The sequence below is a fragment of the Cetorhinus maximus genome, chromosome 13 (assembly GCF_964194155.1).
Source record: "Cetorhinus maximus chromosome 13, sCetMax3.hap1.1, whole genome shotgun sequence".
NCBI classification, from domain to species: domain Eukaryota; kingdom Metazoa; phylum Chordata; class Chondrichthyes; order Lamniformes; family Cetorhinidae; genus Cetorhinus; species Cetorhinus maximus.
This window is the reverse complement of record NC_135891.1, coordinates 11,534,594-11,588,568: the sequence shown is the minus strand read 5'-3', so window position 1 is coordinate 11,588,568 and position 53,975 is coordinate 11,534,594. Positions and strand designations below refer to the sequence as shown.

The 53,975-nt window shown below is 43.1% G+C and overlaps 1 protein-coding gene across 1 annotated transcript; it reads left to right on the top strand.

Moving 5' to 3' along the window:
• Window positions 1–23,428: 23,428 nt before the first annotated feature.
• LOC144688415 (src-like-adapter 2) lies at window positions 23,429–51,899 on the top strand. Its single transcript, XM_078554915.1, has 8 exons — window positions 23,429–23,732; window positions 33,009–33,134; window positions 36,716–36,818; window positions 38,581–38,667; window positions 39,572–39,675; window positions 45,935–46,084; window positions 46,929–47,058; window positions 47,686–51,899. The coding sequence occupies exons 2-8, from the start codon at window positions 33,056–33,058 to the stop codon at window positions 47,921–47,923; spliced, it is 891 nt and encodes a 296-aa protein (XP_078411041.1). The 5' UTR covers window positions 23,429–23,732; window positions 33,009–33,055; the 3' UTR covers window positions 47,924–51,899.
• Window positions 51,900–53,975: the final 2,076 nt, after the last annotated feature.

Here is a 53,975-nt window from a genome sequence, read left to right as displayed (position 1 = left end):
GCCTTCTTCCAACCCTAACAGCAGCTTTTAGTTAATTGCTAAATTAATGAAAGACTAGATTTTAGATAGAATTTGACCCTTAAACTCCCTCAGTCACCAAACTCCTACTGAAGCTCTCTACTGCAGCCAAAAACAACACTCTAGTGCAACTAAACCTTTATTAATAGTAGAAATGATTTTAAATACATACATAGATCTACAAATGACTACTATGATAACTTCTAAATCCCCTAATTAATCTAACTCCCAGTTATACTTTTGTTACGGTAACAGTAAGGCACATAGATTTTAAAAGATCTATGCAAGGTGACACAATACCCTGAACCAGTTGAATTCAAAGTGAGTTTTCTTAACTTCAGTTCATTGTAGACAGCAGCTCGAGGCGTAGATGCTGAAGGCCTTTCACACTTGTTAGATCTTAACATGCTCCTTTATGCATATTTTCCCCCTTTGAATGTGAATTCACATTGTTTCACTATGCCTTTGGACTTTACATCTCTGATAATAAAAATCTCTCATAGTACTAATTTTACCAGTAATCTTTGGGAAAAATAAGTACACTGCTTCTGAACTTCACCTGGTTAGATGACACATTTCACTCCCTCATTTGAAAACAATCTAGCCTGGTTTATTTAAAAATGCAAATGTTCCCTTTACCCCTATGTTTGTCGACTTAACATTTCAAACCTAGCTTATCTTCTAATACACCGAAGCCTTCAGACCAGCTGCCTTTAATTCAATTAAGTCACATGCACCCACACACAGATATAGGCCCATAGACACAGACCCCACTGTTGCACTACTTTACAATAAATTCCAATAACATTATGAGAACGATTATATCTTCCTGACAGGGTTCAACGTGGGAATTTGGTGCATGGGGGAAAGAGGTATGGTATACTTGGGAAGTATTCTAAGTTAATTAAGAAAGTAATTAAGCTAACTGAATAACATAAGAAAGCTCAAGAAGCAGTGGGAGTTCAGAGAGAGAGAGAGAGAGTGAGCCCTTAAAACAGTGGGGAGAGAGGGCTAGGAGTTTATAGACAAAATCTATACAGGATTCCCATTAGTTGATTGGTTGGTAAGTATAGGACTTTCCAGACTCGGCACAAAGGAGACAATTGGTAAGTGACAGGTGAGTTATTATATTATACCATACTGTAGTAAACGTTTTATATAAAGGCTAAGGTGTGTCAGTGCAGCTTGGTCATGTGGAATGTGCATCCTGAGGGATGCTGGAAGTCGTGCAGGCACAAAGTGCCCTCAATGACTACATCTGCAGGAAGTGACACCAGCTACAGAAGCTTGTGTTCTGGGTTGTGGAACTCGAGTGGCGGCTGGAGTCAGTGTGGTGAATCCGCAAGACTGAGGATTATATGGATAGCACATTTAGAGATGTGGTCACACCACAACTAAGAAGTACACAGACAGGGAGGGAATGGATGACTGCCAGAGTATCTAAGAGAAACAGGCGAGAGTGCAGAAACCCCCTGAGGCTATCTCACTAATCACTTTTCCCTTTTGGATACTGGTAAGTGAGATGGTTTCTCAGAGGACTGTAGCAAGAGCCAAGTTTGTGGCACCACGGGTGGCTCAGCTGCACAGGAGGGGAGGAGGAAGAGTGGAAGTGCTATAGTAGTCGGGGATTCCATGGTTAGGGGAGCAGGTAGGCGTTTCTGTGGCCACAGATGTGATTCCAGGATGGTATATTGCCTCCCTGGTTCCAGGGTCAAGGATGTCACAGAGCGGCTGCAAGACATTCTTTTGGGGGAGGGTGAACAGCCAGTAGTCGTTCACATTGGGACCACTGGCATGGGTGGGAAAAGGGATGAGGTCCTGAAAGCAGATTTTAGGGAGTTAGGAAGGGAATTAAAAATCAGGACCTCAAGAGCAGTAATTTCAGGGTTACTCCCAGTGCCATGTGCTAGTGAGCATAAAAATAGGAAGTTCAACACATAGTTGGAGAAGTGGATTAGGAGTGGGGGGGCTTCAGATTTCTGAGGCATTGGGACCAATTCTGGGGCAGGTGGGACCTGTACAAGAAAGATGGGTTACACCTTAACAGGACTGGGACTAATGTCCTCACGGGGAGGTTTACTAGTGCTGTCTGGCAGATTTAAATTAGATTAGCAGGGGAATGGGAACCTGAGGGGGAATTCAGAGTGGAGAGGAAAGGAACTGGCAGTGGGAAGTAGAGAAGTATTAACTGATAATGAGGGTATATCAGAATAGTATCAAGATAAATAGAATACTTGAAGAGTTTGATAGAACTAGAGTAGGCAACAGCAAGTCGTTAGATGGGGTCAGAGTAAGGGGGAAAGTTAAAGCCTAAATCAGGGTTAATGCGCATGTATGTGAATGGACGGAGTGTAGTTAATATGATTGGTGAACTACAGGCACAGGTTGACAAATGGAATTATGATATTGTTGCTATAACAGAGACCAGGCTCAAAGAAGGGCAGGACTAGGCATTAAATATTCCTGGGTACAAGGTGTTTAGGAGAGACAGGAAAGGAAGAAAAGGGGTGGAGGACGTGGCAATATTGATTAAAGATGGCATTACAGTACTGGAGAGAGAGGATGTTCCAGATGGAATCTCTCTGGCTAGAGGCAAGGGATGAAGAAGGTGCAATAACATTGATCAGTGTAGTATATAGACCACCAACTAGTGGAAGTGATGTAGAAAAACAAATCTGCAAAGAAATTAGAGAGGTGCAAAAATTATAGAGTAATTATATTGGGGGACTTCAATTATCCAAACATAGACTGGAATAGGAATAGTGCAAAGGGACAAGAGGGGCCGAGGTTCTTGGGAGTGTGTTCAGGATAATTTTCTGCAGCAGTATGTTTCCAGTCCAACAAGAGGGCAGGCAATGTTGGACCTGGTTCTGTGGAATGAGTTGGCCCAAGTGGATTAAATATCAGTGGGAGAACGTTTAGGGGACAGTGACCATTGTATCATAAGGTTTAGGTTGGCCATGGAGAAGGACAAGGAACAATCCAGAACAATCCAGAGCAGGGATAATTAATTGGGGAAAGCCAACTTCGATGGGATGAGAATGAATCTGAGCCGTGTGAGTTGGAATCAAATGTTGTCAGCAAAGGCAGTGGCTGAACAATGGGCTACCTTCAATGAAAAAGTATTGAAGGCAATGTCAGGATATATTCCCTTGAAGGGGAAAGGTAGGACAAATAAATCCAGGGCGCTCTGGATGACAAGAGAGATAGAGATAAAGATGAAAAGGACGAAGTGCATATACGACAGGTGTCAGGTAGAAAATACAATGGAGAATCAGGCTGAATATAGAAGGACCAGAGAGGAAGTGAAAAAACTAGTAAGAAAAGCAAGGAGAGAACATGAAAGAGACTGGCAGCTAATATAAAAGGGAATCCCAAGGTCGTCTATACGCATATAAATAAGAAATTGGTAAAAGAAAGCGTAGGGCCAATTAGGGATAAAAGAAAGGGACTTGTACGTAGAGGCAGGAGAATAGCGGAGGTATTAAATGAGTATTTTGCACCTGTCTTTACAAAGGAAGAAGATGCTACCCAGGCCGAGATGAGAGAGGAGGTAACTGATGCATTAGAAGAATCTACAATTGAGAAGGAGGGGGTTTAGAAAGGCTATTTTTACTTAAAATTGATAAAGTACCAGAATTGGATGGGATGCATCCAAGTGTAATGAGAGAAGTGAGAGTGGAAATTCCAGAGGCACTAGTGATAATCTTTCAGTCTTCCTTAGACACAGGGGTGGTGCCAAAGGACTGGCGGATTGCAAATGTTACATTCTTGTTCAAAAAGGGGTGAAAGAATAAAGCTGACGACTTTAGTGGTAGGGAAACTTCTGGAAACTACAATCTGGGACAAAATCAATAGTCACTTAGACAAGTGCAGGATAATTAAGGAAAACCAACATGGATTCATTAAGGGAAAATCATGTTTAACTAACTTGCTGCAGTTTTTTGAGGAGGTAACAGAAGGTTGATAAGGGCAACGGTGTTGATGTGATGGACATGGATTTTCAAAAGGCATTTGATACAGTGCCACACAACAGACTTGTGAGCAAAATTACAGCTCATGGAATAAAAGGGAGAGTAGGCAGTTGGATAAGAAATTGGAAACAAAGAGTAGTGGTCAATGAATGTTTTTCAGATTGGAAGAAGGTTTGTAGTGGAGTTCCCCAGGGGTCAGTGTTGGGACCCTTGCTCTTCCTGATATAAATTAATGACCTAGACTGTGGTGTTCAGGGCATGATTTCAAAATTTGCAGATGATACGAAGACTTGAAACTTCAAATGTGATGAGGATAGTCTTGAACTTCAAAAGGACATAGACATGTTGGTGGATTGGGCAGACAAGTAGCAGATGAATTTCAATGCAGAGAAGTGTGAGGTGATACATTTTGGCAGGAAGAATATGGAGAGACAGTATAAAATAAAGGGAGAAACTCTAAAGAATGTGTAGGAACAGAGGGACCTCAGTGTATATGTACAAAAGTCATTGAAAATGGCAGGGCATGTTGATAGAGCAGTTAATAAGGCATATAGTATCTTAGGTTTTATTAATAGGGGCATTGAATACAAGAGTAAGGTGGTCATGTTGAACTTGTTTAAGACATTAGTTAGGCCTCACCTGGAGTACTGCATCCAGTTCTGGGTGCCATACTTGAAGAAGGATGTGAAGGCATTGGAGAGAGTACAGAGGAGATTCACAAGAATGATTCCTGGGGTGAAGATCTGTAGCTATGAGGATAGGTTGAAGAGGTTGGGACTGTTTTCCTCGGAGAAAAGAAGGCTGAGAGGAGACTTGATAGAGGTTTTTTTAAGATCCTGCAGGGTATGGACAGGGTAAAAAATGAGAAACTGTTCCCACTCAAGGGAGCATCAAGAGCTACAAAGCACAGATTCAAAATAATTGGCAAAAGGAGTAAAAGTGAAGTGAGGAGATTTTTTTTTCCCCAGAGGCCGGTTTGAGTCTGGAACAAACAGAGGGTGATAGAGGCAGGTTCAGTTGAGGTATTGAAAAGGGAATTGGATTGCTATCTGAAAAGAGAGCATGTGCAAGGTTACGGGGATAAGGCAGGGGAGTGGGACTAGGTAGAATGTTCTTTCAGAGAGCCAGTGCAGACTCGATGGGCCGAATGGCCACTTTCTGCACCATAAAGATTCTGTGATAATGTGCACACTGATTTTCACGAGTGAGGAGTCAAATGTGCCTAATTGCCTTGTATAATACGCGCCTCAAATTTTGTAGTCAAAGTGACCCTTAATGACAAAAATAGACAGCAGATCTGACGAAGTTAAGGGGTTTGTTTCCACATTAGTTTGCTGAGCAGCCAGCTCCCACGCCGATGGAAAAAGTGAGCCACTCAAGTAGACCAAGTGAGCCGACAGCGTTTACTGATTGACTGAATGTGGCATGTGATGTGCAGACAAGTTTCTCAGGGCAGCAATGAATCATCTGACAGACCCTTCACGGCTTGTTCATAAGCAAATTATTTGCACAGACTAACTTGGGGCAGTAAGTTAAATATGCGATGCATTTGTCAGCTTGGAATTGGAGACAATCATTGTTTTCCCAGGTGCAGACACAATTAACACACAAACACAACATTTCTAGTAAGAATGCATTACTCTCAACCCTCCGGGAAAGTTGTTCTTGACCAGCTACAAAAAAAAAATCTATTTTGATTTGTTGCCACGTATAATATGCACCCTAACTTCTGGATAAACCTTCAGCGGGGAAATGCGTATTATATTCAGAAAATTACGGTAAGAAAGGCCTAAAGCAATCAAGGGGTTTGAGCGGTGGAATTAGTTACTTGTGGTATAATCAAGGGGTTCAGATGGTTTATACACAGGATAATGTAAATTTAGAAATGGAAGGACAATTAGGGATGGGCAATAAAAATTCTGGTGTAGCCAACGACGCCCATGTCACTGAAAGAATAATTTTATAAGTTACAATTTTCAATCTATTCAAGGATTTTGTATTGTTTTTTTATGAGGATATTACATAATGAGTGATCCTTCTAACTAATCCAATGGTGTGCATAATTTACATATAGAATCTTGCACAGTTAGAAATTATTACAAGCTGTAATCTAATGGTTTACATTTGGAACAGGGGCTTTCAAGAAGAGCCCATCAACTTTAGCGGTTGGTGGAGAAGAGAAGGGGTAGGGCGAGGCAGTCAATGGGGGTTTTATAGACATCTATGAGGTGAAACATCAGACCTGACTTTCTGGGTTTGAGGCATTGGCATGATCTGCCATTTGGCACTGGGAATGAAAGTTAGCCCGGAATTTCGACAGCCCACAATCCCATGTGAACACTCCATATGTCCTTATGCTGAATCTACCAACTGTTCAAACGGCAGAGTTAACACCTGGATTATAAATGAAATAATGCCTCCATTTCAGCAATGGTCAAATTAATTTAATGCAAAGGTTTTCTGTTTTTGCACAATAATAGTAGGCTGGCCAACCGTGATTTAACATATTCCTGGAAGTTTCATCACACAACTAGCCCGCATACTCCAGCCTCTAGTCAGCCAACACATCCATCCTTGTGATGCATTGCCTTCCTCCGCCAATTGGAAAGCAAAAAAGACTCATTACCCAATTGGATGATGCTTGACTGTCAGCCAAACAGCCTTTTTTCACCCTATTTTCAATATTTTTATATCTGGTAAAGAGGAATGTTCAAAGAAAATGACAAAAAAAAAAAAAAAAATTTTTTTTAGTGTCCCAATGATTTTTCTCCAGGGTTGCACATGGCATTGTCCTGGAGATTGATCTTCAATTCCTGGAGACTCCAAGTCAATCCTGGAGGGTTGGCAACCCTAAGTAATAGTGGGCCTGAGGATTTCAAAGTTCTTTTGGTACTGCCAGCATTTGGTTCATTGTCTACTCACAGTTTTAAGACAAGCAATCAAGGAAGCCTGCTCATATTTCTAGGGAACCCCTCAGAAAAGTCATTTTCAAAACATTGATAAAGAAGGGATATTTGGGAATTAGATATGTGCTGGATTCACAATAGCGGGTTTTCAGATGTTTATTGATAGCATAATGGATATCAAGGAATTAGTCTTGCCAAAGTGGCAGCTTGTTCAGTTGGTGGTATCTTTGAGTCAGAAGATTGTAGGTTCAAGTCCCACATTATGGGCTTGAGTGCATAGTCCAGGCTGACATTTAAATTCAATGTATTGAGGGAGGACCGCACTGTTGGAAGCGACAGTTTTCTGATGAAACATTAAACCGAAACTCTATCTGCCCCCACAGATGTGAAAGACCTCATAGTACGATTGGAAGAGCAGAGATCCCCCATTGCAATTCCACACACACTGTAACCTCACACTGACATTGGTGCACACATTGAACCTCACACTTTCATTAACACGCACGCTGCAATCTCACACTGTCGCTAATACGTACACTATTTGGACCGTTGTTAACACACCCACTACGATGGCACATTCCCACGAAAACACACAATTCATAAACCATCTACGTAATTAGGGTAATCTCACACTATCATTGTGTAACTTACGTCTTCCCCCTTCCATGTACACATCATAGAAACCAAATTTGCTAATATGTTGTTGCAATGTCTATAGAAAAAGGTAATATGGAAATATTATTCTTTATATGCTTATGTTGAATATAACAAATAGGGGGAAAATAACTGAAAAGCTATGTCCAATGCAATGATTGATCTATTAAAGTTAAATATAAAAACATAAAATGTGGCTTAAAAGTGTGAACCCGTTCAAAAGTCAAAAGCAGCTGGAAACTTCAGCCATCGCTGTGAACAGCTTGTCCAGTATTATTGTGGCTTTGTAGCTGGACTCTGTTTAAGGTTAGTCTTGACAGCATTGTGGTTTCTTCATTTTTCATAGAAACACCTCCCAACTCTCCCTGTCAACAAGAGGTGAAGCGACGTAATTGTTTGTGTCAAATGTACTAGTATTTTAGGCACTGACTTTGGCTTCTGTGGTGAGAGCAATGACGTCTTCAGACAGGACTACAGGGGTTAGGGGCATCACATTTGTGCAGAGGGTGTTACAATTAATTGCATGACCAGTCCAGTTGATGTAATTCCAGCTGCATTACCTCTGGGGAATTTCCTCCCAATTCACTGTTTAAAAAAATGCAAAAATACACTGGGTTCATTTCTAGATGGATAGGATTGAGAAACAGTGAGGTTTTGCTAAACTTACGTAGAACTTTGTTCAGAACATTGTGTACAGTTCTGACTTCACGTTTCAAATAGAGTGGAGATGGTGCAAGGAAGGTTTAAAGCAATATCAGAACTGAGAGGCCATAACCTTCAGGAAACACTGAACGTGCTGGGGCTGTGTGACCTAATAGAGGTTTTTAAAATTTTGAAGAGGTTTAATAGGGTAAATGTGGAGAATTGTTTCCACTTACGGGAGAGTCCAAAACTGGGAACCAAGATAGTCGCTAATAAATGCAATAGTGGATCCAGGAAAAACTTTTTAAACCAGAAGGAGAATGTGGAACTCACAACCATGTGCAGTGGTTAAGGCAGGCAGCATAGATACATTTAAGAGGAAGCTAGATAAGTAAACAAGGGAGAAAGGAATTGAAGGATAAGCAGGTAAGGTGGGAGGAGAATCATGTGGAGCATAAACACACACACACACAAGGTGGGCCAAAAGGCCTGTTTTTGCACCATAGATGCTGTAATTCCATGTAAACATTGAAGCCGCAATTTCTCATTTAACTGGAATGAAAGACAGTTATGTAAAAGAGAGGTGTTACAATAGATATTTTAGAATTTGAAAATGCTTGTTCAGCTGATCTTGAGCTGGAATCTGGGACCCTGTGAGTTCTCCAGTATATGGTATTGTGACACTGACTCTGTGTAATTATTATAGGTAATTGTTATCAGTTTTTTACTCATTTATGGGATGCGGGGTCACGGGCAAGGCCAGCATTTATTGCCCACCACTAATTACCCCTGAGAAGGCAGTGGTGAACTGCCTTCTGGAACACCCACAGCAGTTTAGGAAGGGAGTTTGACCCAGCAATAATGAAGGAACAGCGATTTAATTTCAACCCAAGGTAATGTGTGGTTTGGAGGGATCTTGCAGGTGGTGGTATTCCCATGCGCCTGCTGTCCTTGTTAATCTGTTCTGTTGTCCCTACCCATGATGTGTACTGCTTGGACACCATGAAGCAGTCTTGCTGAAGTTACAAAGAAGTCTTTATTAACATTACTCAACTATGTACATATTTACAGTAGAGTGTAAAGGTATGGAGAGGAATCCATACTCGGTCCTCGGATATTGCTACCTATCTCTAGATTGCCCTTAGCTCTAGGTCATATGCCTTCTTACATCAGTGTGCGCAGTACTGTACTTGGTCCCATGTTAACCCTTTAGGTGCCAAATCCTTCTACTAATCCTCCCCTCAAGTCTTTATCCCCTGGATATCGACTGACATTAGTTTACTTCCAGTTTGTTTCAAGTCATCGCTGTAGGTCTTGTGTACTTAACTTCAGTGTTGCAACTATAAACTATTCTAACTCCAAGCTAATTCATGACGAACATTACAACATTAACAGCATGCATTAACAATGTTCTTACCACCCTGTATCCCTCCTTAAAGTCCTTGAAATTGGAGCATTGGGCGGTCTGGGCATCTTGTACCCCGCCACGTCTCATTTGCCGTCCGGTCGGGAGAGTGGTAGGCTCTAGGTTCTTGATCTTGCCGGTGGTTTTGAGGTTGTATGTGGATGTAGGCGCTGCTTCATGCGCTTCTTCCATTGATGGATGCTGCACCCTGCCTGGTCGTTCTGTGGTGGTGATTTGTTGCAGGGAGTAACGATTGTTTCTTTCTGGGTGGACAAAAGTGAGGTCTGTCAGGTTGTCGGTGGTGTTTCTTTTCTGCTGCTTTTTCTAATTAATGGCCAGTCAGCATGAAATCGTGGCTGTGGACTGATCGGAGTCGGCAGTCCAGTCCCCGGCCGAACCCGGGCCCGGTGATTGTGCCCACCGGCCAACCTAAAAAACTCTGCCCTAAGGGATTGAAATTATGCTGTGAAATATTAGTAACCCGGCATGTAATGTGCTAAATTATATGGACTAACACTTCTTTAAATAGCAAACAATGTGTTACTAACATAGTAACAAATGGTGACATAGACTTTGAGGTGATACAATAGTGTAAAGCAAATGATAGCAAATCAGCAACCCATCAGCCCATTCTATATCTCCCCCTGTTCTTACTTCAATTGACTTCACCTGAGAGGGCAGGCAAGGCCTCGGTGTAATGGTGGCACCTCCAACAGGGCAGCCGCTCTCCGTCAGTACTGAACTGGGGGAAGGGGGGGAGGCAGTCAGCCTAAATTTTGTGGGTCTCTGGAGTGGGAATATTTTCAAAGTGAGAACCCAGAAGCTTCTGCCTCAGGGTGGGGGGGGGGGGCGGGGGGGGGGGGGGGGCTGTTGGGGGTGTGGGTGGGGGGGTGGGGGTGGGGGGCGGTGTAGAGCGAGGGTCTACAGTCATGAGGAGAGGTCGTAAAAGTTGGGACTGTTCTCCTTGGAGCAGAGAAGATGAAGAGGTGACCTAACAGAAACTTTCAAAAATGTTGAGATATTTTGATAGAGTAAACAGAGAAAAATTATTCCTTCTGGTGGGTGGGTTAATAGCCAAAGATGATAGATTCAAAATAATTGGCAAAATGCCCAGAGGGGAGGTGAGGAGATTATTTTTTCGCCACTGGGTTGTTAGGGTCTGGAATACTGTATCTGAAAAGATGCTGGAAGCTGATCCATAAATAATTTCAAAAGGGAGCTGGACAGATACCTGAGGATAAGGAAATTACAGGGTTACCAATAAAACCGAGGTGTGGGACTAAACACACTTTGTTTCAAAGAGCCAGCACAGGCACAATGGGCCAAATAGCCTCCTTCTGTGCTGCACCTTTCAATGTTACCAACTGGGCCATGGCTGAACACCCAAGCCAGGAGTGTACAGTATGGAAATTTAGGACCAGTGTGTTTAACAGATTTCACAAAATGAGGGTGCAGCCTTAAACTTAGGACAGGGAAGATTTACAAACTTTATGCAGAGGGCAGTCACTGAATGGGAGGCAGTGAGTTGAAGGGGTGGGGGGCACATCAGAAGATTCAAGTGTTTCAAGATTTTGCAGATAATTTGATTGCGGGATAAGGTGGGATATGACATGTGCCAGAATTTATCAGTCCAGCCTGTTTCTCTGTTCTGGTTAGGTTCAGTTCAGAATATTGGTCTCTAAACTGATCCCGCAATGTCTTTTGAACCCAGAGTTAGGAGAGAGCTGTGCAGTGTGCCGCTGTGAGGCTTTCTATATCTCACACCAATCAGCCTCGCCATGGCCTCTCCAAAAAAGACAGGCAATTTATTCACCAACCGATGCCGAGCTTTGGGAGGAGTTCCACACTGCGAGACTGTTATAACCAGCAGTGGGTTCCATCTTCTCAGTCTGTGTTGGATTTGCACCCAAAATGAAGGGATAGTGTTCTAAAAGGATACAACACCCCCACATTTTCAGCCTTTGATAGGGTTATCGTCACTGAAATCATATGATTAATTCTGTGGTATATGTTGAATCGGCACTTTCCATCACGAATTGCTACATAAATCTGATTGACTTCCCAATTTACTTTCTCACTGAAGGCATTGACTACCCTGAGTATCCAGGGGCTCCTTTGCAACATCGCCAGAACATCACTATTCACGGGTGTGTCTTGATAGTGGGTACCATTGGCTATCCAACTGTGGAGACATCACAGCCAAAACTGCTTCTCACATATATTTCCATCAAGTATCACTGTCTGAAGCTCAGGAATCAACAGATATGGCCGATTCTCATTTCCCTAACTTGAGTGCATGTAGCCACACAGTAGCAACAACAACAACTTGCGTTTATCTAGTCCCTTTGACACAGTAAAATGTCCTAAGATGCTTCACAGGAGCATTGTCAGACAATAAAAATTGACACTGAGTCATGTAAGGACATATTAGGACAGGCAATCCAAAGCTTGGTCAAAGAGATAGGTTTCAAGGAACATCTTAAAGGAGAGAGGGGTAGAGGTGGAGATGCTTGGGGCCTACACAACTGAAGGCACAGCCGCCCCTTGTAGAGAAAAAAAAATGGGGATGTGCAAGTGGCCAGAACTGGACATATACGAAGTTCACAGAGGTTTGTGGGGCTGGAGGAACCTAAGGAGCTAGGGACAGGGGAGGTCAGGGAGAGATTTGCAAATAAGGATGACAACTTTAAGTATAATTTGACAGAAGTTTAGATTGCACCCCAAGCCCTGCCCCAGCTTAGCCCATTCATTATTCAATGCTGAATGTTCAGACCTGGCGTGGGTTTTGTCTTACGCTCAGGGTCTAGATGGGGTTTCTTTAGGGTTTGTCTGTTATCCTAAGAATGCTACCACGGTCTGTTATTTGTAAAACCCATTCTTGTTTAATTACAGACCTTTGTACAGCTCGGTACTCAGCATGTTGGTTGTACTTCTGCTTCCCTCTGGATCTGACCCTTAGGCATGTGACATTGCATCACAGTAACATCAGTAGTTACATCAGTATCAGGTGTTCCTGATGTTAACCCTTTACTCTACATATCGCCCCCACCAAGTCTTTATCCCAACTATATACATTCTCTTAGTGGTGGGAGGGTGAACAATTTTCTCCCCTTCACCCTGACACAGTGAGGGGAAATTTCCTTTGCTTGTTGATTTCAGTAGTGCTACAGAGATCATATTAGTTCTCGGGGGCAGAGAATGCCACAGGCTGCTATATACAAGCTTTCTTCAATGACAGCAATGATGACCACTGGGTGGGCTGCACAGGTAGCAGCGTCAGGTGAACAAATTATCCCCCCCCCATTTGCTTCCAAGCCAAGACCACCCTCGGAATCAAAATCTTTTAGTGACAAGGTCACCGAGGAATGCATAGATCGGATCAGTGGCGATAATTAAAATCATTTTTTAAAACAATTTTCATTGATATTTTCTCAAATTGAATTGTGTGACCGATTTACTTCCGAATTGGAGAAAATGAACTGAAATTACTCAGTTTTCTTAACAAAAGTCTGGTCTGGCAATGTGCGTGTTACATCTGAGACAAGGACACATCTTGCACACTCTGCCACTCACTGAATGAATTATCTGATTTCATTGACTATCAATTGTCTTCTGTTGGAGCATTGTCCCTTCACGTTGGTGACCAGAGAACAAATCGAGCTCAGACCAAAGGCGCTGAAGTTACAAAGAAGTCTTTATTAAAATAACTGAACTATGTACATATTTACAGTAGAGGGTAAAGGTATGGAAAGGATCCCATAAAAGGTCCTTACATATTGCTACCTATCTCTAGACTGGCCTTAACTCTAGGTCATGTGTGTTCTTACATCACCCTGTGAATGCTACTGTACTCAACCCATGTTAACCCTTTAGGTACCTGATCCTTCTACTACACTTGTTCTTCTAGCTGGCAGAGGTCGCAGGTTTGGAAGGTGCTGTCAAAGGATCCTCAGTGAGATGCTGCAGTGCATCTTGTAGATGGTACACACTTCCGTCATGGTACACTGGTGGTGGAGGGAGTGAATCTTTTAGGTGGTGAATGGGGTGCCAACCAAGTGAGTTGTTTTGTCCTGGATTGTGTTAAGCTTCTTGGGCCACCCAGGCCAGTGGAGAGTAATCCATCATACTTGTGTCTTGTAGATGCTAGAAAGGCTGTGGGGAGTCAGGAGGTGCGTTATTTGCCACAGAATTCCAGCTTTTGACCTGTTTTTGTGGCCACAATATTAATATGGCTGGTTTCTGGTCAATGATGACCTGAGTACATTGATGGTGGGAAATGCAGCGATGGTAAAGCCATTGAATGTCAAGGAGAGGTGGTTAGATTTTCCCTTGTTGTAAATTGTCATTGGCTGGCACTGTTTTTTCAAGTCTTACTTGCCACTTATCATCCCAAGCCTGAATGTTGTCCAGATATTGTTGCCTGTTGACACAGACTGCTTCAATATCTGAGGGGTTACAAATGGAACTGAACACTGTGCAATCATCAGCAAACATCCCTGTTTCTAACTTTATGATGGAGAGAAGGTCACTGATGAGACAGTTGAAGAAGGCTGGGCCCAGAACACTGCCCTAAGAAACTCCTGCAATGATGTCCTGGGCCTGAAATGATTGGCCTCCAACAACTGCAACCATCTTTCATTGCGCTGGACACTGCTCCAACTAGTGGAGAGGGCTCCCCCTGTTTCCCATTACCAAGATTGTTTCAATAGCATTATGACTAACTGCCTTGGCTGAGTCTTGAAGGACATAGTTGCCAAATCAGTAAGAGCAAGGTGACCAACCATCCTGGATTTTCCAAATCCATCCTAGATTTGCCCTTTTGTCCTGTGTCCCAGATCAGGTCTTTCCTGGATGCACTTTGTCCCAGATTTCTTTTTTTCCTGGAGACATTGTTTCCAAACATGTGTTGGGCCTGACATGTATGTGGTTTGAGGTCTGGGAAGTCCTGTGGGCGACTGGAGGTGCCAACATAATGGGTGTAGCTGTGTGGCTCCCACCCCCCCTGCTCTCAAATACTTGCCAGCGCTGCACACTGACTCTCTCCCCCCAGCGGCCTACTCCCACCAACTCGGTCCCCCAACACACCCCACTCTGAAAGGCTCTGCAGCCCACCCTCCCCAAACCCACATCCTCCCTCCACAAACCACCAATCTCACAGGACTGCCATCACAGCCCCATCCCCTTACTCTCAAGATTGCCAGCACCACACCTGCCCCCCCCTACCCAACCCCCACCCCGCCAACCCTGCTTCCATGCCAAAGTATCACTTAATTTATTCCCCGAGGGTTGGCCATCCTGGCTAAGGGAATCAATGCAAGTGAAAAACCTATTTGATCTCACTCTCTCAATCTACCTGTTGTTGCAGATGCGTCTATCCTTGTTGGTATTGGTAGGAGTAACCACTGCACAATCCTTGTGGAGACAACATCCCACTTTCACACTGAGGACCTGAGGCCTCCTCCGCCCATCAGTAGATTAATTATCCATCGCCATTCATGACTGGATGTGGCAGGACTGCAGAGTTTTGGTCTGATCCATTGGTTGTGGGATCATTGTTTATATGTAATTGTGGTTAATAATGGTTAGCATTGCATATGTTTAGTTGCTATGAAAGCCTATAAATGCCTTCGGTCCTTATCTTGTGGAATAAGTTATAAATGTGTAAGTAAAGACATCTATTCCCTAACAGTTTCTGCAGACCTTACACCAAGGTTAAAGCAGTTTCAGAATGGAACCCTTTGAAGAAGTCCTTTGCCTTTTTAAATATCTAAAGATGAACAGATTCCCTTTGAATAAAAAGATGTTACAGACCCTTTTATTCCAGCAAAACATCATGAGTCACTTTACTTATTAACTTGTACAGAACCTTTGGTGGGGGTGGTGGGTGGGGGGGGTGGGGAAGGTAGTTCTATGTCATGGGGCTGAGACAGATTGTTAATCAGTAAGGGAATCAAGGGTTATGGAGAAAAGGCAGGAAAGTGGAGTTGAGGATTATCAGATCAGCCATGATCTCACTGAATGGCAGAGCAGACTCGATGGGCCGAATGGCCTATTTCTGCTCCTACGTCTTCTGAGATTTAGAGCTAGCAGAGAGGGAAGAGAGTTCTAGCCCTCTGGTCTGAGCTCGATTTGTACTCTGGTCACCAGCGTGAAGGGACAATGCTCCAACAGAAGACAATTGAAAGTCACTGAAATCAGATAACTCATTCAGTGAGTGGCAGAGTGTGCAAGATGTGTGTCCTTGTCTCAGATGTAACACGCACATTGCCAGACCAGGCTTTTGTTAAGAAAATTGAGTAATTTCAGTTAATTTTCTCCGATTCGGGAGGAAATCGGTCACACAATTCACTTCGAAAAAATATCGATGAAAATTGTCTAAAATATCATTTTAATTATCGCCACTAATTAGATCTATACATTCCTCGGTGACCTTGTCACTAAAAGATTTTGATTCCAAGGGTGGTCTTGGCTTGGAAGCAAATTTGGGGGATAATTTGTTCATCTGATGCTGCTACCTGTGCAGCCCACCCAGTGGTCATAGAAACATAGAAACACAGAAACTAGGAGCAGGAGCAGGCCATTTGGCCCTTTGAGCCTGCTCCGCCATTCATTATGATCATGGTTGATCATCCAACTCAATAGCCTGCTCCCGCTCTCTCCCCATATCCTTTGATCCCTTTCGCCCCAAGAACTATATCTAACTCTTTCTTGAAAACATACAATGTTTTGGCCTCAACTACTTTCTGTGGTAATGAATTCCACAGGCTCACCACTCTCTGGGTGACGAAATTTCTCCTCATCTCGGTCCTAAATGGTCTACCCGTATTTTCTGACTGTGACCCCTGGTTCTGGACTCCTCCGCCATTGGGAACATCCTTCCTGCACCTACCTTGTCTAGAATTTTATAGGTTTCTATGAGATCCCTCTCATTCTTCTGAACTCCAGTGAATATAATCCTAATCGACTCAATCTCTCCTCATATGTCAGTCCCGCCATCCCAGGAATCAGTCTGGTAAACCTTCGCTGCACTCCCTCTATAGCAAGAACATCCTTCCTCAGATAAGGAGACCAAAACTGCACACAATATTCCAGGTGTGGTCTCACCAAAGCCCTGTATAATTGCAGCAAGACATCCCTGTTCCTGTACTCGAATCCTCTCGCTATGAAGGCCAACATACCATTTGCCTTCTTTACCGCCCGCTGCACCTGCATGCTTACCTTCAGCGACTGGTGTACAAGGACACCCAGGTCTTGTTGCACATTCTCCTCTCTCAATTTATAGCCATTCAGATAATAATCTGCCTTCCTGTTTTTGCTACCAAAATGGATAACCTCACATTTATCCACATTATACTGCATCTGCTATGCATTTGCCCACTCACTCAGCTTGTCCAAATCATTGCTGTCACTGAAGAAAGCTTGTATCCAGCAGCCTGCGGCATTCTCTGCCCCCGAGAACTGATATGATCTCTGTACCACCACTTAAATCAACAAGCAAAGGAAATTTCCCCTCACTGTGTCGGGGTGGAAGGAGGAAAATTGTTAACCCCCCCCCACCACTAAGAGAATGTATATAGTTGGGATAAAGACTTGGTGGGGGCGATATGTAGAGTAAAGGGTTAACATCAGGAACACCTGATACTGATGTAACTACTGATGTTACTGTGATGCAATGTCACATGCCTAAGGGTCAGATCCAGAGGGAAGCAGAAATACAACCAACATGCTGAGTACCGAGCTGTACAAAGGTCTGTAATTAAACAAGAATGGGTTTTACAAATAACAGACCGTGGTAGCATTCTTAGGATAACAGACAAACCCTAAAGAAACCCCATCTAGACCCTGAGCGTAAGACAAAACCCACGCCAGGTCTGAACATTCAGCATTGAATAATGAATGGGCTAAGCTTGAGCAGGACTTGGGGTGCAATCTAAACTTCTGTCAAATTATATTTAAAGTTGTCATCCTTATTTGCAAATCCCTCCCTGAACTCCCCCGTCCCTAGCTCCTTAGGTTCCTCCAGCCCCACAAACCTCTGTGAACTTCGTATATGTCCAGTTCTGGCCACTTGCACATCCCCATTTTTTTTTCTCTACAAGTGGCGGCTGTGCCTTCAGTTGTGTAGGCCCCAAGCATCTCCACCACTACCTCTCTCTCCTTTAAGATGTTCCTTGAAACCTATCTCTTTGACCAAGCTTTGGATCACCTGTCCTAATATGTCCTTACATGACTCAGTGTCAATTTTTATGGTCTGACAAGGCTCCTGTGAAGCACCTTAGGACATTTTACTATGTCAAAGGGGTTAGATAAACGCAAGTTGTTGTTGTTGCTACCGTGTGACTACATGCACTCAAGTTAGGGAAATGAGAATCGGCCATATCTGTTGATTCCTGAGCTTCAGACAGTGACACTTGATGGAAATATACGTGAGAAGCAGTTTTGGCTGTGATGTCTCCACAGTCGGATAGCCAATGGTACCCACTATCAAGACACACCCGTGAATAGTGATGTTCTGGCGATGTTGCAAAGGAGCCCCTGGATACTCAGGGTAGTCGATGCCTTCAGTGAGAAAGTAAATTTGGAAGTCAATCAGATTTATGTAGCAATTCATGATGGAAAATGCTGATTCAACATATACCACAGAATTAATCATATGATTTCAGTGACGATAACCCCATCAAAGGCTGAAAATGTGGGGGAGTTGTATCCTTTTAGAACACTATCCCTTCATTTTGGGTGCAAATCCAACACAGACTGAGAAGATGGAACCCACTGCTGGTTATAACAGTCTCGCAGTGTGGAACTCCTCCCAAAGCTCAGCATCGGTTGGTGAATAAATTGCCTGTCTTTTTTGGAGAGGCCATGGCGAGGCTGATTGGTGTGAGATATAGAAAGCCTCACAGCGGCACACTGCACAGCTCTCTCCTAACTCTGGGTACAAAAGACATTGCGGGATCAGTTTAGAGACCAATATTCTGAACTGAACCTAACCAGAACAGAGAAACAGGCTGGACTGATAAATTCTGGCACATGTCATATCCCACCTTATCCCGCAATCAAATTATCTGCAAAATCTTGAAACACTTGAATCTTCTGATGTGCCCCCCACCCCTTCAACTCACTGCCTCCCATTCAGTGACTGCCCTCTGCATAAAGTTTGTAAATCTTCCCTGTCCTAAGTTTAAGGCTGCACCCTCATTTTGTGAAATCTGTTAAACACACTGGTCCTAAATTTCCATACTGTACACTCCTGGCTTGGGTGTTCAGCCATGGCCCAGTTGGTAACATTGAAAGGTGCAGCACAGAAGGAGGCTATTTGGCTCATTGTGCCTGCGCTGGCTCTTTGAAAAAAAGTGTGTTTAGTCCCACACCCCGGTTTTATTGGTAACCCTGTAATTTCCTTATCCTCAGGTATCTGTCCAGCTCCCTTTTGAAATTATTTATGGATCAGCTTCCAGCATCTTTTCAGATACAGTATTCCAGACTCCAACAACCCAGTGGCGAAAAAATAATCTCCTCACCTCCCCTCTGGGCATTTTGCCAATTATTTTGAATCTATCATCTTTGGCTATTAACCCACCCACCAGAAGGAATAATTTTTCTCTGTTTACTCTATCAAAATATCTCAACATTTTTGAAAGTTTCTGTTAGGTCACCTCTTCATCTTCTCTGCTCCAAGGAGAACAGTCCCAACTTTTACGACCTCTCCTCATGACTGTAGACCCTCGCTCTACCCCACCCCCATCCCCACCCCTCCTCCACCCCCACCCCACCCCACCCCCCCACCCCGAGGCAGAAGCTTCTGAATTTTCACTTTGAAAATATTCCCACTCCAGAGACCCACAAAATTTAGGCTGACTGCCTCCCCCCCTTCCCCCAGTTCAGTACTGACGGAGAGCGGCTGCCCTGTTGGAGGTGCCACCATTACACCGAGGCCTTGCCTGCCCTCTCAGGTGAAGTCAATTGAAGTAAGAACAGGGGGAGATATAGAATGGGCTGATGGGTTACTGATTTGCTATCATTTGCTTTTCACTATTGTATCACCTCAAAGTCTATGTCACCATTTGTTACTATATTAGTAACACATTGTTTGCTATTTAAAGAAGTGTTAATCCATACAATTTAGCACATTACATGCCGGGTTACTAATATTTCATAGCATAATTTCAATCCCTTAGGGCAGAGTTTTTAAGTTGGCAGGTGGGCACAATCAGCGGGCCCGGGATTGGCCGGGGAATGGACCGCGATCGGCCTGTGACTGCGATTTCACGCTGGCTGGCCAACCAATGGCCAACCAGCGTGAAACACGTGCTGAGAAACTCAGTGCTGCCGGGGTGGGGGCAGGAAGAGGGCGGGTGCTGAGTTCAGCATGGGTGTGGGCGCGGGCGGGCACTGACAGAAAGCCCCCTGAAGGCAGAGGGCTGAAGACCATTAAATAAAGCTGAAAAGCATTAAATAAAGTTTTTAAAATCAGGGGGAAAAAAAAATGTACAAGCATCGTAATCAGTCACCTGAACATATACAGGATGATAATGCTGTCCATAGATTTTTATGTTTCTTTCATTTTAATAACGGAAACCTCATCCCGCCCTTGGGTGAGGTTTCGTGAAAAATTCGAAGCCCGCTTGGCCGATTCACCCGCCCGCCAACCGTAAGGTTGGATGGGCCACAAAAAATCGGAGACAAATTGCGCTTTTAATTACCTTAATCGGCCTCTTAATTGTTGGCGGGCATGCTTCCGACTTTCGCTCGTGCCTGCCAACAGAAATATCGCGTGAGCGCTGGATGACGCTAGCCCAACATCTGATCAGGTTGGGCGTGTGCCCACATGTCGAGCTAAAACTTCGGCCCTTAGTTCTGGTGCAATATTCAAGCTGCATTCCCAGTTAAGTTAATTACTTTTTAATTCATTCATGGGATGTGGGCATCGCTGGCTCAGCCAGCATTTATTGCCAATCCCTGTTCAGAGGGCATTCAAGAGCCAACAACATTGATGTGGGTCTGGAGCCATGTGTGGGTCAGACCAGGTAAGGATGGCAGGTATCCTTCCCTGAAGGACATCAACGAACCAGGTGGGTTTTTACGACAATTGACAATGTTTTTGTGGTGGTCATCAGATTTTTAATCCCAGGTTTCAAATTTCACCATCTGCTATCTGGGGTTTGAACCTGGGTCCCCAGAGCATTACCCTGAATCTCTGGAATACTCATCTAGTGATAATACCACTGCCACCACCTCCCCCTATTTTCAATCATTAACCACAATTTTGTTAAGATATATGATTCAGAAGTATTAGTGCCTTCACTGGCATCTGGGTACAACTTGTGACATTCTTTATACAGGTATGAATGGTTCTTCCCCCGATAACCGTATCTGCCATAACTTGTTTCTTCCATTGCATCATTATGTAGATTATATCCTCTTCCTCAAATGCGTCTATTGCTAACGAGCACTTTCTCGTAAAGATTAATTTCGATTGTCTTTTTCCACTGTGTCAGTTAATTGACCTCTTTAGTTAATACTAGCAGGAATCAGCACACTCCTAGTGGTTGCTTTGGTTAGGTCTACATTGTTCTTCCTGTTTCTTAAGGTTGTCAGGCTTAGATCCGTGGGCATTGCCGCGGAGATGTGGTGAAAGCATTCGCACCCAACCTGGTGTATGGACCAGTTATCCTGCATTTCCTGATCCAACAAACCAATGATGAGAGGCTTAACTGGATCTACTGCATTGCATTGGAACACCACCACCTACAAGTTCCCCTCCAAGCCACTCACCATCCTGACTTGGAACTATACCGCCGCTCCTTCACTGTGACTGGGTGAAAGTCCTGGAACTCCCTCCCTAACAACACTGTGAATGTACCTGCACCTCATGGCCTGCAGCGGTTCAAGAATGTTTCGCAAGGGCAATTAGGGATGGGCAATAAATGTTGACCTAGCCAGTGATGCCAACTTCCCATGAAAGAATGAAAAAACCGTATCAACATTGTGATCACAAAAACAGAACAGAGGCTCAGAGCTCTGCAATGGGTGACTTACTTCTTGATCCATAAATGCCTCACAATATGGCTCAAGTTAGCACTGTGATAAAATACTCTCAGATCGCCCCAGCATCATCAAGAAAGTCAACTCCATTCAGGCCAAAACAGTCAACTTAATTGCCATCCGTACCACCGAACTTAAAATTCATCCACTGCACTGACAGTGTGCTGTGTTTACAGCATGTCCGATTGACTGAATGCACTGCAAAAACTCCCCAAGTTTACTTTCACAGCTCCTACCAGCTCCAGGGCCTGTACCTTATCAAGGACAAGGGCAACAATGTCATGGGAACACCATAATCTGCATACTCTTCTCTAGAACATCCCAAGAACAAGTAAAAAAGATGCTGAATCTTGACTAAAGCTCAGTGTCAGTGGGCAAGTTTTCTTTTTATTCCCACCTTAAACTTGAGCTCATCCAAAACTCTGACCTAAGTCACACCAAGTTTTACTCACCCACCGCCCCCCCCCCCCACCCCCCGCCCGTGCTCACTGACCTATAGTGGCCCCCAGTTGAGCAATGTCCTGATTTTAAAATCCTCATCATTGTTTTCAAATCTCTCCATTGCCTCGCCCCTCCTTATCTCTCTAACCTCCTCCAGCCCTACAACCCTCATCTGCACTCCTCCAATTCTGGCTTCTTGTGTTCCCTAGATTTTCTTTACTGTACCATTTAACAGTAGTGTCTTCATCTGCCAAGACCCTAAGGTCTGGAATGCCCTGCCTAAACCTCGCTGCCTCTCTACTTCTCTTTCCACCTTTAAAAAGCTCCTTAAAACCTACTTCTTTGATCGAGTTTTTGGTCATCTACCCTAATACCCCATAATATGGCAGGATGTCAAATTCTGTTGGATAATTGCGAAAGGCTTGATATGTTTTTCTGCATTAAAGGTGTCATAAAAATCCAGGTTGGTTGGAGGCGGTGGTGTTCCTAAGCGTCTGCTGCTCTTGTCCATTTAGGTGGCAGAGATTGCAGATTGGGAAGGTGCTGTCGAAGAGTGGTGAATTGCTGCTGTGCATCCTGTACTGCAACTATGGTGGGAATGGTCAGGTGTTGAATATTGACCAGGACCACAGAATCCATTGACGTATTTGCCTACACTGCCAGCCAGAACGCGATACAAATCGATTTAACATAAATTAGATAAAAACACATTATATTTCAGCTGCATAGTGTGATATTGAGATAAACATGACGTATTTTAAGTGTGGTCGCAGGCGGACTGACAAAGGAGTGCTAGCTTTTCACTGGGTGGGACCATCCCCAGTGTCTGTCCATTTTCCTCCTAATAACCCTCCAGTAAGTTCTGCTGGGCATCTGATGAGAATGGAATTGGGCTTGGCAGTGATGCCTCCTCAGCTGAATTGCTGGAATTTCCGAATCGGCGTGACTTTAATGCCAGTGTGAATATTAAAATAATGCTGATGGGAACTTCCTGTCAGGGCTCACAAATTAAGAATACCAGTGTACCAGAGTCTCTCGCAACAGCCAGCACCTTCAGGAGAAAAGGAGCCAAGAAGAGAATTGGAGGGAAAAATATACATTACTGTAAAGCATTAAATCCTCCCTGCAATGTAACCAATTGCATTGTTTAATCTGTTTGTGCCGGGTAAACAGGGTCATGATGAGGAGTAAACATTCCATTATACAATCAGAAAAAGTTATTGTGCAAAACGCAAGGGTAAACAGGAACATTTTTATTAGCCAGGCCTAAGGTAGGACGTCACAGGAAACACATAACAGAGATATTAGGCAAATGCCAGTCACATAAACGCTAGGACTCTAAACCAGCACGTCATCATACAGCACTGCACACGCTGGAGAAACCCTCAGCAACAGCTGCATACTGACTCATTCTCCTTTAACTGTTCGCTGAACACATCGTTAGAACTGTCACACGAAGGCTGCTTTCAGACTCGAGAATACATCAATACTCTGACTTCATCGCCCCAGGAGGGGCTTTATTGGATTAACTGGTCGTTGGGTGTTGTGTGTTCTAGCTGGTGACACGGGTGCAATCTTTAGGAGAAAAATATCCACTAGAGAAGATATCACTTTATCACTTGCCTCAAGAAAGAGGAGAGACAATGTGTAAGTATTAAACATTACATATTTTACCTGGGGTGAGGAGAAAATTGAAGGCAAAGGTGTAGAAAATATTTAAGTTCTCTTTTCATTAAGTTTCTCCGGTATCAAAGCTTTTTTTTTTTGCATGTGTAAAGTTTGTGTCCCTCAGCGTGAGATATGTGAGTGATGGCGGATTTCACGCATGACTCTCCCAGGTCAGGTGTAGCGTGCTTAGACACAGAGCAAAGCCCTCCTCTACACTGCCCCAACAGTGTGCTCAGCCCCAGCCTATTGTGTAACATTATATACGCTACGTGAGACTTGTAGAGAACATTGGTGGGGAAGCGGTGCTGACCTGGGAGAAACAGTTTTTATTCATATCACGCTGGTCATGTGCCCAAAGGTATGCAATTTAGCAAAGATTTGCATTATTACCAGGTACGAGTTTTGTAACAGTCTTTGCAAAGTTGTTAGTGTGAGGTAGAGTGTCTGAGTTTTAAGCTCTTAAAACATTTTGACCTTGTTATTCACTCTAAGCCAATACAGTGCGATTGACGACAACTTCTATTTATATGGCACATTTAACATCTAAAATCGAGGCAGTTCTGGATCAAGTGGGTTAGAGTGGCTTGAATTGAACTTAGCTATTCTCTACAACTGCCAGTTATCCCAAGGCAAATAGTTAAGACTAAGTTAGAGAATTACAGAATGAGGAGCAGGAGGAGGAGGTTGATGTTTTGTATCTTGTTGGTCACTGAAAGTTGAGTCACTTTTGGAATCTGCTAACATAAATATTGAGAAACTTGGACAACGTCCAGGGGTGCACTGAGAAATCGAGAAGTCTATGCTGTTGGACAAAGTGCATTTCATAAAAAGCTTTACTTAAGTTTAACGTGTGAAATGGAAACAGAGTAGAGCAGAGCACTGAGTGTATTTTCAAAATCCCTGTACAAAAATTAAAAATACATTTCGAACCCAATGTTCTGGTTCATTCCCTCCAGGCTACCTAATCAGACACCCTAACTCTGTCTCCATTATTCTAAATTCTGATTAATAGAAGTTTTATCAGAAATGTGGGGAACTTTGGAATGTTATGTCAATGCAAAACGCTATGTTATTTGGAAAAGCAAAATTTTCTTTCAGCACTCAAAGGGTTAACTTGTCTTTCTGAATTGGCCCACCTGCCTTTAAGAGGACAAAGGGATGTCTTAGGCGTCAACTACTTGGGACTATGGTTCTTTGTCATCCAAGTACATCGTTGCTAAGGTACACTTTATTCTCCTTGAAGTTTAAAATCCCATGGCAAAATTTGAAGAAGAGCAGGTGGGTTCTCCCAAACGTTCCCCCACTGAAACAATCTCCAAATCACCACACTTCATTCCCCTGAACTAGGCCCTGCATTGCTTCCTTCCTCGTTGGGCTAGAAACATACTTGTCAAGCAAATTAATTTGTACACAGTTCCACTCCAGAAAGCCAGTCAGTGAAGGATAGAACTGGACTGGAGCCAACCTTTACACATTTTTATATTTATTTACAGAGTTACACATTACAAGCATACACCTCTTAACCCAACAACCAATGCTTTAGTCTGTGTCTACTTATGGGAGCTCCAGTGAATCCCCAGTTAATGGCTACTACCAATTAAACACAATTAACACACATTTCAGGAATTCATCCTCTTATTTCCTCTTTGCACTTACTTTCCCAGTTCTCCCTCATCGTTGTTACTCTAAAATTCTTGCATCTTTCTGTAATTTGCCTGCAAGTTTTCTCTGCTATCTCCTACTGCACCACCCCCCACCCCCCCGACCCCCCATCCCCACCACCACCCATTATTCAGTGCCTAATACAAGAATCTTAGTAACTGCAGACTCTTGGTCGTAAAAGCTGATTGCACTATCTGTACTTCTGCTGCACTTGTCTGATACCCTGGAGGTGAGAGCCAGCTTCTCCAGCCCAGCTCCTTTCCTGTCCGTCTCAGTTTACAGGATGTTAGCTAAACTTGAAATCCTGATGCTGCTAGGGATTTGCATCTGCTCACGCACATGCCATTCAGGTTCTTGGGGCAATCCCAGAATCCGTTGATGTTCTGCAGTTTTTTTGACAAAGTACCAAGGTGGGGAGATAAGGACACTTTTTTTTAAACACAACGAGTTGTTGTAACCCGGAATGCGCTATTTGAAAGGCAGAAGCAGACTCAATAGCAACTTCCTAAGGGGAATTAGGTGTACACTGGAAAAGGAGAAATATTCTGGGCTTTGGGGAAAAAGAGCAAGGGAGTGGGACTATTTGGATAACTCTTTCAAAGAGCTGACACAGGCATAATGGGCTGAATGGCCTCCTCCTGTGCTGCAGGACTTGCAGAAAGTTTGACAGCAAGTAAACAGGCTTGATTTTCTACACACACACACACACACGCACACACACCCACACCTATTTTCTATTTATTAATACTTTAAACAATTCAACACAGAAACCAGCATTGACAATTTAATATGACTAGGATTGGTGTTGCTGCCTTTACTCTTCAGTTGTCAGGTACATTTGATTGTGAAATGGATATTTTAATGTCTCTGTGAGAAATTCACATTGCCTTTAAGTGTGCTGCCAGAGGTACCTAAACATTGACACACAAACATGACTTGCTAACATTTTCCCCTTACGTATGCTCTGCAGCAACTGTTTCTGTGTCAAACACAAATGCACAGAGCCTTCCCTGACCTGGTTACGGTATGAGCTGATTTGCACTTGGAACTGCAGCATTATCATACTCTCCAGTTATCACCCACCAAACATTTTGGTTGAACATTCTTAACATTTAGCAATATCCTGTTCCCTTGACAAAGTGATTTCTCTTAGGCGTGCAAACATTTTCAAGGCTTCTTTGCTGAATAAGGCCAGAGCGGTGCATGAGTGGCTGTCAGGCGGAGAGAGCTACAATAAAAGTGTCAGCTGCATTCCCCTTTAGCAGCGCATTAAGTCCACTGTTAATATCAGAAGATTTAGACTGAGGGTCACTGATGCATGGATTTGCTGATGCAAGTGAGGGGGAGACCCTAACTAACTTGAGACCAGAATTTATCCATCTGGTTGCCAATGTTGCATCTGCCTGAGCTGATGCTGCAACTCACTGCGGTTGGAAACTTGGTTTGGTTGTACAATAAACTGTGGTTAGGTACATCCTCCAGATCATATATTGAGCTTACTCAAGAGGACTGAAAAAAGAGAGCGAAAAAGAAAGTGTTTACTAGTCAAAGTGGTCTTATCACCAAGAATCGATTGTGTTTTTTTAAAACTCCTAACCAGCAATAATTTTACAATACGAAAACAAAAATACCTGGAAAAACTCAGCAGGTCTGGCACCGTCTGTGGAGAGGAGCACAGTTAACGTTTCGAGTCCGAATGACCCTTCAACAGAACTAAGTAAAAATAGAAGAGAGGTGAAATATAAGCTGGTTTAGGGGGGGGTGGGACAGGTAGAGCTGGATAGAGGGCCAGTGATAGGTGGAGATAACCAAAAGATGTCACAGACAAAAGGATAAAGAGGTGTTGAAGGTGGTGATATCATCTAAGGAATGTGTTAATTAAGGGTAGAAAGCAGGACAAGCAAGGTACAGATAGCCCTAGTGGGGGTGGGGTGGGGTGAAGGAATTGAAAAAGGTATGATAATTTTACAATGCAAGTTTGATGATATCAGCCCAGACGTTAGGATTCTTATCGACTAGCTGCTTATCCATTTTCTTTACTTGGTATGACGAAATAGGAATACATAGAGTGTACAGGAGAGAAACAGGCTCAGCTGGTCTATACCAGCAATTATACTTCACACAAGCTTCCTCCTATCCTACTTTATCTAACCCTATCAGCATAACCCATTCTTGTTCTTGTATTTATCCAGTTTCTATTTAAATGGCAGATGCTGTTTGCCTCAACTATTCCACGTGGTAGCAAGTTCCACATTCTATGCATGCTCTGGGTGAAGACCTTTTTCCGAAATTCCCTATTGGATTTATTAGTCACTATTTATTAGTGACTATCTTATAACTCTTAGTTTTGGATTCTGACCCCTCCCCCCTCCCCACTAAGTAAAAATGTCCCCAGGGTGGCATTGATTGATATTTACGTTTCTAGCTCATCTGATGCCTTGGTGGGCAAACACACTCTCTCATCTTCTCCTGTGCCAAACTGACCAGGAAAAGTCCCAGGCTCGATTCCCAGGCTTTGGCTGAGACTGCTGATCACAACTGCAGCCATAATTGGTGCAATTGATCTCAATATCTATTGGCTGTGGTGACGGGGTGGGGGTGGGGTGGGGGCTGTAGTGAGTGAGGCGGGGAGGGGGGGAATCAGCCATGGCTCTTGTTCCCCGTGACTCATGCTGGAAAGTGTAAACTTTAAGGATCTCAATTCAGAGCGGGGTCTGTGGCATTCTGCTCAGAATTCGAATAGCCTCTCAGCACTTCCTGTTTAGTTTACATTTTGTGAAATGCCACGTGACAAGTACCAGAAGGCAACAGATGATTCTAGGACAAGTCGATGCTTTCAGGAGAAGAGGGGGAAAACTAGGATTGGGGAGGGGGGTGGGTGGAGAGCACCATAGGAACCTGAAGGTTACCATATGGTCCTAATGGACCAGAATTTAAGGTTTCCTGTTAATTGACTTATGATCATGCTGAAACCCCCATATATTCCTTTGTTACCTCTAGCCTTGGCTATTCCAATGCACTCCTGGCTGTTCTCCCACATTCTACCCTCTGTAAACTGGAGGTCATCTAAAACTCTGCTTTCTGTCTCCTTATTTGTCAGAAGTCCTGATCACGTATCACCACTAGGCTCGCTGACCTGCGTTCCGGTCAAGCAAAACTTTGATTTTAAAACTTATCCTTGTTTACAAATCCTTTTGTGACCTCACCCCTCCCTATCTCTGGATTCTCCTCCAACCCCACAGCCTTCTGCGATATATGCACTCCCCCAATTCTGGCCTTTTCAGCATCTTTAATCGCTCCACCATTGGTGGCCTTACCTTTAGTTGCCAAGCTCTGAAATGTCCTCCCTACACTCTGTGCCTCTCTAACTCTTTCACCCGCTTAAAACATCCTTAAAATATACCTATTTGACCAAGATTTTGGTCATCCATCCTAATATTTAGTTTGTGGCTCAATATCATATTTTATTTTCTAATGTTTTATTTTGTTTTATGAAGTTCTTTGGAATGCTTTATTACATTAAAATCTCTATATAAATATGTTGCTGTACTAACGCTATGATATCCACACTGGTTTAATAAATGACTCCATTTTGATGGACTGTATCCACCATTTTGCTCTCTGAGCTATTTATTTAAAACTTGCAGATTAAGTATTAATTATTGCACAGTTTGTTACAGAGTCTACAATCCTTTCTGGGGTATGTTATTTTACCGGCAAGCTTCAGTCCTGTGTTCCCGCTTCCCCTCATTCTGTACTTCACTAGTTACCAATCTGCACATATGTCTATGCCAGTCCATAAATGTGTGTGAGTGTGTGTGTCAATGTGCTTGCATGCACATAGGCATGCTTGTCTTTTATGTGACTTTGGGTCATGTATGGCCATCTTTCTATGTACCTATATCAGTCCTTATTTGTGTAACAATCCATTTGAGTGTGCAACTGTACATCACTTCATGTGTCTCGGTGTATACATATTAGCATATTCACGTATGTATGTTGCATGTCAGCCTCTTTCAGCTCAGTTTTTATTTGTATCCACTCTGTGACTCTCCACTGTCTTTCTACAGTGCTTGTGACTGGCTTCATATGGTTTGCACGTTGTTTCATAATAGTGTACATGGGCAGACTAAATCATTCACTAAGTACCAGTGAGAGCTTGCATTTCCATAGCGCATTCCACAACCTCAAAGGGCTTTACAACCAATGATATACAACAGTGATTATACTTCAAGAAGTAAGGTAGGGAACAGGGCAGCCAATTTGCGCACAGCAAGGTCTCACAATCATGACGTGATGATAATCAGATAAACTATTTAACACTGATGTTGGTTAAAAGATAAACATTGACTGGAAGACTGGGAAGAACACCTGTGTTCTTTTTCAAAATAGTGCCTTGGAATATTTTGTCTGTCTGAGAGGGCAAGCAGACCCCCGGTTTAATGTCTCATCTGAAAGATGGAACTTCAGACAATGTGCTGACCTTATACTGCACTGAGTATGAAATAAGGCAATTCCAATAAAACTTTGTTTCATGACATGTAATTTTAAAAATAATTTAAGAACAAAACAACTGAATTCACTAAGCAACCTTACCTATAGAAAGCAGCATACAAGCAACTTGGGGAGTCTTTCTTTACTTGTTTGGGGATTTGCACTGTTGCTTCACACATTCTTTACTTAACGATTCCAATGAAATTTAAAAAAGATAATAATAGCCATGAATTTCTAAATCTGTCAGCTGGTAGGATGAGCTGGCCACATCATCACAAGATGTTTTTGCAGAGTTTGAGACTAAGAAAAGATGTAAATGCAGATGACACCAAAGTAAGTGGGTAAGTAAGTTGCAAGGAAGAAATAAGAAATTTACAAATGGATATGGACAGGTTAGGCGACTGGGCCAAAATTTGGCAGATGGAGTTTAACGTGGATAAGTGTGAGGTTATCCATTTTGGTCGGAAGAATAAAAAGGCGACTTACTATTTAAATGGAGAGAAACTTCAGATTGCTTCAGTGCAGAGGGATCTGGGTGTCCTCGTGCATGAATCACTGAAAGCTAGTATGCGGGTACAGCAGGTAATAAGGAAGGCAAATGGAATTTTGGCATTTATTGCTAAAGGAATAGAGTATAAAAATCGGGAAGTGTTGTTGCAACTATACAAGGCATTGGTGAGACTGCACCTGGAGTACTGTGCACAGTCTTGGTCCCCTTACTTGAGGAAGGATGTAGTTGCACTGGAGGTGGTTCAGAGGAGGTTCACTAGATTGATTCTGGAAATGCGGGGCTTGTCTTATGAGGAGAGATTGAGCAGTTTAGGCCTATACTCACTAGAGTTTAGAAGGATGAGAGGAGATCTAATTGAGGTATATAAGATGCCAAAGGGGATAGACAAAGTAGACGTGGAGCGGATGTTTCCCCTTGTGGGGCATTCTAGAACGAGAGGCCATAGTTTTAGGCTAAGGGGTGGTAGATTTAAATCAGAGATGAGGAGGAATTACTTTTCTCAAAGGGTCGTGAATCTGTGGAATTCACTACCTCAGAGTGCAGTGGATGCCGGGACGCTGAATAAATTTAAGGAGGAGATAGGCAGATTTTTAAGTAGTAATGGGTTGAAAGATTATGGGGAGAGGGCGGGAAATTGAAGTTGAGGCCGAAATGAGATCAGCCATCATCGTATTGAATGGCGGGGCAGGCTCGAGGGGCTGAATTGCCTACTCCTGCTCCTAGTTCTTACGTAAAGTGCAAGAAATGGAAAACCACACAATACACAACCACATGACCCTAGTATTTGGTCTGGGCCAATTCAGCCCAATTTCCAAGGATACCTGGTGAGTAACTTTGTGCACGACACTATGTATTAACACAAACTATAATAATATCACAGAAGAGGAGATGTGAGCATTGGCAGATCTCCTCTGGCACTCCTTGGGATAAGTAAGTGGACAGGCTACTTTATCACCAGAAGTGGGTCCAATCAATTCTGCTGCTGCCATTGTATTTAAAGCGACCGTTTTCTCCAAGGCCGCAAAATCTAATTTCTGTAAGAAGGACACTTTAAAGTCCATTGGAGGTGCAGTTAATTAGGAAAGCCTCATGGCTGCACGTCAGAATGAACCAGACTTAAAATGATTGCTTTTCTTATTTCCATTACTTCTGATGCTTTGAAGTGCGAAAGACTCAAAATGTTTGAATTTTGTTTTTAGTTCAGTCTTTGGGATTTGAGTGCCGCTGGCTAGACCAGCATCTATTGTCCACCCCTTATTGGCCTTGAGAAGGTGGCGGTGAACCACCTTCTTGAACCGCTGCAGTCCCATGTGGGAGGCACCCACGGTTTCTGTAGCAGCTTCTTACAACTGAGTGCCATGCTAGGTTATTTCAGAGGGCAGTTAAGAGTCAACCACACTGCTGTGGGTCTAGCGTCACATGTGGCCCAGACCAGGTAAGGATGGCAAATTTCCTTCCCTAAAGGACTTTAATGAACTAGTTGGATTTTTAACAACAATCAGGAATTTTCATGATCATTTTTTAAACAGGAATAGCAATTTGTTCCAGATTTATTAACTGAATTGAATTTAAATTCCCCAGTTGCCAAGGTAGGAGTTGAACTCATGTCTCCAGTGCAGCGTCTGGGCCTCTAGATTACTCATCCAGTCATGTTACCATTAGCTACTGCACCCCTAGAATATGTAAATAGGTATAAATGCAAATTTAACTTAATAAGTATAGTGCATATACGCTGGTGAAAATGAGGTTAAATGTTTCCTATAAGTTTGTAAATTAAACCTTCGGTCACTTTTAAAATAAAAGCTGCCAAGAGAATTTTAAAAATGGGCCCACAAGTGAATTTAATTCCACTGACACAGAAAGATACAAGGGAAGCACAGCTTAGACTCTTGAAGATAGTAGGCAGCAGAAATAAGGCGTGTATGAATACTGCAGATGAGTTAATGGCAACATATTAAAATCAATAATTCACTGAATGATATTGATCACAGGTCCTTTCCAGAGGCTGTTTTGAGAAAGACTCCTGCTTGTTCTCTCAAGCTAAATAGCAGCACCAAGAGGCTTAGAAACAAATTAGTGGGCAGCAACTGTCACCCAGGATATTGTATGTAGCATAAAGAAGGGAAGATCAAGGAAAAACAGTATCATTTTGAAAAATCGGGGACTTTATCGATCCAATATCACCCTGACTTACTGCCACTCTTTCCCTTGTTTGGAATGCTTCAAGTTGCATGTCTCTCATACTTAGCATAGGAATGTCTACAGGGTGTGTGTGTGTGTGTGTATGTGTGTGTGTGTCCGGCTATCCACTTAAGTTTCTAGCCAATGATACCCCAGTATGTTGGTGGTGGGGCAATTCAACGATGGCAATGAAGTTGAATGTCAGGGGTGGGGGCTATCAGCTCCTGGTCATTGTTCTGTGATACTGGTCGAAGATCTATTTGTGAGGATGGGGTTGAAATCAGCGATCACCCTGTGTACCCTTACTGTCCGGGCTCTCACGCGTGCATTTAATGTGCATCAGAAGGATGCATTCAATGAGAAGCATTGAATCACGAGCACTCATCTGCTCTTCCTTCATTTTACAGCTTCTCCTATTTAAGACATTGAAAAACAGTTCACTGGCCTGGAAGTTATGGGCAGCCGACCAAGCAAGTCCAGGCATCAAACCATGGCAATGAATCAATCAAACCCAGTCAACCAGCTCTCGACAGGTAAGATGTACTTTTTGTTGGCAAGGGAAGGAAGGGGGTGGGGGTGGCGAGGGTAACTTTCCACAAGGTACCTCATCCTGGCCACTGCTCTGGAGGATTTTACATAGAATTACATGGAACGTACAGCACAGAAACAGGGCCCCTTATGGCAGTGCAGTCTCCAGATGTGATTGAGTGGACAATTGCCGCTCTGGCTGGGGATAATGGTGTCACTATATGCTGCTAACAACAAGAGCGCTGCCTTCAGATTTTCCAGTAACAGCCCCATATCGCCTTCCATACTCTGTCGGCCAGATCTGAAAAATTGCTGATGTGGCTCCCAGGCAATCAGCCCTCCGCTCGATGTGAGACCTGGGCCAGGTACCCCTAAAACACTCTAACCTCAACGAACAGGTATTCAGGAACCAGTGGAAAAAGCTGATGCAAATTTCTTTTTTGGCCCGAGTACGTCTTGAAATTTTCCACTGCGCTCCAGTTTAAGGCTGACACTCCCATATAGTCAAAGCAGAGTCAGCTGTGCCAGCCTGGCCCCTTCATTGTGTTCATTTGCAATGCAAAATGGTTGTTTTTAAGATGGATGATTCGAACACACCAATGAACCACAAATGAACTTGTCAACTTGATGAAGCTGTTTTTAAAAAAAAAGCATGCGGCATTATAAATAGAAGCACAGCGAGCAAAAATTATGTTAACATTTATGAATCATTGGTTAGGCCTCAGCTGGAGTAGTGTGTCCAATTCTATACACCGCACTTTAGAATGGATGTCAAGGCCCTGGAGAAAGAACATCTAGGTTTACTAGATTTACGGTACCACGGGCGAGAGACTTGGGTAGACAAGGGAAGTTGGGGCTAAAGCTTGGGGCAACCACCACAAAAGTGCAATGGGGAAAGGTGGCTGTCTAAGACCTTTCTGCCATAGTGCACTGAGGGGCTGTGAATTGTATAGGCCCCCTCGGGCTATACAGCTCACAATGAATGTTTGCATTGACTACTAATTGTATTATAATTGTATTGAAGCACCTCAGAGTGCAACATAATGTATGTTGATAACTCCAATACCATTGTCTGACTGTCTGTAATGACCATATTGAAATGACTGTAATATTCTTTGATTGTATTGAAGCACCTCGTGATCCATGTGTAAAAGTTGAATCTGATTGCACTTTTTGTGATGGCGATTTAGAAATGTTTTGTAATGTTCGCTCAGATATTTTATGAATAAAGTATATCTTTCAAAAAAAAAGTTGGGGTTACTCTCCTGAGAGCAAGAAGGTTATGGTGATATTTGATAGAGGTGCACAAAATTATGAGATTCTCTGAAAGAGTAGATAGGGAGAAACTGTTCCCACTGGCAGGAGGGTCGGTAACCATAGATCAGAGTAAAGGTAATTGGAAAAAAAAATCCAGGGGAAAGATGAGGTTTTTTTTTACTCAAAGTTGCTGTGAATGCAATGCCTGAAAGGGCTGTGGAAACAGAGAACTTTCAAAAGAGAATCAGATAAAAACTTGAAAAGAAAAATAACTTTGCAAGGTTACGTTGGAGTAATTGAATAACTCATTCTAAGAGCTGGCTTTGATGCAGTGGGATGAATGGCCTCCATCTGCATGATTTTATGATTCAGTATTTCTCTGTGCCAAACTCAATTTAAGTTGTTTCAACAAAACCAATGCAGGTACGTGTTTGTTTTATTAAGAGAGACAATGAGGTCTGCTAGGTACTAATGGCTCTTTTGTTACATGGGCACAAAGACTGTCGCTACTTATATAAAAGCAAAAAACTGCAGATGCTGGAAATCCAAAACAAAAATAAAAATACCTGGAAAAACTCAGCAGGTCTGACAGCATCTGCGGAGAGGAACACAGTTAACATTTTGAGTCCGTATGACTCTTCAACAGAACTGAGGAAAAATAGAAAAGAGGTGAAATATAAGCTGGTTTAAGAGGGGGGTGGGACAGGTAGAGTTACTTATACAGGGCCAAGCTGGTGGTGTATCAGTGATTGCACCAGGCTTACCCTAACCCAACACATATGCTAACCAGTGCCTCCCCACCACCGCCCCCCACAACTAACACCACTCTTCCTCCCTACCACCACCCACCCCCCCCACCCCCACCAAAGCCAACAGTGTCAGACTTTGTCTTTCAGAGCTCAGTTCATAATCATTAGTGTCACCTCCAAAGGTCAATTGGCTTTGGTTCCTGTGAGTAAAACTGTTTGTAAATTGTAATGGTAAGAAACCCAGTTGAGAAACTATCATGTTGACCGGCATATAGATCACCCCAGTATATAGGCCACAGCCTGGGGTAGATTGTGTAACTTTCGTCACCATGAAGTAAACTAGGAATAGAGGATCAGCCGCTTGCCTTTTAGCCATTCAGCCTTTCCAGGAAAGTGTGCCCATTTAGTTCTAGCTGGTAAAAGTCAAAATCTAACCTTTCAACTTGAGCCTTCCCCAGATCAAAATATCATTAACACCCATGCCCAGCTAGCATCATTGTAGGAGCACTGCAAAGACTGCAGCTGTGCAAGACGTAGGCCCATCGCTATCTTCTCAGGGCAACCAAAGGTGGGAAATAAATTGTGTGCATGCCGATGTTACCCACATCCTGAGAATAATTGAAAAAACATTGGTGAGATGACTGATAATAAGAAGAACTGAGAACTGAGAGTAGATAGGGAGAGCCCATTCTCGCTGCTTGGAGAGCCTAGGGCTGTAGGACATGGTAAAAAAATTACAGCCAGACCTTTCAGAAGTGAAGTTAAATAATGCCCTACACAAAAATGATGCTAGAAGCTTGGGACTCTCTCCTGCAAACGGCAGTAATACCAGATCAATTGTTAATTTTAGAATTGAGATTGATAGATTTTTTTTTGCACCAAAGGTATTATGGGCCAAGGAATGGTAAATGGAGTTAGGTCACAGATCTTCCTTGATCCCATTGAATAGCAGAAAAGGCACAAGGGGCTAAATTGCCTATACCTGGTCCTATGTTCCGATGATTAAAGACAATTTTTTTTTTTTGTTTTACGATTGTGTGGCCTACGTGCTCGTTATTGTGGTTATCAATACTTGTAGATGAGTGTAATTTTACTTCTGTAGACTGGAATTACGCCCATCAACGTACGAGATGTCTTTAACACCTCCATCTCTGCTGAGTCTCAAAACCGGCACCCCCGCTTTCTCGAAATACACAGATAGTTCAATGCAGTTGAACAGCTATACTTAACCTCCAGCCAAATATATAAACTCCAAGAAGGGTCTGGTTTCTTTCTAGCCATGACCTAAAGGTGAAAGTTAACACCAGAATTGCTGCACGTTATTAAGGATATTTGGTGCAAAATTATTGCTGGTGATATCAACAGGGAAATACTTAATGCAGTCATATGACAGAGATTTTATCCAAGCAAAGTGTTAGCTGCTTGTCTGAAGTCATTGTAGGCTCTCATGTGTGGAGAAGTAATGAGAAGCGATGGGGTGGCCATTTTGCTTTTTTGCAGTGGTTAATACCTTTATGCTAACCCTGACTTTACTTAAAAGAAAGGTTTCTAATGTTTTCAAAATTGTTTTCTTTTTCTAGACATTAGCAAAATTATGATGGTGGTGGCACTGTATAATTATCCATCGGCATCCAATTCTGAACCTGTTATTAGCGTGGGCGAGAGGCTGAATGTTATTAGCGAGTAAGTATTACCACATGTGAAGCTGCTATGGACCCGCTTTTACTGTGGGTTCGGCAATTAACCCTTTAGAACGTAGCTGAATGATTTTGTTGATGGGTTTTCCTGCGCTGTGTGAAGTCCCGAATGCGTATCCAGACAGGCCTCCAACCAGAAAGGCAAGAATCTACATGCATGGGCCACTCACCAATAAAATTTGTGGTGTGATCAAGGGCCTCCCTTCACTTTCCTGCCTCCGGCAGTGCATCTATATACAAACGTACGAATTAGGAGCAGGAGCAGGCCACTCAGCCCTTCTAGCCTGCTCCGCCATTCAATAAGATCATGGCTGATCTGACTGTAACCTCCTGCCTACCCCTAATAACCTTTCACCCATCTACCTCTGCCTGAAATATATTCAAGGACTCTGCTTCCACTGCCTTTTGAGGAAAGGGCTTCCAGAAGATGCCCTATCCTCTGAGAGAGATAAATTCTCATCTGTCTTAAATGGACGACCCCTTCATTTAAAACAGTGACCCCCTAATTCGAGATTCTCCCCCAAGAGGAAACATCCTTTCCACATCCACCCTGTCAAGACCCCGCAGGATCTTAAATATTTCAAAAGGTGGCTTCAAGAAAGAATTCACCTGGGAATCCTGTCAATCTGACCTTCCTGGAGCTCATCGGATTGAGGACGTGGTGTGGGATATTAGCAGCATCATAGTTACCACCCTTGAAGATTGTCTTGAGCTCTCCTGGAGCAATCCTGGGGAAATGTCTTGGGGGTATTCATTAAATTCTGAGCTTCCCCCTCGCCCCTCCCAATTTTCTTTAAACACTTGCCTTTATTGGCAATGGTGGGGGGCGGAAAGCTATTTGACTAATGGTTGAGAATAATCTAGTCGGGGTGATTAAGAATCTGTTTGCTTTACCATTGGATTGGGAAGGTGGTGTGCCACGACGATGGATGTATACAGTAAACAATGGCCGGAGCCTGGGGCTCTTGGTGGTGGGAGGCCATGTGACAACACCTCCAGGAATGCCGCCAACCTGAGTTGGCAACAAGGCATCAATGTATTCCGTTGTCAGCTATTTGAGGGACAACATTAATTGAAGGGTTTGCCAGGGGAAATGGGGGGGGAATTTCAAATGGTCATGGAACTGTATTCATTATTAACGTCACTTTGTCCAATCTCAATGTGAATATGGTCTGTGTCACTTAAGAGATAGAGTTCTTTTGTTCACTGAGTAATGAAAGCACAAACATGCATTCAATCCACAAATACTAAATCTTCCCTGTTTAATCATTACTAGAAGGACATTCTCAAATTATACTGCGGAGTGTTTCAGAAAGTATCCACTCTGGCTGTGTACTTGCACAGTTGAAACAACTAGCCAATTGAAAAATAAACAATTAATACACTCTCTGTAGTTACAATAAAAGTCTGCATGGAATGAAATATGAACACTGGCTGAAAGCTCATATGCAGACAAGCAATCCCTATATTTACACATCCAGAATTACCCCTTTTAGTATTTTGAATGTGTCTAAAGCCAGCTTCTAGTTAGAGGGAGTGCAACCTTTAGCATTTTTGTTAAATCCACGCACGGTACGATTTTAGTGAATTGCTTGCAGCATCTTCCACTGTTGCCTGTGGAAAACGAGCAGTGCTGACATTAGGAAAATCTGCAGCTGAAAAGGCTTTGAACTCCTGCTCCCAAAAACAGGCTGATCAAAACGCGAGTGAATTTCTGTTGACCGAGTTTCCTTTCTGTTAAATTGTAGGGAAGGTGATTGGTGGAAAGTAGTGTCCATGGCAACTGGCAAAGAATGTCACATCCCTTGCAACTATGTGACAAAAGTGTATCACAGGTAAAGAGGGCTCTTCAACTTTCATATATTCTAAACTGTAATTATGTTCGTACATTTGTGATGACTTTCTGATGAAAATTTCCATTTTGGGAACGGAAGCTGGTGGTTGGAGGAGTGAAAGACCTGGCCATTTAGAGGTCTCACTCCATTTTCCATTGCAGCATCCAATTTTTTTTTTTGCTTCCTTGAACTTTCACTTTCAAAATGTTGATTTTTTTTTTGCTCAATGGGTAGTGCTCTCATCTCAGTTAGAAGGTGTTGAGTTCTCCATCCACCCCAGAGATGTGAGCCAGTAATGTAGGCTGACGCTTAGTGCAGTACTGAGCGAGTGCTGCACTGTCAGAGGTACTGGCTTTTGAATAAGATGTAAAGCTGAAACCCTGTCGACTCTCTCATTTGTGGACGTACAACATTTTATGGTACTGAAGAGCAAGGGAATTCTCCCTGACGTCCTGGTCAATATTTAGCTTGCAACCAATATCACTAAAAGCAGATTATCTGGTCATTATCACATTGCTGGTTGTGAGACTCACGTGCAAATTGGCTGCTGCATTTCTTTGCAACAGTGGCTACACTTGAAAAGTGTTTAATTCACTGTAAAGCACTTTGAGACGTCCTGAAGTCATGAAAGACACTATATAAATGCAAGTCTTTCTATGTTACCACCTACTCGCTCTGTGCCTTCTTCAGCTGAGGTGATTGGGTGTGACAAGACACGTCCTGGTGGATGCTATTACATCATGTTTTCAGTGCTGTGCAGCAACAATATCGTGTACGAGTAGTGGGAAATTACAGAGTTGGCTGGGGACTGAATTAAACTGGCTGCGTCTCCCCTTTGTACCATCTCACTTTCTTTGTTCTTTCTTCTCCCCCCACCCCCCCCTCCTCCCCCTCCCACCCACAGGTGGCTGTTTGAAGGAATCAGCAGAGAGAAAGCAGAAGAGCTGCTATTGTTGCCCAGCAACAAGTCGGGGGCCTTCATGATCAGAGAAAGTCAGACCAGGAAAGGTAGGCAAAGGAAAAAAGAATGTCCATTCTGAGTCAGATGCAATCTTCAATTCCATTACTATTTTAATTCCATGAAACATAAGACACAGGAAATGGGAGGAGCGGTGTCATACAGCCCCTTCAACCTGCTCTGCCACCCAATAAGATCAGGGCTGATCCTTTACCTCATCTCTATTTTCCTACCTTATCCCCATGTTCCCCGATTCCCTTAGTGTCCAAAAACCTATAACTCTTTGTCTTGAATATACTCATTGACTGAGTATCCACAGCTCTCTAGGGAGAGAATTCCAAAGATTCAAAACCTACCGAGTGAAGAAAGTTCTCCTCATCTCAGTCGTAAATGGCCGACCCCCTTATCGGGAGAAACAAATAGCTTTCCTGAGTGGATTTGAGTGATAACACAATCGATCATTTGGTTATGGTATTGGTTGCAGTCAAGCCCTGACCTCATTCATGGTATCAGTCCCAGGCATGGTGAAAATGTGGCAATTAACCTGGTGCGAGCACTAACGTATGTTGCTTATTTCATTCCATGTGTTCTCTGCCCAAAGGCTGGTCCTTGGCTCATTGTCTGCTGATGCTTCCTGAAGCTATCTTCTTGGCAGCTTTAGTCAGTGGTGATTTGCTATTGCAAGAAGTCTTGCTACAATTTTACAGGGTTTTGGTGAGGCCGCATGTGGAGTACTGTGTAGTTTTGGTCTCCATATTTAAGAAAGGATATACTTGCATTGGAAGCAGTACAGCGAAGGTTCACAAAATTGGTCCCTGGGATGAGGGGGTTGTCTCATGATGAGAGGGGGGGAAGGTGATGTTATAGTTGCATTGTCACTGGATTTGGGGTAATCCAGAGACCCAGGGTAATGCTCTGGGGACCGGAGTTCGAATCCCACCACGGCAGATGGTGGAATTTGAATCCAATAAAAAAAAAATCTGGAATTTAAAGTCTAATGATGACCATTGCCAATTGTCATAAAAACCCATCTGGTTCACTAATGTTCATTAGGGAAGGAAATGCCCTTACTTGGTCTGGCCTATACGTGACTCCAGACCCAGAGCAATATGGTTGACTCTTAATTGGGCAATAAATGTTGGCTGAGCCTGCAACGCCCACATCCCATGAACGAATAATATAAAAAAAAAGGGCCTATACTCTCTAGAGTTTAGAAGAATGAGAGGCAATCTCGTTCTGAAGGGACTTGATGCTGAGAGATTGTTTTTGCTGGTCAGGGAATCTAAAACACAGGGGCGCAGTGTCAGGATAAGGGGCAATTATTTAAGACTGAGATAGAAATTACTTTACTCAAAGGGTGGTGAATCTTTGGAATTCTCTACCTTAGAGGGTTTGGGGAAGCTCAGTTGCTGAATACACTTACGGCTGGGATAGATGGATTTTGTTGTCTCGGAGAATTAAGGGATATTGGAACGGATGGGAAAATGGAGCTGAAGCCCAAGATCAGCCATGATTGTATTGAATGGCGGAGCAGGCTTGACGGGCCATATGGTCTACTCCTGCTCCTATTTCTTGATGTTCTGCTATTAGGGCCAGGGCAAGGAGGCAGGTCCCAATTCTACCTCAGCAGGAATGGGAATTATTCTGAACCGCACACAAGTCAACAGAGCTAACTGGCCCCCATGTTGTTTATGGCATGTGGAAATATTTGGCAAAAGATGTAAATGCCAACAGGGTTGTGAGTATTTATCCTACGAGACAGGAGTGTTGTGTTTAGAGTAAAGCAGGGCGGTAGAGGCAGAAATGTGGTGTCACTGATGTCTGTCAGTACAGGCCCAGTATCCTATGTGTATGAAACACATCTGTAAGTTTTTACAAACTGATGCAGTCACCAAGCTACTAGCCTCAACTTTTGAAGATTTCAATCTGTAAAGCAAAACTCCGAGTAGAAATGAGTGGGGGGTGGGGATGTCAACTCTTTCATGTCAGGTAAAAAAGATCTGCAAAATGACTGCCAGAGAAACATTATCCGGAGCTATTTATTTATTTATTCCATGCTTATGATTATTACCAATTGCATTTATTTTTTAAATCCCTCAGCAGTAAATTAATCAGAACTAGAAAACTAGTAGGTACCAAAAGGTAGAAGTGAACAACTATTATCATGACATCTGTAAAATATTAAAACTCACTCATTAAAAATATCTCTAATTGATTAGAGTCATAGTCATAGAGTTATCCAGCACAGAAACAGGCCCTTCAGCCCATTGTGTCTGTGCCAGCCATCAAGCACCTATCTATTCTAATCCCATTTTCCAGCACTTAGCCCACAGCCCTGTGTGCTGTGGTGTTTCAAGTGCTCATCTAAATACTACTTAAATGTTGTGAGGGTTCCTTCCTCTAGGACCACCTCGGACAATGTGTTCCAGATTCCGACCGCCCTCTGGGTGAAAAAAAAATTCCTCAAATCCCCTCTAAACCTCCTGCCTCTTACCTTAAATTCATGCCCCCTGGTTATTGACACCTCCGCTAAGGGGAAAAGTTTCTTCCTTATTCCTACCCCATCTATGCCCCTCATAATTTTGTATACCTCTATCAGGTCCCTCCCCCCCGCCCCCCACCCCCACCCCCACCTCCCAGCCTTCTCTTCTCTAAGGAAGACAACCCTAGCCTATCCAGTCTCTTTTCATAGCTGAAACGTTCCAGCCCAGGCAACAACCTGGTGAATCTCCTTTGCACCCTCTCCAATGCAATCACATCCTTCCTATAGTGTGGCAACCAGAACTGCACACAGTACTCCAGCTGTGGCCTAACTTGCATTTTATACAGCTCCTACGCAACCTCCCTGCTCTTATATTCTATGCCTTGGCTAATAAAGGCAAGTATCCCATATACCTTCTTAAACACCTTATCTACCTGTGCTGTTGCCTTCAGGGATCTATGAACATGTACGCCAAGGTCCCTCTGATCCTCTGCACTTCCTAGGGTCCTACCATTCATTGTGTATTCCCTTACCTTGTTAGTCCTCCCAAAATGCATCACCTCACACTTCTCAGGATTAAATTCCATTTGCCACTGCTCTGCCCATCTTACCAGCCCATTTATATCTCCATTTCTGCTTCTAAAAATTCTTGCAAGTCAATTCCTAGACTTTAATATTCATTTATGTTTTCTGCACACTTCAAAAGACATTATTGAATTGATCAGCAAGACCTTAGTAATAATCAGAACAAAGTTCTTTGTCAGCTGTGGCTCAGCTGGTAGAACTCTTATCTCCGCACTAGCAGTTTGTGGGTTCAATTCTCACAATCAAGACTTGAGCAGAAAAGTCAAGTCTGTCAGACCAGTGCAGTGCTGGGGGATGCTGCACCATCACAGGAGGAGATATTAAAACAAACCCCCATCTGCCTTCTCTGGCGTATGTAAAAAATCCTCTGGCACTATTTCAGAGAAGAGCAGGGGAGTTATTCCTGGCGTCCTGGCCAATATTTATCCCTCAATCAGTATCACTAAAACTGATTATTTGGTCATTATCACATTGCTGTTAGTAGGAGCTTGCTGTACATAAATTGGCTACTGCATTTCCTACCTTACAACAGTGACTACAGCTCAAAAATACAACTGTAAAGTGGTGTGAGCATTTTGTGGTTGCGAAAGGAGCTATATAAATGCAAGTCTTTCTTTGTTAGAGTTGTACCGAGCTTCAGTGATAATTACAACAGGGTTGTACCAAACAGTACTATTATTTCAAAATGAAATAACAGATGGAAATTCATACCACATGCAGGGATATCTTTTAGGTCTCAACACTTAGTATTAATACAGAAATTGTTTGAAATGATCTTTTAGATGATGCCCTGAATAACTAGTAAAGGCCCGAACCAGCAGTAAGATCAGCTGATGGAAATAAGTTGCATGTGAAGCCGGCTGTGAGTTAATCATGTCGAGCTGATGTTGTGGTCAGCCTCACTGTGAAGATATTTATCACACTTCATTATTACCTGTAAGCAAGTATGCTGCTGAATTGGTCACAAATTAGTTTAAATTGTTACTCTATTGAAATGAAGAACTCCAGAGTTACACACTGAGCAATCCTTACCCTGCTGAATAAACAGTTACACAGTTACACAGTGAGCAATCCTTACCCTGCTGAATAAACAGTTACACAGTTACACAGTGAGCAATCCTTACCCTGCTGAATTAATAGCTCCACAGTTACACAGTGAGCAATCCTTACCCTGCTGAATAAACAGTTACAGTGAGTAATCCTTACCCTGCTGAATTAATAGCTCCACAGTTACACAGTGAGCAATCCTTACCCTGCTGAATAAACAGTTACAGTGAGTAATCCTTACCCTGCTGAATTAATAGCTCCACAGTTACACAGTGAGCAATCCTTACCCTGCTGAATTAAAAGCTCCACACTTATACACAGTGAATAACTCTTACCCTGCCGTAACTAATCCTTAGAGGACACTAGTAACCTCATTCACTGTATAGCTTTACAAAGTTTCTATTTATTCAGCAACATAAGGATTAAAACGTTAACAATTGTCAGATTATTTGTTAAAATAATTCAATCCAGTTGTAGTGAGTTCAAATTGTTACCCCTGGAAGCATTGTAAAATCATAACTGTAATGCTATTAAAAGATTTTAAACTAATTAAGAATCAACAACATAGAACTCAGGAAGTCTTTAAGTCTTGTCTGTAAATTGAAGCGTGAAGATGTTCTCTCCGCCCTCCCCACCACCGCCCGCCCACCTCCTCCAGAGATAATAAAGAAAGGAAACCAGATAGAAGTTCTTTACTGTGAAAGCCGGTTTCTAGGTGCTTATCAGTATTGAGAGGCTGCACCTGTGAGACCTCACTCCACCAAACAGGTGGCACCGTGCGTAAACCATGAAACTCCGAGCTGGTGACAGGAAACTGCTTCTTCAGACCCCCTTGTGTAGTCAGCCCCTCTCGACTTCAGATGCATGCTATCGAGTGCCACAACATTTACCCTCTCAAAGCATCTGAGAGAAACCCGTTAACCCTTCAGCTGCTGCAGCAGGATTACCACATTATTTCAATGTCTGGGGAAGAAGGCACATTACTGAAAGTGGGTCATATGCAAATAAAAATTTTGCATTTATATTGTGTCCTGGCACAGCCTCAGGGCTTCCAAAAGCACTTTACACCCAACTAAAGTGTTTGTTTGAAGTTGTTGTTACCGTCTTCTGAATGATCAGGAAATGGATGACGGAAAGTGAATTATGCCTTGGCTTTCCCCCCCTCCCTGCTATCGCTTTGCAAGAAACCTTTCAAAAGACTGACTTAAAGTCAGAGGAGGATATTTCTTACTGTGCCACAGAAATTAAGCACAATTTGTTTCCAGCTAGGACAGGAACTTCCACAAAGAAACTGCTTTAGCCAGAGAGTGGTGAATCCATGGAATTCATTGCCACAGAAGGCTGTGGAGCCCAGGTCATTGAATGTACTTAAGACTGGGATAGATAGGTTCTTGATTGGTAAGGGGATCAAAGGTTACAGGGAGAAGGCGGGAGAATGGGGTTGAAAAACTTATCTGCCATGATTTAATGGCGGAGCAGACTCGATGGGCCGAATGGCCTAATTTCTGCTCCTATGTCTTATGGTCTTATGGTCTTATCACCGCACCCCCACACTCATATCAGGGTACAACTCACAAGCAACTTCCAGACGGTGGCTTGTTAGATGGTGAGAGTGCCCATATCATTGGGATATTGGAATGTAAGGACCAAATTAGATGACAGTGTTTGTTTGGATCAGTGCGAGCACTGTTGCTTCTCTGTCAGAATGCTGTGCATTCAAGGCTTGAACACAATAGGCTCAATTGTGCAGTTCTGATGCAATGCTGCATTGTTGGAGGTACTGCCTTTTGGAGAGAATTGTTAAACCAATGCTCTGAAATGCCTGTTCAGTTGGATTGGCACAGAAAGAAGCCCTGCCTAAGATTTATCCTTCAACCAGCCCCAATCCTAAAATCCAACAACAAAGGAGACCATTCAGCCCAAATGGGCCCACTCCACCCCCTATCCCCCTGGATGTGCAAATTCCCCTTTTTTAAGTACATATCCCGTTTGGAAAGTTGTTACTAAATTGCTTCCACCATCCTTCCAGGCAGTGCATTCCAGATCGTAACAAAGCATTGCAAAAAAAAAATCCTTACCTCCCCTGGTTCTTTTTCCAATTACGGATTGAGGATTGGGGAAAGGAATATTGTGGAGGTTCTGCTCATTGCTTTCCCACAGCTCTGAATGTTGATGTTCTCCTCTTGTTTCTGCAGGTTCCTATTCATTGTCTATTCGACGATCCAACAACGCTTCATGGGATTCCATCAAACACTACCGCATTAATCGCTTGCCCAATGGCTGGTTCTACATTTCCCCTCGACTCACTGTCCCATCTCTGCATGACATGGTGGATTATTACTCAGGTACATCTCACAGCAGCTCTCAGCCTCTTGCATTGTGTCACCCAAGAGTTTTCATCAGGCTAGCTTCTACTGACAACAGGAAAAATGAAAAAAAAACCTTTACAGGCCTTTTAAATCGACACCAAAACTTTTTTTCTCATTCCTTATTTTATTCCTTCACTGCTGCTCAACAGAGGGCATGATTAACAAGTTCATGGCAATATCATTGGATCTAAGTTGGTTCCAATTCACACACCAGACCATGCTTTCTTCTTCTGCAATGCCTTTTATTTCCCCCTTTTCTATTGTGAATGATGGCATTACACAGTGCAATAAATTATTCAAAAGGTAGGGTTCTTTTCTTTGAACATTAGAGCCAGTTTGGTGTCACATTGAAGAAGAAAAGTCAGTGCAGGGGTAGGACCTTGTTTTGCTTTTTGTATCGTGTGTGACATCCCAGCCGTAGAGGGCAGATCCAGCGGTGATGACTGGGCAAACACAGCCCCAACAATATGCCTTATCGCCAACCTCAGGGAAGCCCCAGTCGGAGATTTCCATTTCCAACAGCACCCCTCCTTTTTTTATCTCTGGGCAAGGGGATGCCAATGTAGATCAGCGAAGATATGGGTGGTGGTTGAACAGGACTTGGTACAATTTAGGGTTTGGCAGCAGAGTTATGGATGAGCTGAAGCTTATGGAGAGTTCAAGGTTGGGAGGGAAAATATGAAAATGCCTGTCCGTTGGACAAGACATTATTCATTTAGTCTTTTCTTCAGACGGTCAGGAAAGTCACATGGATTTACATCTGAAGTTGGCCATGCCTTTCTGCATCTTGCTGACCTTACATTCTCTCTGTCCTCTGCAGAATCTGGTGAGGGACTGTGCTGTACCTTGAAGGAACCATGTCACATTCAGGGGCCTCCTGTTGCCCAGGGCCAACACCCGGACCCAGTCGTGGTGCAGAAGCCTCAGTTGAACTGGAACGAGGTGGACAGGTATGAAGCACGCCAACCGTTTACATCAACAATGTCAATCTCCAACATGCATCGCACTTAAAGAGAGACAACTCCGAGCACACCAAAGGAAAAGAGCTAGCAAGCTGTTGGAAGGGTTCGTGGTTGGGGTGGGGGGGTGGTGGTTGTTTGGGGGTGGGGGGGGGAGTGGAGGAGGGTTGGGGGGGAGAGAAGATACAGTCAAATAGTTTCTCAAAAATTTTCAAAAACAAATTGGAGAATGAGCTGGGAGAGAAATCTAGAGGCCAAGGTCATCGGAGGGAGGTGAAAGAGGGATGGAAGTGTGCAATTTTATGTAGGAATTGTGAATAAGAGAATTTATGGGTAAGGGAGGGCTGAAGTAGAAACTCAATCCTCAGGTGATGAAGGCACGGAGTTGGACTTTTCCAATGCTGAAGGAGAGATTTCTTTATCCAGTCCCATGGTCAAAGTGCCCCTTATCTTATTTCTTAAGAGTTGGTCACCCTAGTGGAAAGTGCCCATACAATCTGAACAAGTACACGGCTCCAGGGTGCATTATGACCTATTTCTTCCCTGAGGCCCAAACACCACCTGTGATGCTCTTACCCTGCTGGAGAGCTCATTGTTCAACCCCTTTCTCTCTTTCAGCTCTGTTTTGATCAACGACAACAAGGATTCGGGAGAGGAGTCGCCCGTCAGCACAGGTCTGCGGGAAGCCATCAACTCTTACTTGTTCATGACAGAGGAGATGGGGCTGGACGATATGAATGACAAAAAGACTCGTTTGAAAATGCTGCAAGCCCGATTACAGAGTAGCCAGCGGCATGCTAACCTCAACATGATGGGGACTCTCAGCCACCTAAATTTCAACTCAGATGGATTTTAACCCCAAACAAAAGAATGGAGGGATCGTTGCTGGGGACTTCACTTTAAGTTATTTACTACAGTTATTATTCTGGTGCAGTTGAGCTGCACTTTGTTACTTTCTGTTTTCTTAAATGTTAAAATGAATGGGGCACTGTAATCTGTCGTCTTGCAGGCTGGAGGAAGGCTTGAAACAGGTTACTCTGGTTAGACATAGTCCTAGGCGTTCCATCACATGACCTCCTGGCCCGACTCACTCAAACAGCTCCCTTTTGCCCCATCTCCAATATTCTTTATACTTCATAAATAAAAATGTTCAAGGGAATTGAAAATCAAAGCATTTTTAAAAAAATGTGTCTATAGTTTTCAACCAGGGGTGTTGTTTGCAGCAACATTCAGGAGATTAATCTCTAATTCCTGGTGACTCCAGGGCAACCTTGGCCAATCTAACTCTTGGGCTCATTGTGCTAACACAGAATATTTACGGAGTCTGCTGAGGTAAGGAAGACATTAACTTCTCTTTGAGAACTATCTTACTCTGCTTCAGCTTGCCATGAGGTCTAAAAATGAAAGCAAGATCATGAGGTCACTTCCTGTGATGATGTATACTGTCTCATTAGCATATCAGTTTTCATTAACCCGTTAGACTACATCTCCCCCAAGTCTCTGATTTTTACCTATTAAAGTACAGAGAGTTGGAACCCGAGGTTGAAATGATTTACCGGCTGTTTGGAGTGATTCCTTTGTTTGAGATTGTATGGACTGTGGTTCCTGCCACACTTTGTCTATCACTCTTGCTGTCCCTTAGGTTAGAACACAGCTGACTTTCTGCTACACGGACGTTATGATTCCAGAACACTTTTAAAAAGGTTTCCTGTTTGCTTCCTTCTACTCCTGAAGGAGGTTGGGGCAGAATTTCACCTGCCACTTGAGTAACTTTTGTGCAGGTGTGAGCCCAGACACTGAGTGGTGGAGGACTATTTGATAGTGAGTGCATCTTAGTCCAGACCAATTCTATCCTTACCCAGCACTGAATATAAATCGGGGGGCAGCCTGAGTTTCCTCTAGCCAAGGGATTTCTCAGGCCACCTGAAGCACTCTGACCACCGTATATACAATATAAGATTCATGTACGACTCTGAGGGGGCTTGACAGGGTAGATGCTGAGAGAATGTTTCCTCGCATAGGGGAAATCTAGAACTAAAGGGCATACTTTAAAGTTAATGGGTCTTCCATTTAAGACAGAGATGAGGAGGAATTTATTCTCTATGAGCGGTTAGTCTTTGGAGTTCTGTTCCAAAGAGAGGAGTGGAGGCTGGGTCATTGAATATATTCAAGGCTGAGTTCAACGGATTTCTGATTGACAAGGGAGTCAAGGTTTATGGGGGCAGGCAAGAGAATGGAGTTAAGGCCACAGTCAGATCAGCCATGATCTTATTGAATGGCAGAGCAGGCTCGATGGGTCGGATGACCTATTCCTGCTCCAGTGTCTTATATTCTGATGATCATCCAGGATGGAATTTGTTAACTCAGTACAGGCTGCAGAATCTGACCTGGAACCTTGCTGGTCTTTATAGCTTGGTGACACGCCCCATGGACCCCCACCATCGCTGATTTTACATCCTGCCCCAATTTTACTTTAGATTGTAGTCAACGCAGAGCAATAGTAGGTTGGTGTGAAACCTGCATTCCATGTGATCCCATGAGATTCCCACCCAGCAAGTTTGGTTAAAACTCTCCCACTACCATTTCAAAAATAAGTTATCTTTGCACTGAAATCTTGTTGTGAAGATTTTTCTTTTTAAAAGCTAAAGCAAGATTTATTTTTCTTGCTGGCGCTTTTGAACCTTGGGTCTTACAACAATAACAACAGCAACTTATATAATATGCCTTTAACGTAATGAAAGACCCCAAGCTGTTTTACAAGTGCATTATAACACAAAGTACCACACTGAGTCCCCATAAGGAGACATTAGGTCTGTTGACCAAAAGCTTGGTTAAAGAAGTAAGTTTTAAGCAGTGTCTTAAAGGTGGAAGGTGAGAGGGGGAGAGGTTTAGGGAGGGAATTCCAGATCTCGGGATCCAGGCAGCTGAAGACACAGCTATCAATGGTGGAACGATTGAAATTGGAGATGCTCAAGAGGCCAGAATTAGATGAGTGCTGATATATCAGAGGGTTTGGCACTGGAGGAGGTTACAGTGATAGTGAGAGGCCAGGCCATGGAGAGATTTGAAAACAAAGATGAGAATTTCAAGATCAAGGCATTGCTTGACTGGGAGCATAAAATTATATCGCGTCTCCAGCATAAATACAGGTCATCGGACCCAACTGGTCCATGGCGATGTTTATGCTCCACTTAAGCCTCCTCTCCCCCTTCAACTAATGCTATCAACATATCCTCCTCTTCCTTCCTCATCATGTCTTTATCTAGCTTCCCCTTTAGATGCATCTATGCTATTCGTGTCAATTATTCCATGCAGTAGATAATTTCACATTCTAACCACTCTCTGGGTAAAACATTTCTTCTGAATTCCCTATTGGATTCAAGCGTCACCATGTGATTTTTAATTTTCAAATTTTTAATTTGAATTAAAAATCAAATTCATGTCAGCATTGAACCATTGAGTGTGTCATCAAATGTTATCAGGGAAAGCAATAAGCAATTACAGTATCACCAGTTCTTAGTAACTAATTTCATTTAGTGGTAACAGAGTTAGGAAATATAGTTGTGTGTCAGCCCCTAGGATCAAATTGTAACTTTGAATACAAAATGGCAAAGTAAGCTTAAAAGCAACTTTATGCCCCTTTGTGTTTTCAGTGAGTCACATGTAGAGCTAGCAGGATCTAGTTCACAGGAACTCACAGGACACGGGAGTCACGGATTGGAAGATTCCTCCTGCACTGGTCTTTCATAATATTCCATCCTGCCCCTGGGAACAGCGTGAGCTTTAACATTAAAGCAGTGCTACAGCAATGTCAGTGTGCAATACCACGATGGCTAATCAGAGCTCAAATCAGGCCGCAATGGAAATTGTAACGCAGTCTAAATCTGGCGCTGTGAGAAAGAGTTGAATCACTTCCAACTTGCACGGAACCATAGCTGCTGAATGTGTAATTCACAGGCTTCAAACCATCACATCCGAGCTCTAGAGGAATTGCTAAAGACCTGAACTCCATTTAGGGTTGCCAACTCCAGTTGGATGTATTCCTGTAGGTTTCATCACATGACCTCCCACCTTCAGCCACCCCACTCAGGCAAGCATTTTTTTCAAATCTAATATTTTAGCAACTAAGGAACAGTAACAAAATTTTAAATGCACTTGGTATTTTTCACCAGCGTTGTACACAGCAATGTCCCAGGAGGTTCATCTTTGATTCCTAGAGACGCCAGGGTAATCCTAGAGGGTTGGTAACCCTAAAGCCACAGGTGTTCTATGCTTTGACTGGGGATTCCAGGTGATTGGAATCAGTAGGGGGTGTTGCTCATTTGGGATTACAGGGCTTTTGGGACGGCACTCCCAGGGGACCCTACACAAGAAATCACAGCCCACAATATCTACATCCTTGTGTTTTCTTAAAAAAGTGCCCCCTATGAGCAGCACTCTACACTGGGAGTGTCCTATCTAGAATGAACCCTAATATCCACCAGTTACGAATGGCAAGTGGTTTCAAACATCGGAAGTGGTATAGTCCATTGGAATGATGTGCAAATGGAATGAACAGCAAATGGTCTAGCCCATTGGAATTTTGTTTTGGTGGGAGTGAAAAGGGGCGGTTTGTTTTCTTGGAATTCAATGCTCGGAACAGAAATGTGTTCTGCTCCAGTGAAACAAGAAATCAAAACGTGAAAACTTTGCCTAAAATGCTGTGTTGAGCAGTACAGCGTTTAAGATGATTCTGTATAATTTATTTGACAAATTCAGCGGTCACATTGTAAAAATATTTTTTGACTTATTTTGTTATTATTGCTATTGTGAATAAATCAAACTTTGTAATAAAGTCACTGCATCGCATGTCATTTATTGTTTCGCAGTTTCAGTAAGGAGCTCTAAACCACACTTAAAGGGCCAGATGAACATAATTAAATTTTCTGCACTCATTCGCCTGTAAATCAACCCTTTCAATAGCACGCTGCAATCTCCGTTTCGCTTTGTAACATCTATTAAATGTAATGCCTACTTGATTTTTAAAAATCGAAATCTTTATGCAAAGTTAGAAAGGTCTTGGATTTATATAGCACCTTTCATGACCTCGGCATGTCCCAAAGTGCTTTACAACCAATAAGGCACTTTTGAAGTGTAGTCATTGTTGCAATGTAGGAAATGCTGCAGTTGTGTGCACTTGTGCACAGCAAGATCCCTTAAGCAATAATTTAATGAAAACCAGATCATCTGTATTTAAGTGATATTGGTTGAGGGATGAATAACAGTCAGAACGCTGGCAGGGATTGCCTTGTTTTCCTTCGAAATAGTGCCATGGGATTGTTAGGGTCAGCTAAGAGGGAGGGACCCACGGTTTAACAGTTCATCCAAAAAGGCATCATGTCCAACAGTGCCATGTTCTCTCAGTGCTGGCACTGGAGTGCCAGCCTTCATGACATGTTCAAGGGATTCGAATCCAGGACCTTCTGACTCAGGGACAAGGGGGTTCTTACTGAACCAAGGCTGACATCTCAAGTGCACATATAATCTCTGCAGCTGCTAAAAATAAGCTCTATCACTTACCAGCAGTGATATTTTGGCCTTAATTTTCTGCCTTATTCCCATGAGGATGTCTGCCTACACTTGCTAGCCTATTGTTGCCAACTAGGGCATAGGCAGGTCTCTGATAGCGGTTGTTCTTCAAGTATGAAATGAGATTCTGGGCATTGATAGGATATTCAAGTATGGATAATGTGGCAGTCGAGTCTGATTGTTCCCTTACCCAACACCCAAGGACTTTCAAGCAGCGGTCACTGGCTTGTGATCAGGAAAAGAACCCCAAGCTGAGTTATCACCTCTTTAGAAGCCTCAGATTAGCTGAGATAACTACAGTTGCCAAAGGGCTGTGTCTTTCGTACTTACTTAAGAAAGGACATAATTGTACTAGAAGCAGTTCAGGGAAGGTTCACTTGACTGTTTCCTGGGATGAAGGGTTGCCTTATGAAGAAAGGTTGAGCAGGTTGGGCCTACACCCATTGGAGCTTAGAAGAATGAGAGGTGACCTTATTGAAACATATAAAATCTTCAGGGGCCTTGACAGGATGTATGCTAAGAGGATATTTCCCCTTGTGGGGAGTCTAGAACTAAGGGGACACAGTTTAAAAATTAGGGGTCTCCCATTTAAAACTGAGATGAGAGTTTTTTTCTCTCAGAGGCTGTGGAGTTCTCTTCCCCGGAGAGCAGTGGAGGCTGGGTCATTGAATATATTCAAGGCTGAATTAGACAGATTTTTGACTGACAAAGGAGTCAAGAGTTATGGGGAGCAGACAGGAAAGTGGAGGTAAGTCCACAATCAGATCAGCCATGGTCTTATTGAATGATGGAGCAGGCTTGAGGAGCTGAATGGCCTACTCCCACTTCTAGTTTTTGTGTTCTTGTGTAGTGAGCCCTCAGGTCCATTTATCTGTTTCATGTGGTCAATGCCTGATGACCGGTGGAAGTAAAACGAGAACATTTCAGAGTGGATAAATGAGAACCCAAGGGCTTTACAACAGCAACTTACATTTCCCTCCATGTAGCAAAACGCCTCATGGTATTTCAGAGCAGCGGGTACCAAACAAAATTTAACAATACAGGGTGAATTTAGGTCAGGCTTTGTCAGGAATTTTGCCGGATGTTCCATCTCAGTGTGCAATATTTTGTTTACCAGACGTCATTCGCTCACATGTACAAAATATCTTTTGTAATCACCTTACAGATCCGCAATATCCCATGTGAAGAGGAACCTGGTAGTTTCATCATAAATGTGGAAATACAGTATAGGAAACATTTCCACCATTGTAACATCCCACACATGTGACGAGCCCCAGCTTTCATAATTGATGATTATGTGATTTCTCCCCCTCCCCTACACATAGTTTGCTCTGAAATCA

Coding starts and splice junctions, on each gene's coding strand:
- LOC144688415 (XM_078554915.1), top strand. CDS start 33,056: ATGGGCAGCCGACCAAGCAAGTCCAGGCATCAAACCATGGCAATGAAT. Junction 38,668..39,571: donor GTGACAAAAGTGTATCACAG/GTAAAGAGGGCT, acceptor TCCCACCCACAG/GTGGCTGTTTGAAGGAATCA. Junction 47,059..47,685: donor AACTGGAACGAGGTGGACAG/GTATGAAGCACG, acceptor TCTCTCTTTCAG/CTCTGTTTTGATCAACGACA.